Source organism: Antechinus flavipes, chromosome X, assembly GCF_016432865.1.
Source record: "Antechinus flavipes isolate AdamAnt ecotype Samford, QLD, Australia chromosome X, AdamAnt_v2, whole genome shotgun sequence".
In the NCBI taxonomy this organism is placed as follows: Eukaryota; Metazoa; Chordata; class Mammalia; order Dasyuromorphia; family Dasyuridae; genus Antechinus; species Antechinus flavipes.
This window is the reverse complement of record NC_067404.1, coordinates 12,519,171-12,591,259: the sequence shown is the minus strand read 5'-3', so window position 1 is coordinate 12,591,259 and position 72,089 is coordinate 12,519,171. Positions and strand designations below refer to the sequence as shown.

The 72,089-nt window shown below is 34.6% G+C and overlaps 1 pseudogene; it reads right to left on the bottom strand.

Moving 5' to 3' along the window:
- Positions 1–32,296: 32,296 nt before the first annotated feature.
- Positions 32,297–33,220, bottom strand: LOC127543045 (antizyme inhibitor 1-like; annotated as a pseudogene).
- Between the last annotated feature and the right edge of the window lie 38,869 nt (positions 33,221–72,089).

Genomic DNA, 72,089 nt, shown 5'->3' with positions numbered 1-72,089 from the left:
TTACTTTTCTCTTCCTTTTTTCCTTTCCCTCCTTCCCAGTATTTTACTTATGAGCATTACTTGGCTCAAACGGTCCTCCCCCTTTAGAGACTCTCCTCCTTTCTTATACCTTTTCCCTACTATTTCTGTTTTCCCTTCTATTTAGCCTACTCTTTTGCTTTTCCCCTTTCCCCTCCCACTTTTCTATAAGGTGAAAAAAGTTTCTCGGTGAAACCAAATATGCCTAGTATTTTCTTTTTGAGCCAAATCTGATAAGAGTAAGATTCACACAATATTCATCACATTCCCTTCTTTCCCTTAATTATAATTGGTTTTCTTTGCCTCTTCCTGAGATGAAATTTACTTCATTTTATTCTTGTACAATCCCTTTTCCACCTCTTGTTTCTTTTTTATATTATAACAGTAAAATCAGATTATACATGTACTTTCTATGTATATCCATAACAGAAATACAGTTCTCAGTAGTTTTTTCTTTTTACCTTTTTATATTTCTCTTGAGTTCTTTATTTGGAGGTCAAATTTTTTTTTAGCTCTGGTCTTTTCATCAAAAATAAATGGAATTCACCAGTTTCATTGATTGTCCATCTTCTTTCCTGAAAGAGAATGCTCAGTTTAGCTGGGTAGTTTATTCTTGGCTACATACCAAGTTCCTTCACCTTTCGGAATATCAGATTCCAGGCCATTCTATCCTTTAATGTGCAAGCTGTTAGGTCCTGAGTAATCCTTATTGTGGCTCCTCTGTATTTGCTTTTGGCAACCATTTGCTTTTTTTTTTTTTTGGCTTCTTGTAATATTTTTTCCTTAGTCCAATAATTCTGAAATTTAGCCACGATATTCTTGGAGTTTTAATTTTGGGGTCTCTTTCAGGAGCTGTTCAGTGAATTCTTTCAATGGTTATTTTACCTACTGAGTCTATGACATCTGGGCAGTTTTCTTTGATGATTTCCTGAAAAATGGTGTCTAGGTTCGTTTTTCATCATAATTTTCAGGGAGTCCAATAATCCTTAGATTTTCTTTCCTAGATCTGTTTTCCAGGTCAGTTGTTTTCCCAATTAGGTATTTTTCTTTTTTTTCTATTTTTTCATTTTTTTTTTTGGTTTTGCTTGACTGATTTTTGTTCTCTCATTGAGTCATTCATTTCCATTTGTTCAGTTCTGAATTTTGTGAATTTTTTTCTTCATTTACTTTTTTTTTACTTCTTTTTATATTTGTCCAGTTGAATTTTTAAATGAGTTGTTTTGTTCTATAGAATTTTTATCCATTTCACCAATTCTGTTTTTTAAGGAATTATTTTCTTTTTTGTTTGTTTGTTTCACAAATTCTGTTTTCTGGGAGTTGTTTTCTTTTTCCATTTTATCAAATTTATCTTTTAATGAATTATGTGCCTTTTCCAAATCCTCTTGCAAAGTTTTCATTTTATTTCCCATTTTTCTTCTAGCTCTAAGATTTTTAAAATTTCTTCTAAGAGAGTCTTGTGTGATGGGTACCACATTATATCACCTCTTGGGGTATCATCTAAAGATCTGCTTTTAGTCTCCTTAGGACTTGAAATCTGTTCTTCTCTTTCACCATAAAAGCTGTCTATGGTCAGAGTTCTATTTACTTTTTTACTCATTTTTAAAAACAGGGTAGGGGAGGTTTTCTAAACTTCATCTACAAGTGACAGCTTCCTCTATAAGTGGCTGTGGCTGTACTGGGTCAGTGCTGACTCACTCCAGGTGCTGGGTGGGCGTGGCCAGTCCATGAGATTCTGGCATTTGGGGGATCACAATTTGCCTTTTGTGTTTGTGTTGGATGCTTTATAACTTCTCTGATGATCTACTGGCTTGCAACCAGGGCAGAGTAGCCAACACTGCTATTGTAGATTCCTCCATGCCGAGTCTGCACCACCCTGAGGAGTCTGCACCACCCAGGTACTCTGTGCTGTCTGTGCTGGCATCTGTGCTCAGCTTTTTTTTTTTTTGCTTGGCTGCCCCTGTCACATTTCCAATTGAAACAGGCCTTTTCTGGCAATCTTCAAAATTATCTTCTGCGGGTAATTTGTTGCACTCCCAATATCTGTTGATTCTGGCAGTCCAGAGATAATTCAGAGGCTGGATTTGCTAATTAAACTGAGGGTTGTAGGAGGTCATAAGGAAATGTGTGTCCTCTCTGCCATTTTAGCTCCACCCCTGGAAGTCCATTATCTTTCAAGGAGATATGTTAGAAGTGGCTGAGAACCAAGACTCTAAAATTTTCTTCCTCGGGATCAATTCTTTCGTTTCAAGTCACTGAATTATCTTTCAAGGAGATATGTTAGAAGTGGCTGAGAACCAAGACTCTAAAATTTTCTTCCTCGGGATCAATTCTTTCGTTTCAAGTCACTGAATTTGAATGGAAAGTAAAACCAAATTGTTAGACTAGGAAAAACACCTAGAACTTAGAAAGTCAGCATCAGGACTTATTAGTAAGAGAAGTAGTTCTGGGTATAATCAAGGAAATTGTCATAAAAAGTGAAATTAGACAGAGACAGGAGTTAGAGGAGCCATGGAGAAGGGAAAGAGAGAGGTAGAGTACACTGAAAAGGAGGGATATTAGAGGGATAGAAATTTTCTTACAAAACCAGTGGCCAGAACTTGGAGTATCCTAGAAATCACTATATAGGACAGCTGGAAGGGCTCTAAGAATATCAATCATCTGCTCTAGAATGGTCCTTAGAGTAGAAAATCTCATCCATGTCAAGGATTGATTTTCATCTCTAGTCTTAGTCCTTTGGATAGCAAGGAGATCAGATTAGACAATACTGTTAGAAATTAATTCAGATTATTCAAAGAATGGTCAAATATTGAAGCTCAAGCTTCAATACTTTGGCCACGTAAAGATGGGATCATTTGAAAATCTCTGATCTTGGGAATGTCACGGGAAGATATGGATACATAGGGTCATGGAAACAATAAATAGAACTTGACAGCATTTTAAAGAGATTGGAGTATACAAGAAAAGGCCCTGGCATATCAAAGAGTGGGATTCAACTAAATGACTGAAGATGAACAAAATATTCTTAATGGGATCAAATATTAACCAAATATAAACAATTTAAATAATAAGAAAATACAAAAAGTTAATGAAAAAATATACAATAAAAAGCAAAATTGGCCAGTTTGAAAAGGAGGTACAAAAGCTCAATGAAGAAAACAATTCCTTAAAAATTAGAAATGAGCAGATTAAAGCTAATGACTTTACGAGAACTTGAGATATAACAAAGTAAAACAAAAAATAGAAAAAAAATATGTAAACTATCTCATTAGAAAAAATAACTGACATGGAAAATAGATCCAGAAGAGATCACTGAATAATTATTGATCTACCCAAAAGTAATGATGAAAAAAGATCCTGGACATCCTTCTTCAAGAAATTATCAAGAACTGTCCTGTTGTTCTAGAAGTAGATGGTAAAATAGAAATTGGAAGAATTCACCAATCACCTCCTGAAAAAGATCCTAAAAGGAAAACACTGAGGAATATTATAGCCAAATTCAAGAACTCCTGGGTCAAGGAAAAAATATTACAAGCATCCAGAAAGAAATAATTCAAATATAATGGAATCAAGTTTGTTTGTGAGAAAGTTGAGTTCCAGGGTAATGAGATTTCCTATGATAGAAATGATTAGGGCAGTCAGGATAACACAAAATTTAGCAGCTTCTACATTAAAGGACTACAGGACTTAGAATATTATATTCCAGAGGGCATTGAAGTTAGGATTACACACAAGAATCACCTACCCAGCAAAACTGAGTATGATTCTTCAGAGGAAAAGATGGACATTCAATGAAATAGAGAATTTTCAAACATTTCTAAGGAAAAGACCAGAGCTGAATGAAAATTTTGATTTTCAAATACAGGATTCAGGAAAAGCATATTGAAGTTATCAGAAAAGCAATATCATAAGGGGCTTAATAAGATTTATCTGTTTATATTCCTACAATGTTATGTTGGGAATCTTTAGGGTTAATATCATTTTGATCTGATTAAAAGTCAACTTGCTCCAACTGAAGATGTGATGTGATCATAAATTGGCTCAGGATCCAGGATTATGCTGCACTGTTCCAGGCATTGAGAACATGATCTTAATCTTATTCTTGGGTACATTAGATACCTGAAGAATGGCTTTGACATTAAACATTAACTATGACATTAAAGAAGAAATCATAAAAACAAGTCTTACGAAAAGTAACTTTTAGAAGCAACATTTTTCTATAGTTATCTTCTTTGTTCTAAAACAGTATATAAGCTTTGATCTTGTAACTAATAAATGGAGCTTTCCATGAGCTACCCACCTGGCCAGGTTTTTTTCTTTTGCATCACTGCACACCATTGCTGCAGGCAGCAAGTGGCGCCCTAGAGGGACCTGAAAGGAAGGACCTGAAAGGAAGGTCATGGTTATTGCCCTACTAGACTCATCAGACAAGAATGGTAAAGAAAACGTAATTTTGTAAATTCACTGGGCTTATTGGGAAAGAATATATAGATTAGTGTGGGATAAATACAGGTAAAAAAGAGAGAATATTATATAGATTTACTTAAGAATATAGTAAAAGATAGAGGCTTGCTTATTACTGAAGATCAATTGGAACAGTGTTTGAAGTGTATAGGAAAATGTTGCCCATGATTTCAAAAAGATCATGATTGATCTTAAGAGATGAGATATTGTAGGAAAACAAATGAGTGGATGTTTTAGAGAAGAAAGACCTAAATCTTTTTCCCATAGAAAGCTTTTCTTTATGGAATGTTTTAAAATATGTATGATGCTTTCTCATTGTGTCCCTCTAGTGCAGAAGAAACTTAAAGTAGATATAGCTGTAGAAACTAAAGAAAGCTTTTCATATAACATTCTTAATCCCTCAGTACCTTCTTATACTGTAAGAATAAATAATACAGGTCAACAACATAAAAGATAATGTTTACCTACCTCTTTAGATAATAAAAAACATTGTCTGCTCAGTCCTGTGCAACAAGTTATATATGAAGCTCATAAAAAGGGAGGAGACAAAAATACAGAACCTTTATAGAGTCCCTAAAGGCAGTGCAAGCTTAGACTTGCCATCATCTAATAATAAAATTCAAGGATATACAATTAATACCTATTGGAGTTAGTGGACCCCTTTGTGAAGGGACTGTTGGATTAATAACAGAAAGCAGTGGAATAACTTTGAAAGGACTTATTGTAATTCCTGGGTTCATTGATGAAGATCATACTGGAAAAATAAAGGTAATGGTTTATGTTAGTCCTGAGGTGCAAGATATAATGATTTTGCAGGGCACAAGAATTACTCAGAGCTTAATACTACTTTATAAATTTGGTAAATCATATTTAAAATATCAAAAGAAAAAAGTTTTGGTAGCTCAAGTGATTCAGTTTTTTGAATATTACTGTAGACCCAAAATGGATTTAAAAATAGAAGGGAAGTGGTTCACTGGACTTATTGATATGGAACTGATATATCAGTGATATTGAGACAGCATTGGCCCACATCATGGCCCTTAAAAGATACACAATACAATACCCTATTAATGGAATAGGGAATATTCAAATTGCAGATCATAGTGCTAAGTGACTGATGTGGACTAAAGATGAATTTTAAGGAAAAATTTTGCCACATGTAGTTTCAACTATTATTTTGCAATGTGTAGGCGAAAGATATCTTATCTCAAATGCATGTGACACTACAAACAAATTCATATTTTTAATAGGGAACACTGCAGTGTTTTAAAATAGCTGAAAAATAACTTGGAAAGAAGGGCTGCCAATTTGGACAAAGCAGTCTTCTCTAACACAAGAGATCAATAGTAAATATACAATTACAAGAAGGCCATATAGAACCATCCTACAGCCCATGGAATTCACCTGTGTTTGTTACAAAAAAAAAAAACAAAAACAAAAACAGGAAAATGGAGAATGTTAACAGATCTTAGAGACATAAAAGAATGAAGACTATGGGGCCTTTACAAACAGGTCTCTCAACATTGGCCTTTATGGATAATTGATTTAAAAGATTGTTTTTATACTATTCCTTTACATCTTAAAGATTGATCATATTTTGCTTTTTTGATACCTTCTATTAATTTAAAAGCTCCATATGATAGGTATCATTGGAAGTTGTTACCTCAAAGGATGGAAAATAGCCCCACCATGTGTCAAAAGTCTGTAGCACAGGCTTTGAAACCTCAGAAACAGATATGCCAAAAAAAATTCATTGTATGGATGATATGTGCTGATGAAGATTTTACTTTACAAGAGATTCTACAAACCATAGAAAGACATCATAATTAATATTGCTTTGTAATAGCTCCTGAAAAAATATAAAAGCAGACTCCATATGAATATTTAGGTCACAGAATGAATGAAAAATATATAAACCTCAAAAAATAGAAAGTAGATACTTTAAAGACACTGAATAATTTCCAGAAATTATTGGATTAATCCCTATTTTAAAATTTCCTCTTCTCAAGTTTCTGAATTATTTGCTGTTCTTAGAAGAGACTCATCTCTCGCATCACCTTGTCAACTGACAAAGAAAGCCGAGGAGCAACTTAAAATTGTCGAACAAGCTATAATAGGTTAAGTCACTTGGGTGCATCTTCAAAAGGATATAGAACTCACAATTATTCCTACTGTGATTTCTCCTTGTTCTACGTTATATCAGGGTAACGATATTTTAGAATATGTTTATCTCCCCAACCAACAACAGGTTAATCTAACTTATCCACAAATGGTAGAAAACTTAATCCTTAAAGAAATACTCATGTGTGTAGTATTATTAAATACATCAGATGCTTGGGGGAGAGGGTTTGCTTGTGTGTCTACAGATGGGAATCAGATGGGTGCCAACAAGCCATATTTGCCTTGTCCATCTGAGACAGAAAAAGAGGAAAACCTCAAAACAAAGGAGAAATTCTGGCCTATTACATGATATGTAATGTAGAAAGATCCTATGAGTAATAGATGGCTTGGACCTGATCCAATATTAATTGGGGATGAAGATATACTTGTGTCTTTCCAGAAACTACAGATAAACACTTTTGGATACCAGAAAGGAACATACGAGCCTGTAACCCTATTGACCTATCAGTTGGTACAACTTCGCCTCAAGGGGAGAAAAATGAGGAGAGGAAAGAAAACAAAGAATCATGAAAATCATTGGAAGATCCCAAAACAACATAAAGGAGCTAAAGAAATGTTAATCTTTGCATTTATGGTCTTCATTATAGCCCCTACTCTATGTAATTGTGAGATTTATTGGACTTATTTCATATTCCCTGCATGTCTTTGCCCTGCTATTTGGTTTGACAAGATAGGAATCATATATACTAATAATCCACAATTATTGCGGGGAAAACTTATATGACTTTCCTGATTATGCTAATATTCCCAGGAACTTTGATTTTTTTTGGCATTGACTTAGTGTATTCTGATTTGTTTTTCTGATAATAAATACACTCCTGTCCATGTTTACAGCTGGTGTCAAAAGAAAAATGGATACATGATAAGCGACATAATCAAGGGATTGGCAAATTCAAAAACTGACAAGGAGGACTTGAGTCCAATTCTGGCCTCAGACACTTAATATATCCTGGCTGTGTGGCCCTGGGCAAATCATTTAACCCCGATTGTCTCAGGAAAAAAAAAATTTCACAAAGTACCCTGATGTACCTCTATGTTGTAACTTAACTCATCAGTGGGCATATTTCCCACTCTGGGGAAATTGTCATTTGAAATTCCCTGAGAATATTACTGTTAATTGTCCCACATATACATTTATATAATTGGGGAGATATAGGAAAAGAAGAGACTACTAGAGATGCAAATATAGGAGCTTTTCCAGAAGATGTATTGCAAGTTCTGGGAGCATCTGAAATTTTGGGACTTTGGAGAGCTTTTACAGCAATGAGAATGATTAATCATACTGAGTTTGTGGAAACTGCTGACAGGAGGTTTATGTTTGGAATTTTATCGTTCATTTGTATATGTACGTATTTGACCACCCGAAGCCTTTTTAGTGGCACAAAAGATAGGCAATTGTAGTGATAGTAGTAGTGAAATTGAATGTATAAATATGATAGGAACCATTTTGTATGATGCAAAGTCACATGTAAAAATTGCAGCTTAATACAAAAACTCAATGTTATGTTAGTAGAACAGCCTTCTTTTGCTTTATTTCCCACTGATATTTCACATGAATGGTATCAAAGTACAAGGAAAACTTAAGATCTTAAGCAACAAAAATGGTTTGTGGGACTTTTTTTATAATAATTTTTTATTGACAGAACCCATGCCAGGGTAATTTTTTACAACATTATCCCTTGCACTCACTTCTGTTCCAATTTTTCCCCTCTCTCCCTCCACCCCTTCCGCTAGATGGCAAGCAATCCTATATATGTTAAATATGTTGCAGTATATCCTAGATACAATATATGTTTGCAGAACCGAACAGTTCTCTTGTTGCACAGGGAGAATTGGATTCAGAAGGTAAAATTAACCAGGGAAGAAAAACAAAAATGCAAACAGTTTACATTCATTTCCCAGTGTTCTTTCTTTGGGTGTAGCTGCTTCTGTCCATCATTGATCAATTGAAATTGAGTTAGGTCTCTTTGTCAAAGAAATCCACTTCCATCAGAATCCATCCTCACATAGTATCATTGTTGAGATATATAATGATCTCCTGGTTCTGCTCATTTCACTCAGCATCAGTTCATGTAAGTCTCTCCAAGCCTCTCTGTATTCATCGTGCTGGTCATTTCTTACAGAACAATAATATTCCATAACATTCATATACCACAATTTACCCAACCGTTCTCCAATTGATGGACATCCATTCAATTTCCAGTTTCCAGCCACTACAAACAGGGCTGCCACAAACATTTTGGCACATACAGGTCCCTTTCCCTTCTTTAGTATTTCTTTGGGGTATAAGCCCAGTAGTAGCACTGATGGATCAAAAAGTATGCACAGTTTGATAACTTTTAGGGCATAATTCCAGATTGCTCTCCAGAATGGTTGGATTAGATCACAACTCCACCAACAATGCATCAGTGTCCCAGTTTTCCTGCATCCCCTCCAGCATTCATCATTATTTTTTCCTGTCATCTTAGCCAATTTGACAAGTGTGTAGTGGTATCTCAGAGTTGTCTTAATTTGCATTTCTCTGATCAACAGTGGTTTAGAACACTTTCATATGAGTGTAAATAGTTTCAATTTTATCATCTGAAAATTGTTCATATCCTTTGACCATTTATCAATTGGAAAATAGCTTGATTTCTTATAAATTTGAGTCAATTCTCTACATATTTTGGAAATGAGGTCTTTATCAGAACCTTTAATTGTGAAGATGTTTTCCCAGTTTGTTGCTTCCCTTCTAATCTTGTTTGCATTAGTTTTGTTTGTACAAAGGCTTTTTAATTTGATATAATCAAAATTTTCTATTTTGTGATCAGTAATGATCTCTAGTTCATCTTTGGTCACAAATTTCTTTCTCCTCCACAAGTCTGAGAGATAAACTATCCTATGTTCCTCTAATTTATTTATAATCTCATTTTTCTAACTTCTGGACCTTCTTATTTCATAGTGTAGCTATAATATTTAGTCTTCTTATATTATGTATATGCTTTCCTTTGATAATGAAAATCCTACAAGTTAATGTAAAGGCCATTGGTGCAAAAATACATGAGTTAAAATTTTTTAAAAAGGAGATGTTGGAGATCTTTAGGGTTAATATAATGCAGAACTATTTCAATTGAAGATGTGGTTATAAATTGGCTCAGGATCCAGGATTATGCTGCCATGATTAAGGAACTGGAAACATGATCTTAATCTTATTCTTAGGTACATTAGAAACCTGAAGAATGGCTTTGACATTAAATATTAACTATGACATTAAAGAAGAAATGAGAAAAAACAAGTCTTATGAAAAAATAGCTTCTGGAAACAAGGTTGTTCTATAGTTATCTTCTTTGTTCTAAAACAGTATATAAGCTTTGATCTTGTAATTAATAAATGGAGTTCTGCATAGGCTACCCACCTGGCCTGGTTTCTTCTTTTACAACACTGCTCATACCTTTGCTGAAGTTGGCAATGATACTTGTAACCTCTCATTTCCCTGGGTCAATCTACAGTCTGAGGCCCAGTGGAAGCCTTTGTTGCATTTTAGACATGGGGTTTTAGGTTTTCTCTCACCCTGTCTTCTTATTCTATCTCCATAGTTACATTGAGCTCTAAGATGTCCTATTTTTCCACACTGAAAACATTGACAATTTTCATTTGCCAATCTTTGTCCACACTCTCTTGGTTTTTAAAGCTCATGATATATTCTTTGCTAACTCATCTGGGAAGGCAACGGTATTAATAGTTGTTTATAGGGATGCTGCTGACATAATAACAGATGTAACCAAAAGGATCAAAAATATAACTCCCATAATTAAGAGTCCCACAAACGGAATAGGTTAGGTTCACAAGACAGAATAGTCAACTATAGCAATCTAGTTTTGCCTCTGCCAGCTTTGGCTTCTCTTCTTCCAAATATCTGCAGCCAGCACCAAGGTGAAAGTTGGAATGAATCTGACTCCACCTCCAAGAGTGGGTTTGTGGGCTTCCTCCCAGAGTGCTCTGTCTGTCCCAGAATGCTTCTGCCTCTGTCCCAGAGTGCTCTCTGGCCCTAAAAGCTTCTTGCTTAAATGAGCTTTCTAAAGGTGTGAACACAAGCATTGTTTCTATCAGTTCCACTTAGTACCTTGTTTCAAGTTCTGGCCTATAACATCTCCTCATAAGATCAGATCAATCATACTGGACCATGCTAAATTAGATAATTATTGTCTCTATCAACTCTAATGAGTTAACACTTTGTAAGGATTCCAACATCTCCCCCTTTCTTTTGATTAAGAACATAGATGGTCATGACCTCCCTGACTTCTCAAGGAGGTGAGAACCCCAAAAAGAAGGTGATCGTGCCTTCCCTGATTACTCAAAAAAGAAGTGAAAACACCATAAAAAGAAGGTGGTCACACCCTCCCTGACATCTCAGGAAGGGAGATGAAAACACCAAAGGAAATGGGAAATCAAATCAGATTAGCCGGTTTCTGAAGGGGCTCATTTGAAACAGGTACACATAAATCCATCAATATTGGAGGCATTACACATAATTACATAAGTACATAGGCACATAGCAATATAACACAGGCTAGTAGTAATGTTACAAATAACATGAATCAACATGAGAATTTATACATGTCCATAAGTCCTAGAAATAGTCCGAAAGGAATCCATTGTCCATTAGTTCATGTGCCAGGAATCCAATAATTCCTGTAAGCTTTGAAGTACTGCAGTAGTCTCATCAACAATTTTTCATCTCAGCGAAGCCAATGATTCCTGCTGGTTTTTGTTCATCTTCTGTTAGGGAATCCAGTGATTCCTGAAGATTTTAAAGTTCTTTTTAACAGTCTCATTGTCAGCAATGCATTTTCAGTGTCAGATGTTTCTTAAATATCCTCCTTTGTTGTGAGGTTTTTCTGCTTTTCTGTCTCTCTCCAGGTGCTTGTTGTCACCCATCTGTCTCCTTCTCTTTCTGCAAAAATACAAGCAAATCCTTTCTCCCAAGCAGTTAACCTATCTAATTCCTTTCTATTTACCACTTTTGGGATTTCTCCTCATCATCTGGCAATTACATTGTAGCTGTTTGCACTGAACACTGCCCAGTTGGGTTAAAAAGCCTGTATTCTCCCCAACTGTAATCTCTTCCTGCCATGTGATTATTTTTAGGCTGATTGATCACATCAGAGTCCTAACAGTCTAAAGACTCTCTGGGTGTAAACTCAGCTGCTATCATGCCCTACCTATTTTTGATTGCTATCTTGGAGCTGGGCTCCACCTCTCATTTCCCTGGGTCAATCTACAGTCTGAGGCCCAGTGGAAGCCTTTGTTGCATTTTGGACATGGGGTTTTAGGTTTTCTCTCACCCTGTCTTCTTATTCTATCTCCATAGTTACATTGAGCTCTAAGATGTCCTATTTTTCCACACTGAAAACATCAACAATTTTCTCTAGATGTCCCTTGCCAAGAGGGACCCTGTCTTTCCATGTTCATCATAGTTTGGGTATAATAAGCATTTGTGCCCACTGTGGCACAGCGTCTTATGATCTCCTCTAAAGGAGCATCTTTGTCTTGTCCCCATATAATTCTTTTGCAAACCTCATTGCCATTTTCCTTAGCCAGATGTCTGGTCATTATTTCTTTAGCAACATTATCTCCAATGGTTCTTGTTACAGCTGTTTGCAAACATCCCACAAAATCTGCAAAAGGTTCATTAGGACCTTGCTCTATTTTTGTGAAGGCTTCCCTTGATCTTTTTGTCCTGAGACGGAACCCTAAGCTTTTATTGCAGCCTTAGAAATTTGCTCATACACTGGTATGGGATAATAAATCTGTTCTGAATTCTCTCCATATTGACCTTCATCAGCTAGTTGGTCAAAAGGAATTTGTACGTTAGCTCCTGTTTGCCTATTGCATTGGGCTTGAATCCTACATAATTCATGAAACTCCGAAAACCACAACAAATTTTGTCCAGGTTCCAAACATGTTCTTGCTATGGATTTCCAATCATTTGGGGTTAAGATTTCATAAGACAAATTATCTATTAACAGTTTAACATAAGAGGATGTAGCCCTATAAAGAGTGCAACCCTTTTCCAAATCATTAATTTTTTCCAAATTAAAAGGAGTGTATTTTCTCCCTTTTTGACCTCAAGAGTCAAGCTCTTCGATCACAGGGTATGCATTTATAAAATCAGATATATCTTCTCCTTATTTTTTTGCCTTAATTAATGCCTTTTCTAATCTTGTCACAGGCTCCTTAATAGGTGGTTCTGATTGCATTACTGCCTCTCTACCTCTTCCTTCTCCCTCCATCCATGAAGGGTTAATTGAGGGGGGAGAATCATGAGATGTGGAATGATTTAATTTCTCCTGCTGTGAAGTATCACACTCAAAATTGTACTTAACTCCATTCTTATCTGATTCTTCCTCCTTTTAACCTAGTTTAGTTGGCCCCTCCCCTTCTTGCTCTTTCTTCTTTTCCCTTATTTTAACACTTATAAAATTTCCTAAAGCCAGTTGTATTAAATTATATGTATTAAGTATGTCTTTGGAAATTGAGTCAGGTCCATTTTTATTGTAGAATTGACAAAGATCCTCTCCTACTAATTTCCACTCCTCTAGATTCAATTCTTTTTCCATAGAGAAACAAGGACATATGTGCTTTACAGTTGCTAAAAGTTCAGTGATCTGCTGCAAAATTATAATCAAACCTTGGCTTTTTATAACCTTGACAATGCTCTCTAAACATTTTCCTTGAACAGAAACAGAAGGCTGTTTTCTAAACATCTGTCCCATCTTAGATGAAATTCTACTTTAACTCTTTTAACAAAATTTCTTTGTTGTACTCACCCTAATTTCTGGGTCAAGAAGACTTTTCCACTGGATTCAGGATCAGAGGCTTTTCCACTGAAATCCACTGAGGGGCCTGTCAGGGCACCAAAATGTGCTGTTCTCTTCCTTTTTATAATATAAATGATGGTTCTCCGGGAGCAGGTTTCTTGGGGAGGTTTTCTGGAGGCAGTCTTAGTTTCAGTTCAGAGTAATAATCACCTCAAAATACAGCCAGCTGATAAAATCCAAACGTTTATTTCTTATCTCTTTCCTTGGTTCTGAGAGCTCTCATTGCTAATCTTCTGCCTCTGTCAGCTTCAGCTTCTCTTCTTCCAAATATCTCCAGCCAGCACCAAAGTGAAAGTTGGAATGAATCTGATTCTACCTCTGAGAGTGGTTTGTGATCTTCCTCCCAGAGTACTCTGTGTCTGTCCCAGACACAGGCTCTCTGGCCCTAAGAGCTTCTTGCTTATATGAGCTCTCTACAGGTGTGAACACAAGAATTGTTTCTATCAGTTCTACTTAGTACCTTGTTTCAAGTTCTGGCCCTTATATAACATCTCCTCGTAAGATCAGATCAACCATACTGGACCATGCTAAATTAGATAATTATTGTCTCTATCAACTCTAATGAGTTAACACTTCATAAGGATTCAACAATGAAGGGATACTATCTTTAAGAAATGATGAAATTAAGGGATGAGAGGAGAATGTGCTGGGAGAAAGGGAAATGGAGAAATGGAATTATGTAAATTATCTGCCATAAAAATTAGGGAAGAAAAAGATATTACAGTGGAGGTGAAGAGGGGGAGGAGAGGTCAAAAGAATGAATCATACTTTCATCAGAACTGGTTAAAAAATAACTTATTCAGACCAAAAAGTAATTGGAAACTAAATAATCTCATCTTAAAGAATGATTGGGTGAAACAGCAAATTATAGACACAATTAATAATTTCACTCAAGATAATGACAACAATGAGACATCATATCAAAATTTATGGGATGCAGCCAAAGCAGTAATAAGGGGAAATTTTATATCCTTAGAGGCTTACTTGAATAAAATAGAAAAAGAGAAGATCAATGAATTGAGCCTGGAACTTAAAAAGTTTGAAAAAGACCAAATTAAAAACCCCCAATCAATTACTAAACTTGAAATTCTAAAATTAAAATGAGAAATTAATAATATAGAAAGCAAAAAAAAACTATTGAACTAACAAATAAAACTAAAAGTTGGTTTTATGAAAAAACCAATAAAATTGATAAACCTTTGGTAAATCTGATTAGAAAAAGGAGAGAGGGAAATCAAATTGGCAGTCTTAAAAATGAAAAAGGAGAACTTACCACTGATGAAGAGGAAATTAAAGAAATAATAAGGGGTTACTTTGCCCAACTTTATGCCAATAAATTTGATAACCTAAGCGAAATGGATGACTACCTCCAAAAATATAGGCTTCCCAGATTATCAGAGGAGGAAGTAAATTGCTTAAATAGTCCCATTTCAGAAAAAGAAATAGAACAAGCTATTAATCAACTCCCTAAAAAAAATCCCCAGGACCAGATGGATTTACATGTGAATTCTACCAAACATTCAAAGAACAATTAGCCCCAATACTTTATAAACTATTTGAAAAAATAGGGAATGAAGGAGTCCTACCAAAATCCTTTTATAACACAGACATGGTACTGATACCTAAACCAGGTAGGTTGAAAACAGAGAAAGAAAATTATAGACCAATCTCCCTAATGAATATTGATGCTAAAATCTTAAATAAGATATTAGCAAAAAGACTACAGAAAATCATCCCCAGGATAATACATCATGATCAAGTAGGATTTATACCAGGAATGCAGGGCTGGTTCAATATTAGGAAAACTATCAATATAATTGGCCATATTAATAATCAAATTAACAAAAACCATATGATCATCTCAATAGATGCAGAAAAAGCATTTGATAAAATCCAACATCCATTCCTATTAAAAACTCTTGAGAGTATAGGAATAAATGGACTTTTCCTTAAAATAATCAGTAGCATCTATTTAAAACCAGCAGTAAACATTATATGTAACGGGGACAAACTGCAACCATTCCCAATAAGATCAGGAGTAAAACAAGGTTGCCCACTATCACCGTTACTATTTAATATTGTATTAGAAATGCTAGCTTTGGCAATAAGAGTTGAGAAAGAGATTAAAGGAATAAGAATAGGCAATGAGGAAACCAAATTATCACTCTTTGCTGATGATATGATGGTATACTTAGAAAACCCCAGAGATTCTACCAAAAAGTTATTAGAAACAATCCACACCTTCAGCAAAGTTGCAGGATTTAAAATAAACCCACATAAGTCATCAACATTCTTATATATCACTAACAAAACCCAACAGTTAGAGTTACAAAAAGAAATTCCATTTAAAGTAACTACTGATTGTATAAAATATTTAGGAATCTATCTGCCAAGGGAAAATCAGAAACTTTATGAGCAAAACTACAAAACACTTTCCACACAAATTAAGTCTGATCTAACCAACTGGAAAAATATTAAATGCTCTTGGGTTGGGCGAGCAAATATAATAAAGATGACAATACTACCTAAATTAATCTACTTATTTAGCGCTATACCAATCAGACTCCCAAAAAACTACTTTGATGAATTAGAAAAAATAACAACAATGTTCATATGGAAAAACAAAAGGTCAAGAATTTCAAGGGAATTAATGAAAAAAAAATCAAATGAAGGTGGCCTAGCTGTACCAGATCTAAAATTATATTATAAAGCAGCAGTTACTAAAACCATCTGGTATTGGCTAAGAAATAGACTAGTCGATCAATGGAATAGGTTAGGTTCAAAGGACAAAACAGCCAATAACTTTAATAATATAGTGCTTGATAAACCCAAAGACACCAGTTTCTGGGATAAGAATGCATTATTTGAAAAAAATTGCTGGGAAAATTGGAAATCAATATGGCAGAAACTAGGCATTGACCCACACTTAACACCGTACACCAAGATAAGGTCAAAATGGGTTCATGATCTAGGCATAAAGAATGAGATGATAAATAAATTGGAAGAGCATAGGATAGTTTACCTCGCAGACCTGTGGAAGAGGGAGGAATTTATGACCAAAGAAGAACTAGAGATCACTATTGACCACAACATAGAAAATTTTGATTATATCAAATTGAAAAATTTTTGTACAAACAAAACAAATGCAAACAAGATTAGAAGGGAAACAATAAACTGGGAAAACATTTTTACAATCAAAGGTTCTGATAAAGGCCTCATTTCCAAAATATATAGAGAATTGACTCTAATCTATAAGAAATCAAACCATTCTCCAATTGATAAATGGTCAAAGGGTATGAACAGACAATTCTCAGACGAAGAAATTGAAACTATTTATAGACATATGAAAATATGCTTCAAATCATTATTAATCAGAGAAATGCAAATTAAGACAACTCTGAGATACCACTACACACCTGTCAGATTGGCTAGAATGACAGGGAAAGATAATGGGGAATGTTGGAGGGGATGTGGGAAAACAGGAACACTGATACATTGTTGGTGGAATTGTGAACACATCCAGCCATTCTGGAGAGCAATTTGGAACTATGCTCAAAAAGTTATTAAACTGTGTATATCCTTTGATCCAGCAGTGTTTCTACTGGGCTTATACCCCAAAGAGGTACTAAAGAAAGGAAAGGGACCTGTATGTGCCAAAATGTTTGTGGCAGCCCTGTTTGTAGTGGCTAGAAGCTGGAAAATGAAAGGATGTCCATCAATTGGAGAATGCTTGAGTAAATTGTGGTATATGAATGTTATGGAATATTATTGTTCTGTAAGGAATGACCAGCAGGATGAATACAGAGAAGACTGGCGAGACTTACATGAACTGATGCTGAGTGAAATGAGCAGAACCAGGAGATCATTATATACCTCAACAACGATACTGTTTGAGGATGTATTCTGATGGAAGTGGATCTCTTCAATAAAGAGAGCCTTAATTGATCAAAGACGGACACAAGCAGCTACACCCAGAGAAAGAACACTGGGAAATGAATATAAACTGCTTGCATTTTTGTTTTTCTTCCTGGGTTATTTATACCTTCTGAATTCAATTCTCCCTGTTTGAAACTGTTCGGTTCTGCACACATATATTGTATCTAGGATATACTGCAACCCATTCAACATGTAAAGGACTCTTGCCATCTGGGGGAAGGGGTGGGAGGGAGGGAGGGGAAAAATCAGAAAAGAAGTGAATGCAAGGGATAATGCTGTAAAAAATTACCCTGGCATGCGTTCTATCAATAGAAAGTTATTTTTTAAAAAAATTTAAAAAAAGAACATTCTATATGGGTATAAAAATCTATTTTACCCTACAGAAAAATAGTAGAGCAATAAAGGATACAGGAATGGAGAAGAGTGAAAAAAGAGGACAATTTGAGGGAGAGACTGCTCAACAGGTAAACATTTGAAGATGGGCAGGGTGAAAGGAGAGGGAATATAATAAATTTTGAAGCTAGTATCTCTTATAAGGCCTTAATTTGCAAATATAGAGGAAATTGAATCAGATTTATAAAAAATAAGAGCCATGCCTCAATTGATAAATGATGAAAAGATATGACCTATGCTCAAAGGGCTATAAATTTATGCATATCTTTTGATCTAACAATACCAATACTGGGCATGAATATCAAAATAATTTTTTAATAAAAGAAAAAGGACTCATATGTACAAAAATATTTGTAGTAGCTCTCTTCCCAGGGCAAAAAATTGAAAATTGAGGGGATGCCCATCAACTGGAAAATGACTGAATAAAACTGTAGTATATGATTTTCATGGAATATTATTGTTCTATAGGAAATGATGAACAGGATGCTCTCAAAAAAAAAAAAAAACACCTGGGAAGTCCTCCATGAACTCAAGCAAAGTGAAATGCACTGTATACAAAGTAATAGCAACATTCTGGAATGATGAGATGTAAATGACTTTTCTATTCTCAACAATACAATTATCCACGACTACTCGTGGAAACTTGTACTTTTTATGATGAAAAATTCTATGTATATCCAGAGAAGAAACATGTTTCATCTGAATGTAGACTAAAACATACTTTTTAAATTTTATTTTTCTTGAGGGTTTTTTAATGAGGGTGGGAGATTTAAATTTTCTTTTACAGCATGACTTTTATGAAAATATTTTGCATAGCTTCACATATAGTGTCTTAATGGGGTTTAAGGATGAAGATAAGGAAAAGAATCTGGAATTCAAAAGTTTAAAAAATGTAAAAATTGTTTTAAATGTCACTGGGGAAATATAAAGAAAGAAAGAAAAAAGGAAAAAAAAATATGAATTCATCTCATGTCTTGCAAGAGCTCAAAAAGGATTCTGAAAATCATGTAAGACAAGATAAGGTTAAAATGATGTCTTGATTTAGACATAAAAGGTCTGTAAGAAAAAACAAGGAATAGTCAGCCTCTCAGATCTGTGAAGAAGGAAGGAATTAATGGCAAAAAAGGTACTGGAGAACATTAGGAAATGCAAAATGGATATTTTTGATTATATTGAATTTAAAAGTTTTTGTACAAACTAAATCAATGCAATGAAGATTAGAAGGAAAGCAGAAAACTGGGGGAAAATTATAATTTCTAAATCTTTTTCTAAAATGTATAAAGAATTGAATCAAGTTTATAATACAAGCCATTCTCCAATTGACAAGGGGTCAAAGGATACGAACAGACAATTAAAGCCCTTTCTAGTCATATGAAAAAATGCTCTAAGTCACTATTGATTGGAGAAATGCAGATTAAGCCAACTCTGAGGTACCACTTCACACCTCTCAGATTTACTAAGATGATAAGAAAAGATAATGATAAATGTTGAAGGGGATCTAGGCAAAATTGGGCCACTAATACATTTTTGGTGCAAATGTGAACTAATCCAACCATTCTGGGCAGCAATTTGGAACTATGCCTAAATAAAGGGTTGTCAAACTATGCATACCCATTGATCCAGCAGTATCTCTATTAGAGAGCATAAAAAAGGGAAAAGGATCCACATGTGCAAAAATGTTTGTAGCAATCTTTTTTGTACTGTCAAGGAACTGAGTGAATATGAGGTATATGAATGTAATGGAATATTGCTCTGTAAGAAATAATCAGCATACTGATTTCAGAAAGGCCTGGAGAGATTTACATGAACTGATGCTGAGTGAAGTGAGTAGAACCAAGAGAATATTGTACACAGTAACAACAAGTTTATGTGATGATCAGCTTTGATGGACTTGGCTCTTTTCAACAATGAGGTTATTCAAGGCAATTCCAATAGACTTGTGATAGAAAGAATCCTTCATATCCAGAGAAAGAACTATAAAGACTGAATATGGATCAAAGCACAGTATTTTCCCTTTTTGTCGATGTTTGCTTGCTTGTTTTTTTTTCCTTTCTCGTTTTCTTTTGATCTAATTTCTCTTGTGCAGCATGATAAGTGTGGAAATATGTTTAGAAAAATTTGACATTTAACCTATATTGGATTACTTGCTGTTCACAGGAGGAAGGAAGTGGAGGGGGGAAGGAAAAAAATTCGCATGTTTTTGAAAATATGTCTGCATGTTTTTGAAAAATAAAGTTATTATTAAAAAGAAAGAAAATCATGTAAAAAAGGCAGAGGGAAAATGGGAAGAGAAATGAGAACAATGCAAGAAAATAATGAAAAACAAGTCAACAGCTGGGTAAAGAAGACACAAAATACAATGAAAAAAGTAATGACTTAAAGAGATAGAAAGAGAAATCCCATTTAAAACAACTGGATCAAGATAATAAATCAGGTACACAAGATGCAATTGTGAAAGACATTAATATAATGTTTGATATACCCAAAGATTCCAACTTCTGGAACAAGAAATCATCACTATTTGACAAAAAATTCCTGGGAAAATTGGAGAATGGTATGGCAGAAACTAGGCATTGATCAACATCTAATACCCTCTTTCAAGATAAGGTCAACATGGCTTCATAATTTAGACATAAAGGGTGATACTGTGTGCATATTAATAAAGTAAGAAATAGTCTACCTGTCAGATCTGTGGAAAAGGTTGGAATTTATGTCCAAAGAAAAATTAGAGAATTATAATGTCTGGCTAGCTCAATGGAGGTCCTCCAAATGGGCTTTGGATTCAGCACAATAATCACCACAAGAATAATCTGGAATAAAGTCCAAAGTCTTTATTATCTCCTTCACAGTCTGTCTCCTTCACCTGGAGCTGGGATATCTTTCTAAGGGACCTTTAGATGGGCCTTGGCCTTAGTGGAGAAGTGAAGGAGACAAGACAGCCACCATGAGGGGCTATCTTCAAGTCTGTCCTCCAGCCTCCAGTCCTCTATCTCTGAGTCTGTCTTCCTTCTCAGATCTCTTAGCTCTTATATACTCAATTATAATTACATCATCATAGGTGTCAATCTTGTAGAATAGGTGTAAACTTGTAAAACTATACTAAGTACTAAGTACACGTAAACTAGAGAATCATTATCTTAATTCCACTAAGTTAACATTTTGTTGTAAGATTACTTGTATCAAGTACATTTGGCCCTCTACATCAAAATGAATAATTTTGATCACATTAAGTCAAAAGGCTTTTGCACAAACAAAACAAATACAACCAAGATTAGAAGAAAAGCATAAATCTCAGGAAAAAAATTTACAGCCAATATTTCTGATAAAGGCCTCATTTCAGAAATATATAGAAAATTGTGTCAGTTTATAAGAAAGCAAGTAATTATGCAATTGATAAATTGTCAAAGGATATGAACAGACAATTTTCAGATGAAGAAATTAAAACTATAGCCATGAAAAAATTATCTAAATCACTTTTGATTAGAGAAATGCAAATTAAGACATCTCTTAGGTACTACTACACACCTCTCAGATTGGCTAAGATGACAGGAAAAGATGATCAATGTTGGAGGGGATATGGACAAACTGGAACACTAATAAATTGTTTATGGAGTTGTGAACCGATCCAAACATTCTGGAGAGTCATTTGGAACTGTACACAAAGAGATTTCAAATTGTGCCTACCCTTTGATCCAGCAGTGCCACTACTAGGTCTGTATTCCAAGGAAATCATAAGAAAGGGGAAAGGATCCACATGTACAAAAATGTGCGGCAGCACTTTTTGTAGTGGCTAGGAATTGGAAATTGAGTGGATGCCCATCAATTGGAGAATGGCTGAATAAATTGTGGTATATGAATGTTATGGAATATTGTTGTTCTGTAAGAAATGACAAGCAGAATGATTTCTGAAAGGCCTGGAGAGACTTACATGAACTGATGCTTAGTGAAGTGAGCAGAATCAGGAGAACACTGTGCACAGTAAGAATAAGATTGTGTGATGTTCAACTGTGATGGACTTTGCTCTTCTCAACAATGTGGTGATTCAAGTCAGTTTCAATAGATGTGAGATGAAAAATGCCATCTGCATCCAGATAGACTGAATATTAATCAGAGCATAATATTTTCATTTTTTGTTTTTTTTTTCCTTTCTCATGTTTCTTTTTCTTTTGGTGTGATTTTTCTTGTACAATATGACAATGTGGAAATATGTTTAAAAGAATTGCACTTGTTTAACCTATATCACAATGTTTGCTGTCTTGGAAAAGAGAGAGGTGAGGAAGGGAAAGAGAAAAATTTGGAACACAAAGTCTTACAAAAATGAATGACAAAATAAAATATTATTAAAATATTTTAATTAGAATTGAGCAACTGGAAGCTAATAACTATGAGAAATCAACAATAAAACAAAAACAAAAGAATGGAAAAAAAAGAAAAATGTGAAGTGAGATATCGTTGGAAAAACAAGTGATCTGGAAAACAAATCCAGGAAAGATAATTGAAAAATTATTGGACTACCTGAAACCCAAGATAAAATAGGACCTAGACATCATTTTTCAAGAAATTGTGAAGAAAAACTGCCCTGATATTCTGTAAACATAGGGAAAAGTAGAAATTGAAAGAATCCATCAATTACCTCCTAAAAGAAAATGAAAACTCCCAGGAAAATTATAGGTAAATTCCAGAACTCCCAGGACAAGGAGAAAATACCTCAAACATTCAGAAAAGAACAATTTAAATCTCTGAGAGCCAGTCAGGTTATCACAAGATTTTTCAGCTTCTACATTAAAGGATCAGAGGGCTTAAAATATGGTATTACAGAGGGCAAAGGAGTCAGGATTACAAGAATCAAAACTCAGTATAATCCATCAGGGGGAAATGGAAATACAATTAAATAGAGATCTTTCAAGTATTCTTGATGAAAAGACCAGAGATGAACAGAAAGTTTAACTTTGAAATACAAGATTCAAGAGAAGCATAAATAGGTAATCAGGAAAGGGAAATCCTTTTTTAAATTATTTTATTAATTTTAATAAAACTTTATTTTCAAAACATATGAATGGATAATTTGACAACATTGATGATTGCAGAACCTTGTGTTTCAGATTTTCTACTACATCCCCCTACCCCCTCCCCTAGATGGCAAGCAATTCAATATGTGTTAAACATATTAAAATATGTTAAATCCAATACGTATAAAAATATTTGTACGATTCCCTTGCTGCACAAGATAAATCAGATCAAAAAAAGAAAATAAATGAGGAAGAAAACAAAATGCAAGCAAACAACATCAAAAAGAGTGAGAATGTTATATTGTGATCCACATTCAGTTCCTTCAATCCTCTCTCTGGATGTAGATGGCTCTCTTCATCTCAAGATCTTTGGAACTGGCATCAATCACCTCATTGTTGGAAAGAGTCACTTTCATCAGAATTGATCTTTGTATAATATTGATGTTGTTGTGTACAATGATCTCCCGGTTCAGCTCATTTCACTTTGCATCATTTCATGTAAGTCTCTCCAGGCCTCTCTAAAATCATCCTCCTGATCATTTCTTATAGAACAATAATATTCCATAACATTTATATACCATTACTTATTAGGTCATTCTCCAACTGATGAACATTCATTCAGTTTCCAGTTTCTTGCCACTATGAAAAGAGCTACCAAAATATTTTTATACATGTGGGTCCCTTGCCTTCATTTAAGATCTCTTTAGGACATAGACCCAATAGAAAGTCTGCTGGGTCAAAGGGTATGCACAGTTTGATAACTTTTGAACACAATTCCAAATTGCTCTCCAGAATGGCTGGATCCTTTCACAACTCCACCAATGATGTCCTAGTTTTCCTACATCCCCTCCAACACTCATCCTTGTCTTTTCCTATCATCTTAGCCAATCTGAAAGGTGTGTAGTAGTATCTCAGAGTTGTCTTAATTTACATTTCTCTGATTAATAATGACTTGGAGCATCTTTTCATAGGACTAGATATAGTTTCAATTTCTTCATCTGAGAATCATCTGTTCATATCCTTTGATCATTTATCAACTGGAGAATGGCTTGATTTCTTATAAATTAGAGTCAATTCTCTATATATTTTAGAAATGAGGGCTTTATCAAATCCTTTGGATGTAAAAATGTTTTCCCAGTTTACTGCTTCCCTTCTAATCTTGTCTGCATTAGTTTTGTTTGTTCAAAAACTTTTTAACTTAATATAATCAAAATTATTTGTTTTGTGATCAATAATGACCTCTAGTTCTTCTTTGGTCACAAATTCCTTTCTCCTCCACAAATCTGAGAGGTAAACTATCCTATGTTCTTCTAAGTTGTTTATAGTATCATTCTTTATGTCTAGATCATGAACCCATTTTGACCTTATCTTGCAAGGTATATGGTGTTAGGTGTGGGTTTGTGCCTAATTTCTGCCATACTAATTTCCAGTTTTCCCAGCAGATTAGTCAAACATTGAATTCTTATTCCAAAAGTTGGGATCTTTGGGTTTGGCAAACACTAGAATATTATAGTTATTGACTATTTTGTCCTGTGAACCTAACCTATTCTATTGATCAACTAGTCTATTTTTTAACCAATACCAAATGGTTTTGGTGACTGCTGCTTTATATAATAGTTTTAGATCAGGTACAGCTAGGCCACCTTCATTTGATTTTTTTTTCATTAGTTCCCTTGAAAGTCTTGACCTTTTGTTCTTCCAGATTAATTTTCTTGTTATTTTTTCTAGGTCATTAAAATAGTTTTTTGGGATTCTAATTGGTATAGCACTAAATAGATTAGTTTAGGTAGTATTGTCATCTTTATTATATCCACTGGACTTATCCAAGAGCAGTTAATATTTTTCCAATTGGTTAGATTTGACTTTGTGTGGAAAGAGTTTTGTAGTTTTGCTCATATAGTTCCTGACTTTCCCTTGGCAGATAGATTTCCAAATGTTTTATACTATGGGCAGTTATTTTAAATGGAATTTCTCTTTGTATCTCTAGCTATTGGATTTTGTTAGTGATATATAAGAATGCTGATAACATTTATTTTGTATCCTGCACAACTTTGCTAAAGTTGTGGATTATTTCTAATAGCTTTTTAGTAGAACCTCTGGGGTTCTCTAAGTATATCATCATATCATCTGCAAAGAGTGATAATTTGGTTTTCTCTGGACCTACTCTAATTCCTTTAACCTCTTTTTTTTCTCTTACTGCTAAAGCTAACATTTCTAATACAATATTCAATAGTAATGATGATAGTGGGAAGCTTTGTTTCATTCCTGATCTTATTGGGAATGATTCTAGTTTGTTCCCATTGTATATGATTCTTGCTGATGGTTTTAAATAGATGTTACTGATCATTTTAAGCAAAAGACCATTTATTCCAATAATGTCTAGTGTTTTTAATAGAAATGGGTGTTGGATTTTATCAAATGCTTTTTCTGCATTTATTGAGATAATTATATGTTTTTTGTTAGTTTGGTTATTGATATAGTTAATTATGCTGATAGTTTTCTGAATATTGAAGTAGCCCTACATTCCTGGTATAAATTCTACTTGGCCATATTGTATTATCTTGAGGGTGACTTTCTGTAATCTCATTGCTAATATTTTATTTATGGTTTTTGCATTAATATTCATTAGGGAAATTGGTCTATAACATTCTTTCTCTGTTTTCACTCTACTTGGTTTAGCTATCAGCACCACATCTGTGTCATAAAAGGAATTTGGTAGGATTCCTTCTTTCCCTATTTTTTTCAAATAATTTTCATAGTATTAGAATTAATTTTTTCTTTGAAAGTTTGGTAGAATTCACGTGTAAAACTCTGATTCTGGGAATTTTTTTTTAGGGAGTTGAGTAATAGCTTGTTCTATTTCTTTTTTCTAAAATGGGACTATTTAAATAATTCATTTCCTCTTCAGTTAACCTGAGCAATCTATATTTTTGTAGATATTCCTCCATTTCATTTAGATTATCAAATTTATTGGCATATAGTTGGGCAAAATATCTCCTAATTATTGCTCTAATTTCCTCTTAAGTTGGTGGAAAGTTCTCCCTTTTTAGTTTTGAGACTAACAATTTGATTTTTTCTTTCCTTTTTCTATTCAAATTGACTAAAGGCTATTTTGTTGTTTGTTTTAATAAAACCAACTTTTAGTTTTATTTATTAATTCAATAGTTTTCTTATTTTCAATTTTATTAATCTGCCCTTTGATTTTCAGAATTTCAAATTTGGTATTTAATTAAGGGTTTTAAATTTGTTCTTTTTCTAGATTTTTTAGTTGTAAGCCCAATTAATTATTTTATGCAAGTAAGCATCTAGAAATATAAAATTTCCCCTTATTTCCACTTTGACTGCTTCCCACAAATTTTGGTATGTTGTCTCATTATTGTCATTCTCTTGGATGAAATTATTGATTGTGTCTATGATTTGCTATTTCATCCATTCATTCTTTAGGATTAGGTTATTTACAATTTCGTCTTGGTCTATTTTCTCCTGGCCTTATATTGCACATGATTTTTATTGAGTCATGATCTGGAAAAAATGCATTTACTGCATTTGATTTTTGAGGTTTTTATGCCCTAACACATGGTCAATTTTTGTATAAGTTCTATGAACCACTGAGAAAAAAGTAAACTCCTTTCTGCCTCCATTCAATTTTCTTCAAAGTTGTAGCATATCTAACTTTCCTAGTATTCTATTTACCTCTTTAACTTCTTATTTATTTTGTGGTTCAATGTATCTAGTTCTGAGAGATCCAGATTGAAATCCCCCACTAGTGTAGTTTTGCTATCTATTTCTTCTTGCATCTCTCTTAACTTCTCTAGGAATTTGGATGATATACCACTTAGTGCATATATATTTAGTATTGAAATTGCTTCATTATCTATGGTACCTTTTAGTAAAATATAGTTTCCTTCCCTATCTCTTTTAATTAGATCTACTTTTGCTTTTACTTGATCTGAGATCAGGACTGCTAACCCCTGTTTTTTTTTTTTTTTTTTTTTTTTTTTACTTTACCTGAAGCATACTAAATTCTGTTTCAGGCCTTTACCTTCGCTCTGTATGTATTCTGGCTTTTAATCCAGTCTGCTATCTGTTTCCATTTTATGGGAGATTTCATCTCATTCACATTCACAGTTAAAATAACTAATTTCATATTTTTCTGTCATCTTATTTACCTTAGATTATGCTTTTCTCTTTCATTCCTCCCCAATATTTTGCTTTTGATGACCTCCTCCCTTAAATAGTCCTCCCCTTTAGAGCCTATCCTCTTTTTACACCTATTCCCTAATACTTCTATTTCCCCTTCTATTAGTCTTTCTCTTTCTTTCCCCCCTTTCCCTCTCACTTCCCTATAAAGTGACACAAGTTTCTCTGTGAAACCAAATATGTCTGATATTCTCTCTTAGAAGTAAATTGGATGAGAGTAAGATTCACACAATGCTCATCCACCTCCATTCTTTCCTTCAATTATAATAGATTTTCTTTGCCTCTTTGTGAGATCTACTTGCCCTTATTTTACCTTCTTTTCATTTTTTTTCCAGAATGATCCTCTTTCCACCTCTAGTTTCTTTTTCATATCATCATAATAAAATCAAATTATACCCACATTCTCTCAGTATACCCATAACAAAAATATAGCTTTCAAGAGTTCTTTCTTTTTTACCTTTGTATGCTTCTTTCAAGTTCTGTGTTTGGAGATCAAGTTTTTTGTTCAGTTCTGGTCTTTTCATTAGAAATAGGTGAAATTCACCTATATCATTGAATGTCCATCTTCTTCCCTGAAAGATAATGCTCATTTTAGCTGGATAGTTTATTCTTGGCTGTAATCCAAGTTCCTTTGCCTTTCAGAATATCAGATTCCAGGCTCTTCATCCTTTAAGGTGGAAGATGCTAAATTTTGGGTAATCCTAATTGTGGCTCCACAATATTTAAATCATTTCTTTCTGCCTGCTGGCAATATCTTTTCCTTAGTGTGATAGTTCTGAAATTTAGCCACGATATTCCTTGGGGATTTAATTTGGGGGTGTCTTTTAAAAGCTGATCAGTGAATTCTTCCGATGGCTATTTTATCTTCTGATTCTAAAATGTCAGAGCAGGGTTTTTTTTTATGATCTCATGTAACAATGTCTAGGTTCCTTATTTTTATCATGGCTTTCAGGAAGTTCAATAATCTTTATATCATCTCTCCTAGATCTATTTTCCTGGTCAGTTGTTTTTTCCTAGGAGATATTTCATATTTACTAGTTGTTTTTTGTTTTTGTTTCTGTTTGACTGATTCTTGAAGTCTTATTGAATCATTCATTCCATTTGTTTTAGTGTATTATTTTCTTCAGTTACCTGTTTTAGCTCCTTTTGTAATTGACCAATTGAATTTTTGGTTCATTGCATTCTTTTTCCATTTCACAAATTTTGTTTTTCAGTGAATTGGTGTCTTTTTCATATCTCTTTTGTAGGGCATTATATGCTTTTTCCATTCCTTCTTATAATGATCTCATTTTCTGTCCCCATTTTTCTTCTAGCTCTCTTTTAACGTCCTTTATGCAATCTTCCAAGTAATGGGGACCAGCTCATGTCACCTTTTGGGTCTTCATTTGGAGATATTTTTCTTTAGGAACCTTAGGATTTGAAGTATGTTCTCCTCTCTCTCCATAAAAATTGTCTATGGTGAGAGTTCGTTTTGTTTTTTATGCATTTTTTTTAAGGCTTGAGGTCTGTTCAATGCAAAGAAATGACAGCTTCTTAAATTTGCCCTGGAACAGTTTTGCTGATTGATTTTCAGCACTGGATAATTATGACTAAGTCTGGCATTCTTCTGGGACTCAGTGGTTTACAATTTGCCTTTCGTAGCAAATCTGCCAAAATCACCTGCCTGCAATCAGGACAGAGTAGCCCAGGAGACTCACAGAACATTCCCAGGTGCATGGAAGCTGCAACATTCTGACTCCCAATCCCAGCTCCTTGCCCTGGTCTCCCTGTGCTGCTTTCTGGACTCAGCAGACTGTTTCCCTGCCCCGTTTGAAACAGATCTCTTCTGAAGTTCTTCCAAGGTATCTTCTTCTGGTAATGTGTTATACTCCAAATATTTGTGCATTTTTTGACTCCAAAAGCAGTTTAGAGCTTAATGTGCTGTTGGTTTGAGAGAAGGTCTTGTCTGCTTGTCTGCTCTCCACCATGTTGGCTCTGCCCCCTCTCAGGAAAGGGAAATCCTAAGGTTAATATGTTTATATTCCTATATGAGAAGAGGATACTTGTAACTCATAAGAACTTTAGCATTATTAGGGTAGTTAGAAGGCACTGGTATTAATTGAATATGAAGGGAGGATATCTAAAAAATAAAATTAAGATGAAATGTAATGTTCTCTTCTCTAAAATATAATCGTTCTCTGAGTGCAGGTTTCTTGGGGGGCTTCTGGAGACAGCCTTAGTTTCAGTTCAGTATAATAATCACCTCAAATGCAGCCAGGAGTTAAAGTCCAATTCCTTTATTGTCTCTTTCAAATCTTATCTCCTTCATTTGGGGCTCAGCTAGTTCTCTGGAGGCCTTCCCGATCTTGCCTCTATTCCTTTTCCTCTGCCAGCTTCATCTTCTAGCTCCCTCTGAATCCAAAACCTCCAGCCAGCACAAAGGTAGAAAATGGAATGAATCTGTCTTGCCTCCTCTAGTGGGCTTGTCCTTCTGACTTGTATATCTCTCTCAGAACACCAATAAGTCTAATACTTCCTTTAAATGTGCATATGGTGACAACTTATGTGGCCTTAGGAAATCTTTTACATTGTTTCAAGCAGGGTTTTATTTGATATTTTCAAAACATTAATTTTTTTTCTGATCTTAAGTATTTTGTCAACTTACTATATAGAAATCATGTTTTCATGTTTTAATATTCAATTAAATTCTGGATTGAGATTATAAAATTGTAAACAGAAAGGATAGAAACATTAATTCAGTACTTTTTAGCATATCAAATTGAAGTACATAGGTTCAAAACTTCAATTTTTATAGCAGTCTTCAAATACAATGCAGACATCTCCTGAAGATACTACCATATTATTTACAAAAGTGATACAGCTCTGAGGTATTATCATTTTTACATAAAACAAATCTTCTACAGACTTCACAGAAAAATTGATACTGTATGAAGCTTAGAAGTTATTATAAGTGATCAATAAGCTGAAAAGCTACAAAAGTTTGGCATCCTGGGCCACAAACAAACATGACATGTAAAGGAGGTAGGAAAACTATTTCTCCAGCTTTCTGAGTTGCAAGGACATTGCATAGTAAGTTTATAATTTTTAATTTTGCATAGAACCCTATATTTAGCTTTGGCCAGCTCTGAAAATACAATTAAGATGACACACCAGTTTGTTAGGTTGCTAAATTACTAAAATTTAGCCCCAATATTAAGTTCAAATGGGAATTTATTAAATCACAAAAAATCAAGCAATGAGTGTACCCTATTGGTTTCAAAAGTTGAAATTTTGAGAGTACCATTATTAATTTCTTTCTACTTTGAAGCACATGAAAAAACCAGCTTTGTACTATACTCGTAACTCATGAATAGGATTTTCTGTTGATTGGGACCAACGTGAAGGTATATTTCCACTTGGGAGGAGGAAATTCCACATCTAAGCAAAAACTAAGGAACAATGATCCTTGTTTCATTACTATTTCAATTCTGAAAGCAAAGGTTATTAATAACATTAGCAGTGAACATTACAAATCCTGACTAAATACTGTAAGGCTAAGGATAAGCCTACAAAAATCCCAACCAAATTAGCACAAGAATTAAAAGAATAATGCTAACTGAACTAAAAGTTCAGTAACAAAGAATTAAGGGAACAGCTTAATATTTTTTCTAATTATAACTGCAGTTGAAAAAACTTAATAATGTGCATTCTCACAATTAAAAATTTTAAATATCCAGTGAAATAGAGCACCTAAGTTTTTGAAGATGGATGTAGTCCTTCTTTTTATTGGTATACATAACTATTTGAAATGTATTCCCCTCCTACCTATTCTATTATTTAGCATAAATTTCAGCCAATTTCAACCATTTCAACCAATAAACTTGCATGTTCAAGGTATTCCATGCATTGTATCTATATACAGAAATCTATTTATTACCGTTGGGCTTGCCAACCTAACATTTTGTTGTTAAAGTTATTAAAAATTCATATATTATATTTAATAAACACTACAAACTATATGTCAAATTTCCAGGAAAGAATCTGAAATTCACATCAAATTTGCTTTAACTAATTGAAATCTTAAATAACTGGACAAAAGAAATTGCTGCCAAAATAAATTTGAAATGATGGGCTAAAGAAAAACAACTTTTAAAATAGTCATATATACATCTATTTCAAGACTACCTATGCTAACTAACCCCTTTTCCCAAAGTTTTACCAAAAAAACAGTAAAATATATGCGAAATTTTGTTGCAGTCATACAAGGGTTGTCAGGTCAAATGCAACAAAAACTAAGATGCAATTCTACATTTATTAAACTACAATTCAAAGCACACTAGACATATCTAATTGAAGTCACACTGGTCTTCCACTGACATTTGATATATTTTGAATGAAAGACAATAACTTTACAGTACTTTTTAATAGGAATCCTTAGTATAAAAATTGTAAATCCAAGTGACATGCTTCCAACTTCACTAAGTTGTTATGGGCCAGAACTCTGAAACAAAGATTCTTACAAGGTATTAAGTCAGTGGAATTGATAAAGACAATGGTTATCTAGTTTAGCATGGTGCTTAATAGTTCTCTAGTTCAGTCCATGTACTTAGTACTTAATATAGTTCTACAAGATTCACATCTATAATAATGCAATTATAAGAGAGCATATAAACTGGGAGCCTCAGCCAGATTCAGAGCTAGGGAAGACAAGAGGACTGGAGGCTGAAGCACAAGTCCTTGGACTCAGATTCATTCATCCCATCTCACACCACCTTGGTGATAGACTTGGCCTCCTGCAGTTTCTCCACTGAAACCAAGACTCCTGAAGGCCTTTAAGAAAGCTAACCAGGCCCTAGGAAAGGAAACAAGACTTTGAAAGAAATAATAAAGGATTTGGACTTTAACACCTGGCTATTCTTGTGATGATTACTGAAACGAGGGCTACTCAAAGACCTCAAGAAAACCAATAAGAACATTATACTAAGTCATCCATTTTGTTGTATATTTTATTTTAAACACTTAGGGGTTGTATAACTGGTAAATTTATATCTAGACACATAATCTAGTTTCCACCTCATTCCAAAGAATTATAGTTGTGAGCTGGTTTTTGCCTTTTCCAATTAGCTATTATTACTAATTTCTTTCAAGTTTTGGAGAGTGAATAATAAAGATTGTTAAGTTTTTCTGCCACAGTGGAATATTGACCAGACAGGTTTAACTTGGAACTTCAGGTCCAAAAGAAAGTATTAATGCCTGTTTTTAAGCTTCCATGCAAAAGTTGCTGTTGTCTTGGCTCAACTGAATGCAAGAAGACATAAAGAAGTTCTTCATCACTGCCCCTGAAGTAATTCCAGCAGTTTGCATTTTATACAATCATGTAATAAATAGTTTCTGAAAATCATTAAAAGCAGATGTTTTATGAAGAGTATCTGTTCCCATATTATCAAAGATCAGCCAGTCTCCTACATGCAGATCAGGAAGAAAATAGTTTTCTATATTTTGATCAAGCTCATCAAAGGATAGACTCCAAAGGCTGCTTATAAATAGAGAAGCATCTTTCTTGTGTTTTTGTGAACTTCTGGAATGATATTCAAGTTCTTAGGCAAATTATTTACAAAAGAACCATAAACACCATCATTCATAACGGCTGGTTCATTACTCCCATGTTTTTCTGAAACTCTAGAGGAAACATCATTTTCAACAGTTTTCTTTATAATGATATGAACTGTTAAAGTAAATGCAGAAAATACATAATAGTCTGGTTCTGAAATGATCTTAATGCCAGATCTTTCAGGAAGGTAGACATTCAGCACAGGGTTGATGACATGATTAAGCTCTTGCAACTGAAATTCACTACCCATAAATTCTCCACCAATATCTAATATAGTCATCTTAAAACCAAATTTTCTAGCCCTGTCAAACACACATCGAGCATCAAATAAAGCATGAATATACACTTGAGGTTCTTTGCAAGAACTTGAAACATGAAACTTAATAACAACTAATATAATGTTAAGTTCCTTAGCACATTCCAAGAGGTATCTAAAATTGTTCAGTGTGGTGCCAAATTTCATGTTACTCTCTCCATCTTCACTAATATTTTCTCTTGTGATGTGTAGTAAGAACTTAGTATTTTGATGATTGTGCAATTTTCTTCAATTCAATTTCATTGTCACATGAAAGTATATTGGAGGGGGGAATGTATTGTTATATACAGAGGCTTTAAAGAAATAGCAATTTTGCTTTGAAATCACTGTACTGATAATATATTATGTGTATTATTATTAAAAGGAAGGAGGAAGCCTCACTGGTCATAGCAAGAAAAGCCTTAGAACATAAAATGTCAAAACTGGGAAGTTTCTAGGATATCGCATTTAAGAGGTGGCTTAGCAGTGTAGGTTCTGAAGCAAAATATGGATTGTACCTATAAGTCAGAATATCAGAACTGGAGGGGAGGTCCCTTAGAATATAGATTAGCTGCAATTTGGGTAATGTTGAAATCAAGAATCACATTATATTCGTGGTGTCATGTCGGTTCAGGGCCTGGGACCGCGAGTTTGCTTTACTCTGGCTGCTTGCAGTTCCCGTTCTAATAATAATAAGCACAACTATGTTCCTAAAAAAATAAAATAAAGTAAAAATAAAATAAAAAAGAATGTCTGAGAGGGAACTTTGAAGATAACATGTAAGAGTTGTCCAGAGCCTGAGAAAAAAAATTTCGAGAGTGATTCTTATCTCAGACAAAGCAAAAGCAAAAATAGATCTAATTTTTTTCTTCTCTAAAAAATTTTATTTTTTCCAAGCACATGTAGTTCTTAACATGCGTTTTTGTAAGACTGCATGTTTCATATTTTTCTCCCTCCCTGTCTTATCCCATCCCAAGACAGCAAGCAATCTGATTAGGTTAAAATTGTGCAATCCTTTTAAACATATTTCCATATTTGTCATGTTATGCAAGAAAAATCAGACCAAAAGGGGAAAAACCATAAGAAAGAAAAAGCAAGTAAAGAAATCAAAAAAAAAAAAAAAGAGAGAGAGAAAACTCTATGCTTTGATCCACATTTATCCCCCTCCCTCTGGATGCAGATGCTATTTTCCAGCCCAAGGCTATTGGAATTGTTTTGAATTATCACATTGCTGAGAAAAGTGAAGTTCTTCATAGTTGATCATCATATAATCTTGCTGTTACTATGTACAATGTTCTCCTCTTTCTGCTCACTTCACTCAGCATCAGTTCATGTAAGTCTTTCCAGGCTTTTCTGAAATCAGCCTGCTCATCATTTCCTATACAATAATAATATTCCATTACATTCATATGCCACAACTTGTTCACCCATTCCCCAACTGATGGGCAACCACTCAGTTTCCAGTACCTAGATACCACAAAAAGGGCTATTACAAACATTTTTACATATATGGTCTTTTTTCCATTTTTATGATCTTTTTGGATTAAAGGTCCAATAGAGACACTGCTGGATCAAAAGGCATGCACAGTTTGATAGCCCTTCTAACATAGTTCTTTATTGCTCTCCAGAATGGTTGGATCAGTTCACAACTCCACTAACAATTTATTAATGTCCCAGTGTTCCCATACCCCCTCTGACATTTATCATTATCTTTTTCTGTCATCTTAGCCAATCTGAGAAGTATGAAGTGGTTCCTTAGAGTTGTCTCAACTTGCATTTCTCTAATCAATAATGAATTATAACAAAAAAATAGCTCTGACTTACAGAGACTAGCAAGAAAACTAAATCTTGCTAAAATGTACCATAAACAATGAAGTAATATCATTGTTAAACAAGTACATACATTCAACAAGTGATACATCATCAAGATTTTTAGAGAAGTTATGTGAGTTACAAGAAAAAATAGCAAAATTATTCTCAATAATCCCTTCTCAGGATTAGATAAATCTAACCACAAAATAAACAGGAAGTTAAGGAGTTGAATATAATTTTAGAAAAGTGAAATATGATACACTCTGGAAAAAAATTGAATGGAAATACAAACTTTTTCTCAGCATTACATGGCATCTACACAAAAATTGACCATATATTAGGGAATTAAAACCTCATAACAAAATGCAGAAAGGCAGAAATATTGCATTTGCATTCTTTTCAGATCATCATGCAGTAAAAATTGTATGTAATAAAGGGTCATGGAAAAAAGATAAAAAATAATTGGAAACTAAATAACCTAATCCTATAAAATGAGTGGCTCAAACAACAAATCATAGAAATAATCAATAATTTTATCCAAGAGAATGACAATAATGAGACAACATACTAAAATTTATGGGATGCAGACAAAACAGTACTTAGGGGAAATTTTATATCTTGAAATTCTTACATAAATAAAATGGAGAAAGAACAGATCAGTTCATTGGACATACAATCAAAAAAAGCAAGATAAAAGGACATTTTAAATCCTCAATTAAATACCAAGTTAAAAATTCTGAAAATCATAGGAGAGATTAATAAAATTGAAATTAAGAAAATTATTGAACTAGTGAATAGCTGGGCCAATTTTATGAGGAAAAAAACATTAAAATAGAGAAATTTTGGTTAATTTGACTTAAAAAAAGAAGGAAGAAAACCAAATTAACAGTATCAAAAATGAAAAGGGTGAATTCAACACCAATGAAGAGGAAATGAAAGCAATAATTAGGTACTATTTTCCTAATTGAATGCCACTAACAATGACAAGATAAGTGAAAGTGATTAATAGTTACAAAAATATAAACTGCACAAATTAGAATTGAAATATTTAAAATAACCCCATAAATATTTAAATAACCCCATTTTAGAAAAACAAATTGAGCAAACTATCAATGTATTCCCTAACAAACAATCTCCAGAGCCAGAAGGAGTTGTAAGTGAATTCATTTAAAGATCAATGAATTCCAGTACTCTATAAACTATTTGGAAAAAATAGGAAAAAAGGAGTACTACCAAATTCCTTTTATGAAACAGATATAATGCTGATACCTAAACCACAAAGAATCAAAATAAAGAAAGAAAATTATAGGCCAATTTCCCTAGTTAACATTGATGAGAAATGTTTATTTTTTTTAATAATTATAACTTTTTATTGACAGAACCCATGCCTGGGTAATTTTTTTACATTATCCTTTGCACTCACTTCTGTTCTGACTTTTCCCCTCCCTTCCTCCACCCCCTCTCCCAGATGGCAAACAGTCCTATACATGTTAAATATGTCATAGTATATCCTAGATATCATATATGTGTACACAACCGTACAGTTCTCTTGTTGTACAGGAAGAGTTGGATTCAGAAGGTAAAAATAACCAGGGAAGAAAAACAAAAATGCAAATAGTTTACATTCATTTCCCAGTGTTCTTTCTTTGGGTGTAGCTGCTTCTGTCCATCATTGATCAATTGAAACTGAGTTAGGTCTCCTTGTCAAAGAAATCCACTTCCATCAGAATATATCCTCATACAATATCGTTGTTGAAGTGTATAATGATCTCCTGGTTCTGCTCATTTCACTCAGCATCAGTTTATGTAAGTCTCTCCAAGCCTCTCTGTATTCATCCTGCTGGTCATTTCTTACAGAACAATAATATTCCATAACATTCATATACCACAATTTACCCAACCATTCTCCAATTGATGGACATCCATTCAATTTCCAGTTTCTAGCCACTACAAACAGGGCTGCCACAAACATTTTGGCACATACAGGTCCCTTTCCCTTCTTTAGTATTTCTTTGGGGTATAAGCCCAGTAGTAGCACTGCTGGATCAAAAAGTATGCACAGTTTGATAACTTTTGGGGCATAATTCCAGATTGCTCTCCAGAATGGTTGGATTTGTTCACAACTCCACCAACAATGCATCACTGTCCCAGTTTTCCCGCATCCCCTCCAACATTCATCATTATTTTTTCCTGTCATCTTAGCCAATCTCACAGGTGTGTAGTGGTATCTCAGAGTTGTCTTAATTTGCATTTCTCTGATTAATAGTTATTTGGAACACTTTCATATGAGTGGAAATAGTTTCAATTTCATCATCTAAAAATTGTCTGTCCAAATCCTTTGACCATTTATCAATCGGAGAATGGCTTGATTTCTTATAAATTAGAGTCAGTTCTCTGTATATTTCAAAATGAGGCCTTTATCAGAACCTTTAACTGTGAAAATGTTTTCCCAGTTTGTTGCTTCCCTTCTAATTTTGTTTGCATTAGTTCTGTTTGTACAAAGGCTTTTTAAATTGATAGTCAAATTTTTCTATTTTGTGATCAATAATGATCTCTAGTTCTTCTTTGGTCACAAATTTCTTCCTCCTCCACAAGTCTGAGAGGTAAACGATCCTATGTTCCTCTAATTTATTTATAATCTCATTCTTTATGCCTAAATCATAGGCCCATTTTGATCTTATCTTGGTATATAGTATTAAGTGTGGGTCCATGCCAAATTTCTGCCATATTAATTTCCAGTTTTCTCAGCAGTTTTTGTCAATTAATGAATTCTTATCCCAAAAGTTAGGATCTTTGGATTTGTCAAACACTAGATTGCTATAGTTGACTATTTTGTCTTGTGAACCTAACCTATTCCACTGATCAACTAATCTATTTCTTAGCCAATACCAAATGATTTTGGTGACTGCTGCTTTATAATATAGTTTTAGATCAGGTACAGCTAGGTCACCTTCATTTGATTTTTTTTCATTAATTCCCTTGAGATTGATGAGAAATGTTTAAATAAAATATTAGCAATTTATCACCATCATACAGCATGATGAGGTGAGATTTATATCAGGAATGCAGAGTTGGTTCAACATTAGGGAAATTATTAACATAATTGACCACACCAATTACAAAGCCAATGGAAATCATTTGATATCTCAATAAGTGCAAAAAAGTCTTTTGAGATACAACACCTATTCTTATTAGAAACAATAGAAAGCATAGGAATAGGTGGAGTTTTTCTTAAAATGATAAGTAATACATATCTAAAACTATCGGCAAGAATCAGTGAAACAAGAATTCCCATTATCAATATTATTCAATAGTGTACCAGAAATGTTAGCTTTAGCAACAAGAGAAGAAAAAAAAATTGAAGAAATTAGACAGGGGCAGCTAGGTAGGGCAGTGGATAGAGCACCAGGCCTGAAGTCAGGAGGATCTGAGTTCAAATCTGGTCTCAGACACTTAACACTTCCTAGTTATGTGATCCTGGGCAAGTCACTTAACTCCAATTGCTCCAAGAAAAAAAAGAGAGAGAGAGAAATTAGATTAGGCAACAAGGAAACAAAATTATCACTTTTTTGAGATGATATGATGATATACTTAACTACCTGAAATAATTAACAACTTTAGCAAAGTTGCAGGATATAAACAAACCCATATAAATCATCAGCATTATCAACAACACTCAGGAAGAAGAGATTGAAAAAGAAATTCCATAACTACAGACCACATTAAATAGGAATCTACTTGCCAAGAAAAACTCAGGAACTATATAAATACAATTGCAAAACACTTTTCACAGGAATAAAGTCACATCTAAGCAACTGGGAAAATATTCATTGCTCCTGGGTGGGCTGAGCTAATATAATAAAAATGACAATTCTATCTAAATTAATTTAGTGCCCTATCATTCAAACTATCAAAAAATTTTATAGAACTAAGAAAAATCAATTTAAAAATTCATCTGGGAGGACAAAAGGGCAAGAATTTAAGGGAATTAATAGGAAAAATGTAAATAAGGGTGACCTAGCTGTACCAGAACTAAAACTATATTATAAAGCAGCCATCATCAAAACTATTTGGTACTGGGTAAGAGCTATAGTAATAAATCAGAGGAATAAATTTGGTGCATAAGACACAATAGTAAATGATTATAGTAATTTACTGTTTGATAAACTTAGACTCCAGCTTCTGGAATAAGAATTCACTATTTCACAAAAACTTCTGAGAAAACTGAAAAACAGGATTGCAGAAACTATGAACAGACCAACACTTCACTTTCTATAGCAAAATAAAATCAAAATGGGTATGTAATTTAGACTTAAAGGGTGATACCAAATTAAGAAACAAAGAACTCTCTACCTGATTGGTGGATTTTTCTATTTCTACTTTCCCTCATGTTCTATATCTTCAGGAAAAATTTTTAAATTTTTTCTTTGTATTATTGTGTCAAGATTGTTTTTTTGGATCACAACTTTCAGGTAGTCCAAAGGACTGACATTTAACTGATGTGAAGTGGAAATTACAAAACAAAATATAAAGAATGAAAAAGTAGAAGAGAATGTGAAACAACTTATAAGAAAAAGATCTAAAAAGATCATTACTTGTCAGGTCCTTAGAATACTGACTATTTTGAATTCCAGATACCACTTCAAGGAAAACAGTAATAGGGGACTGAGAGCTAAAATACAGAATTAACTTGTTAGTCATTAGGTCCAGCCTTTAAATGTCTCAAGGAGAGTGTAAAATAGAGCCAAAATTTTATATGTGAAAAAGACACTTCGAATCTCAAATGTCTGGGCTTGAAGGCAATTTTGAAAGCAGAATCTTAAGGTGGATGGATGAGTCTATAAAACCTGGAATGCCAGAGTTGGGAAGAATGAGAGTGGAACATGGTCAGGGACTAAGAATGAAAATTGTCAGAAATAGGATTTTGCAACACAGAATGTGATCCTTGGAATTAGCCACGAAGGAAAGAATGAGACAGGATCAGAGAGCCCTTAGCAAAAGGAATATCCATGAAATGACCTAGAACACAAAAAGGTGAGACCTCAGAATATCTCAAAAATCACCCTATGTGATACCTAGTAGAGCTGTGAAAAATAAATGCTCTCTCCTGGAAGGGACCTTAAAATGATGTCAGAAGCTTTATTTTCATATATATTCCTAATGGGCCCTAATATTGATCATTTCTAGGTCATTTAGAAACTGGAAAGTGGATATTTCCTATGAGATGAATAATTTATTCCAATTTAATTTGTATTCCATATTGGTGACACTTTAAAAAAATTCACATCCAAAACCAAACACACAAAAGTATATGTGGAAAATAGTGTTTAGCCAGACATTAAACTCCTAAAAACCAAAAATTTGTACAATGAAAACAAATGCAATTTCATGCAATTATATCTTTGATTGAAAAAAACTGTTATTGCTATTATTATTGAATGTAATGAATATTGAATATTTTTGGCTATTAAAACATGGTTTTACTTACAATGAAGTTATAAAGGCAGAAGATTTCTGTTTAGAAATCAGTATATCAAGAAGAATCAAGTGCATTGTTAAAATTATCAAACTAAAAAAATGGAGAATGTTCCTATAGATAGAAAAAATGTCTTCTCTTGGAAGGTTCTTCAAAATGTCTGAGCTTTCAGCTCCCATTCATGGGGCCAAGGTAGGCAAGATATTAAAATACAGAATTTCCCAGCTTGGCAGTAAGTACCACTGTAAATGAAACAATTTGGGGTGGGGTGTGAAACCAAAATTCTTAAATAGACAACTTAGAATCCAAGTTTGATGGGAAATGATCATCTAGGATCCAGAGCTGGATGAGCCTGTAGAAAGAGAAATGTCAATATTGAGAGGAACCAATAAACTTCCAGGGTAGAGCTAAGATGGTGGAGTAAAACCAGGAAGCTACTCCAGCTCTCCCAGTTTTCCTCAAAAAACACATGAAGTCAAGTTTCTGAACCAAGTCTGACAGAATGAAATAATTTCTCCAGTTCAAGATAGAAAAAAACTTCAAGAAATATCATTCTAACTGTATTCAGGGTGTTCGTCTCAGCTCAAACAGACACTGAGAAAGCTGATGAGAGGATCTTAATCACAGCAAATCATCAACTAAAACTGTCAGTCTTGGCTCAGTGGAAAAACCGATCAGTGGGAAAGCTTCCAGTCCCACCTCAGAAGGCAAACTCTGGTAAACCAGGCTGTTTCCTAAAAGGAGAAAAAAAAAAAAAAAAAAAAACCTCCTGCAAACACAAGGGACTCCTATGCTCAAAGCCAAGGCTTATACCTGCTCTGGAGGCTGAAACAGTGCCCCCCCCCTTTGCCCCAGGAGCAGAGATTAATCATAACAGTAAAAAAAAAAAAAGAGGAAATAGATCTGTGTAGGGCAGAGCCAAGATGGAAGAGAGCAGACACTACTTTCTGTGACCTCCTCTGACCTTCTTTCAAACCAATAGCAGATTAAGCCTTTAAACTGGTTTTGGAGTCAAAGAACCCACAAATAATTGGAGTACAGCACATTCCCAGAAGAAGATACTTTAGAAGAACTTCAGAGCAGGTCTGTTTCAAACAGGCAGGGTGACAGTCTGCTGAGCCCAAACTGCAGCACAGGAAGCCTGGGGCAAGGATGTGGGATGGAAAGTCAGAGCATTGCAGCTTCCATATTCCTGGGAATCTTCTGTGAACCTCTTAAGCTACTCTGCCCTAGTGAGTAATCTAGCAGATTTGCTACAAAAGGCAAATTGTAATTTAAAAAAAAATACACTAAAAATTAGAATTAAACAACTGGAAGTGAATGATTCAATAAGAATTCAAGAATTCCCTCAATTATAATAGTCTTTTTTGCCTCTTTTTGAGATGTAATTTCCCTTATTTACTTCCTTTTACCTCTTTTTCCATCTCTAGTTTTTCATATTATCATAATAAAATCAAATTATACCTGCACTCTCTAAGTATATCCATAACAGAAATATAGTTCTCAAGAGTTCTTTCCTTTTAACCTTTTTATGCTTCTTTTGAGTTCTGCATTTGGAGATGAAATTTTTCATTTAGTTCTGATTTTTTTTCATTAGAAATATATGAAATATACCTTTGTCATTGAATGTCTATCTTCTTTCCTGAAAGGTAATGCTCATTTTAGCTGGATAGCTTATTCTTGGTTGTAATCCAAGTTCCTCTGCTTTTTGGAATATCAGATTCCAGGCCCTTTGATTCTTTAAGGTAGAAACTTCTAGATAATCCTAATTGTGGGTAATCCTAATTTTGGCTTTTTGGTATTTAAATTGTTTCTTTTTGACTGCTTGCAATGTCTTTTCCTTGGCAAAAAAGACTATTATAATTGAGGGAAAGTTTGATAACTTTGGACATAGTTCCAAATTGCTCTCCAGAATGGTTAGATGTATTCACAATTCCACCAACGATGTATCAGTGCCCCAGTTTTCCCACATCCCCTCCAATATTCTGCACTATCTTTCCCTGTCATTCTAGCCAATCTGACAGGTGTGTAGTGGTATCTCAGAGTTGTCTTAATTTGTATTATTCTGATTAATAATGACTTGGAGCATCTTTTCACATGGCTAGAAATAAGTTCAATTTCTTCATCTGAGAATTGTCTGTTCATATCCTTTGACCATTTATCAATTGGAAAATGGCTTGATTTCTTATAAATTAGAGTCAATTCTCTATATATTTTGGTAATGAGGCCTTTATCAGAACCTTTGACTATAAAAGTTTTCCCAGTTTATTATTTCCCTTCTAATCTTGTCTGCATTAGTTTTGTTTGTACAAAAACTTTTCAATTTGATATAATCAAAATTTTCTATTTTGTGATAAATAATGATCTCTAGTTCATCTTTGGTTACAAATTTCTTCCTCCTCCACAAGTCTGAGAGGTAAACTATCCTATGTTCTTCCAATTTATTTATAATCTCATTCTTTGTGCCTAGGTAATGAACCCATTTTGACCTTATCTTGGTATATGGTGTAAAGTGTGGGTGCATGCCTAGTTTCTACCATACTAATTTCCAGTTTTCCCAGCAGCTTTTGTCAAATAGTGAATTCTTATCACAAAAGTTGGGATCTTTGGGTTTGTCAAACACTAGATTGCTATAGTTATCGACTATTTTGTCCTGTGAACCTAACCTATTCCACTGATCAACTAGTCTATTTCTTAGCCAATACCAAGTGGTTTTGGTGACTGCTGCTTTATAATATAGTTTTAGATCAGGTACAGCTAGGCCACCTTCATTTGATTTTTTTTTCATTAATACCCTTGAAATCCTTGACCTTTTGTTCTTTCATATGAATTTTGTTGTTATCATTTCTAGGTCATTAAAATAGTTTCTTGGGAGTCTGGTTGCTATAGCATTAAATAAATAGATTAGTTTAGAGAGTATTGTCACCTTTCTTATATTTGCTCAGCCTATCCAAGAGCACTTAATAAAAATGTTGAGGATTTATGGGGATTTATTTTGTATCCAGCTACTTTGCTAAAATTATGAATTATTTCTAATAGCTTTTTAGTAGAATCTCTGGGGTTCTCTAGGTATACCATCATATCATCTGCAAAGAGTGATAGTTTGGTTTCCTCATTGCCTACTCTAATTCCTTTAATATCTTTCTCGACTCTTATTGCCGAGGCTAGTGTTTCTAATACGATATTAAATAATAATGGTGATAGTGGGCAACCTTGCTTCACTCCAGATCTTACTGGGAAAGATTCCAGTTTTTCCCCATTGCATATGATGCTTACTGACGGTTTTAAATATATGCTCCTGACTATTTTAAGGAAAAATCCATTTATTCCTATCCTCTCAAGTGTTTTTATTAGGAATGGATGTTGGATTTTATCAAATGCTTTGTCTGCATCTATTGAGATGATCATGTGGTTTTTGTTAATTTGGTTATTGATGTAGTCAATTATGCTAATACTTTTCCTAATATTGAACCAGCTCTGAATTCCTGGTATAAATCTTACTTGGTTATTGTATATTATCCTAGGGATGATTTTCTGTTAACTTTTTGCTAATATTTTATTTGATTTTTAGCATCAATATTCATTAGGGAGATTGGTCTATAATTTTCTTTCTCTGTTTTCAACCTATCTGGTTTAGGTATCAGTACCATGTCTGTGTCATAAAAGGAATTTGGTAGGACTCCTTCAATCCCTATTTTTTTCAAATCATTTATTGGAATTAATTGTTCTTTAAATGTTTGGTAGAAATCACATGTAAATCCATCTAGTACTGGGGATTTTTTCTTAGGGAGTTGATTAATAGCTTGTTCTATTTCTTTTTCTAAGATGAGATTGTTTCACCAATTTACTTCTTCCTCTGTTAATCTGAGCAAGCTATATTTTTGAAGGTATTCTTCCATTTCATTAAGTTATCGAATTTATTGGCATAAAGTTGGGCAAAGTAACTCCTAATTATAGCTCTAATTTCATCTTCATTAGTAACAAGTTATCCTTTTCATTTTTATGACTAACAATTTCATTTTCCTCTTTCCTTTTTAAAATCAGATTTACTAAGGATCTATCTATTTTGTTGGCTTTTTATGGAACTAACTCTTAGTTTTATTAGCTAATTCAATAGATTTTTTACTTTCAACTTTATTAATCTCTCTTTTTATTTTTAGAATTTCAAGTTTAGTGTTTGACTGTGGGGTTTTAATTTATTCCTTTTCTAGCATTTTTAATTTTAAGCCCAATTCATTGACCTTCTCCTTCTCTATTTTTTGCAAGTAGGCTTCTAGAGATATAAAACTTCTTATTATCACATTGGCTGTATCCAACACATTTTGGTATAATGTCTCATTATTGTCATTTTCTTGGGTGAAGTTAGTAATTATGTCTATGATTTGCTGTTTCATTAGATCATTCTTTAGTGTGAGATTACTTAGTTTCCAATTAATTTTTGGTTTATTTTCCACTGGCTTTTTGTTGAATGTAATTTTCATTGCATCATGACCTGAAAAGGATGCATTTACTATTTCTGCCTTTCTGCATTTGAATTTGAGATTTTTATGTCCTAATGCATGTTCAATTTTTTTAGAGGTTCCATGAACTGCTGAGAAGAAAGTGTACTCCTTTCTGTCTCCATTTAGTTTTCTCCAAAGATCTATTATATCTAACTTTTCTAGTATTTTATTTACCTCTTTGACTTCTTTCTTATTTATTTTGTGGTTTGATTTATCTAATTTTGTGAGTGTAAGGTTGAGATCTTTCACTATTATTGTTCTGCTGTCTATGTCTTCTTGCAGCTCTCTTAATTTCTCCTTTAAGAATTCAGATGTTATACCACTTGGTGCATATATGCATATATGCAGCCAAGAATAACTTACCCAGTGCCACTTACTTCTCACAACCCTCCCTTTTTAGTGTTGCTCCCTCACCTGAAAGTTCCTCCCCCGGTTTTTACCCCTTTTCCACAAAATTTCTGTATTCCCTTTCTGCTTAGTTTACTTCTTCCCTTTTCACTTTTCCCCTCCCACTTTTCAATGAAGTGGGAGAATTTTCTCTGTAAATCCAATATGTGTAATATTTTTCTCTTTAAGCCAATTCTGATGAGAGTAAGATATACACTATGTGTATCCCCCTCCTTTCTTTCTCTCAAATATAATAGTTTTTCCACTTAGTGAGATTTAGTACCCCCACTTTACCCTTTTTCTGGTACAATTTCTTTTCCAACTCTAGTTTCTAGAACAAATTATACATGTGTTATTTATATATCTTTATAATAGAAATGTAGTTCCCAAGATTTCTTTGTACCTTTTTAGGTTTCTCTTGAATCCTATATTTGGAGATCAAACTTTTTGTTTAGTTCTGGTTTTTTCATTAGAAATAGATAAAATTCACCTGTCCATCTTCTTCCCTGGGAAAAAAAATGGTCATTTTGGCTAGGTAAGTTACATGAACTGATGCTAAGTGAAATGAGCAGAACCATGATTTTATTGTACACAGCAAAGGCAAGATTATACAATGATCAATTCTGATGGACATAGGTCTTCTCAACAATGAGATGATTCAGGGCAGTTCCAATAATATTGTGACCCATCTACATCTAGAGAGAGAGCTGTGGGAACTGATGGATCACAACATAGCATTTTTGCTTCTTTTGTTCTGGTTTGCTTGAATTTTATTTTCTTTCTCATTTTTTTTCCTTTTTGATGTGATTTTTCTTGTGTAGCAAAATAATTGTATAAATATGTATGCCTATATTGGATTTACATATATATTTTATCATGCTTAACATTTATTGCATTATTTGCCATCTAGGGGAGAGGGGAAGAGAAGGAAATTGGAACATAAGATTTTGCAGGCATTAGTGGTGAAAATTTATCCTTGCATATGTTTTGAAAATAAAAAGCTTCAATAAAAAACAAACAATGAGATGTTTTCAACCAGTTCCAATGGACCTGTGATAAAGAGAGCCATCTACACCCATAGAGAGGATTTTGGGAACTGAGGGTGGATCACAACATAGCATTTTCACTCATGTTGTAGTTAGCTTGAATTTTAATTTCTTTCCTATTTTTTTTCTTTTTGATATGACTTTTCTTGTGCAGCAAAATAATTGTATAAATATGTATGCCTATATTGGTTTTACATATACTTCTACCATGCTTAACATTTATTGGATTACTTGCCATCTAGGGGAGGAGGGAAAAAGGGGGAAATTGGAACACAAGGTTTTGCAAAATCAATAGTGGAAAAATTATCCTTGCATATATTTAAAAATTTTTTAAAACGTCAATAAAAATTTTTTAAAAGTAAATGTTAATGCTATTCTAAGAAAGCATTGGCTGGGGGAAAAATAAAAATTTCTTTAGTAGAAATGATCCAAAGGTGTCAAAATGTTGGGACTTCTGCTTTTCAAGCTGCAGTAATGGCTGCTGTGCTGAATCAGGACAAATCGCAGTCTCAGAATTTTTCAAATTCTTGTAGATGGTATAATTGTGGACAATAGGGTCATATGAGGAAAAATTGTACTACCCAAAAGGTTGCACCTCATCTCAATTCAGCAGATAAACCTTTGACTTTATGTCCAAAATACAGGAAGGACATACATTGGACTTCTGAATGTCACTCTCAGAATGATAGGGAAAATAATCCAATATCAGGAAACTATTTCAGGGGCTAGCTGCAGCCCAGTCAAACAATAAGAGATGAACTTTCCCTTATTTCCCCTCAAGTGGTGCCCACAACCAGTACTTTAAATTCGACTTATTGACAGTACAGGATTTAATGAATGCCACCCTGGGAAGTGCTGGCCTTAATTTGTCCTCCTCGGTTTCACACTGAATTGTTAACATTCTTTCTCCCTGGAGTCTTGGGTCCTCTTCTTTTTGGTATTCTAAGTCTCATTTTAGGATTTAGTTCACAGTCACTGCTAGGGCTCATGACTGTGACTGAAGTAGTAGATTCTGATTTTTTTTTAAGGGAAATATGTATTCTTGCTATGCCACTACTCACCAGGCTATTTTAATAAAAAAGAGAAGAGGATAGCAGTTATTGATAATACCTTACAAAAGAGTAGGAAAATAATATTAAAAAGTTCAGGGTGGTGAAAGTTTCAGGAGTATAGGAAAAGAGGCATTCTGGATGCAACCTATAACTGATTCTAGGCCAATTTTAAAATAGAAATTAGAAGAGATAATTTAATTACTCTAAATCATTATCAGAAATTATTGGGGGATATTAATTGAATAAGACCATTTTTGAAATTGGGAACACATGAATTGATAGAATTATTTAAAATTTTTGGAGGAGATTCTGACCCCAATTCATAAAGAAGTCTGACTAAAGAAGCTGAGGATCAGTTGTGGGCAGTAGAAAGAGCAATAAATTCTTGCTAGTTGGATAGAATTAATTTGCAGGAAAAAATACAGGTATCAGTAATGGCTAGTTCTAACCTTTTTGCAGCTATACACCAGACACAGGCCATTTTAGAATTGGTGTACTTAGTAAATCAGTATCATAAAAGCCTTTCCACTTACTCCCAAATTTTGGCAATATTGATTCCAAAAGCTTTAAAAAGAGTATTGCAATAAACTGGAAATTTTTCACAAATTATTCATCAACCATATAATGAAGATCAGTTTGATTCCTTACTAACTTCCAATAATGAGTGGCAAGTTTTATTGACTATGTACCAAGGTCCAATTGATAACATCTTTCAGCTACTGATTTTACAATTTATGACAAAGTATCAATGGATATTTCCATATCTGACAAGAGTCAATCCAATTATTGATACAGCCATAGTATTTACAGATACTACCAATAAACAATTAGTCTCTTTATAAATTCCACCTACTACTGAATATGTTTTTAATATTCCATTTTAATCAACACAGCAGAATGAGTCATATGCAATTATTACTGCACTGTATACTGTTCAAGAACCTCTTAACATTTTTTTCAGATAACAAATATGTTGTTTGTGTGGTTAATCATATAGAAACAGTCTTTGCACTAGACACTTGATGATTATAATTGTTTTTACTGTTTAAAAGAATGGTTTGTGTTTGCACAATGTTAATAACTGAGTAGTTGTTTTTATTTTTCAAATTTGTGACTTTTGACAAAGACAGGACAGTCCTCTTCCATGTCATTTTTGCCTGTGTCTGAGTTTCTGCACACAGAATGTCTATGTCACGTTTGTTCTGTGAGCTAGATTTTGTTACCTGAAAAGATTTCTTAACATAGTTGCTAAAATAACATCTTAGAAGACTCTCAAAGTTTTGAGAGAAATGATTAAGAAGTTTGGCAATTAGTCATTCTAAGATTGCAAGAAAAAAACCCTAGGTAAATAGCAACTTTTTGCTAACCCTTCTTTGACTATTATCTTGCCTAGAGTCTCTTTCTACTCCATTAGGAAAGCACTCCAGAAGGTATTAAGAGACCCTCTCCACAATCTTCATCACTCACTGTGCTCCACTCCCCAGAGTCCTAAGTGCATTTCATTTGGGGGATTGCTAACAAGATCGATATAGCCCAAGTCACTCTGTTTGCTAACTCCTTTCATGTCATATTAGATTAAGAAAAGAGAATGTTGAAGAAATGTAGAGAAACACAAGTTCTGCCTCACCTGTAAAAATGGGGGAAGCAGCAACAGATGTGGGGATCCCACACACTTTGCCCAAACACTTCCCCTATACAGCTTTGGGGAATGGGGATAAAGTTGAGGTCATACCACATGGTCAGCATTCCCTGAGCCCTGGTACCTTAAACTACCATCCAAAGGAGATCCTGTCACCAGTTACTCCAGCCTTCAGCAGGTTCTGTCCAGACATTACCTGAGAAAAATCCAGATTCCCTTGGCAGCACTGAGCATGGTAATATGAAGTGAGAAAGCCAGTTAGCCATTGTATTTGATTAAGTCCACCATTCTTTTTCAGTTACAGAAATGTTTTACCTGTGTAATTTGTGGCAAATTATTTTATCTCTGCCTAGTTTTCTGATTTGTAAAGAGAAATAATAGTGATTGTTGTTGTGAAGATCAAATGATTACAAAAGTACTTAGCATAAAACAAATGCTATACAAATGTTAACTGCTTTATTGGCTATAATTGCTTCATATTTGTTAACTTTACATGGTTTTTAATATGACCAACATACAGTACCAATGTTGAGATAAATGATGTGTGTGTGTGTGTGTGTGTGTGTGTGTGTGTGTGTGTGTGTGTAGTAATTTGGAAACAATTCAACTAAATTAAGCAAAATAACTAAATTCAGGCCTCCCCATAGAGGTAAGAGACTCTCTTTCTCTCTTTCTTTCCCCTTTCCTCCTTCCCTGACTGCAGTAAGAATACATGGACAAAGGGGTGACAGGAAGAGAAAGAAAATATATTCATTTCAGTGAAATTTCTTGTTTGAGATATGATAGTAAAAGCAGTTTTAAAGGAACTCTAATCAAAGCCCACTAAAGGCATATATAAATTGTAATCTATTTGCACTGACTCAATTAGAAAATTTAAGAGTTTAGGAACTTTAAGAAAACAGAAAAGCAGTTCACTGCTACTTTAAAAATTCTGGCAACAAACAACCTGCTTTTGAGTTATCTAGAATCAGACTTTTGAGGGCCCAGTCAGTAAAAACTGGCACCTTAACCCTTTTCTGGCTCACAAAAAAGAAATGATCTGTGTGAATTGGAAAATAACTAATGACAGTTCAGTTTATCTGAAACATTTAATTAGAATTTAGGGAATCTCATGATCTGAAATTAAGTCAATTTTAAAATCTGTTCTATCTCAATTTTTTAAATTGTCTTGAAAGAAAAAGGAAACTTATTTAAGGAATGGAAATCCTCCCTGAGAATTTCCAAAGCTCAATAGCTTGGGGACAGAATAAATGTAACAACTTAAAGGTGGAAAGTTTATTTAGCTTTGCTAATCCAATTTTATAATATTTTTAAATGTAATTTAGGGAATTAGATTTTCACCTTTGCTAAAAAATTAAGAGGAAATTACAGCTAAGACTATTTGGCTATTAGGAAAAATCTAAAATTGTTAATTGTAGAAGGCCACAGACAGTGGGGAAACTCTGGCTGAGGTATAAGACCTGTCAGCCCAGAGAGAACCTGCTAACAATGTCTGGTTGGGCTCGCCATCTCCCCTAAGGGCTCTTGGCCTTCATGAGGAGTTATGGGGTGGTGACAACCTGTGTTGAGATTGAAGCAGAGTGATACCAGGTGGCAAACTACATATAATAGCAAGTTGTTTAAGTGATCCCACGTGAGCAGTGTTGTTTTTGTTACATTATAAAAAGGGGAAAGCCCTTGAAATAAACGGACTCCATTTTTCCCACCATCCTCAGAAGTCCCACCTCATCACTTCTCCACTAGGAAGGTATATCTTAATCACCCCAGTGTGGGGGCTCTAAAAAGCAACAGTACGTTTTGTCACTCAAACTTGGGGGCTCTAGAAAGCAGGACAAAACAGTTAACTAAATTATTTGGAGTTATTGTCATCATGTTAAACCTAAAACTGGTAATGACTGTCTCTGGAACAAAAGGGATGAAGTGAAAGTCTTATCAGTTGGCCTTCAAGTATGAGGTGTGCAGCACTTTTTCCCCCTTCACAAAGTAAGGGAGGTATCAAACAGCACAGCCTATGAAACATTAAGAATAGATAGGACTGGTAACAGCAAGCTCAGTCCCTTCCCTGGGATCTCAGGAAACTTCCCTTAATTTGTAAGCTTGTTAGTTTTCTTGAAACCATCAGGGAAAGCAAGGTCATCAGCCCTGAGAAATGAGCCTGTTTAGGATGTATAGTTCCTAAACAAGGAATGTATTTACTAAGAATCTAGTAGCTTGTTTAATGCTTGATCTTTTGTACTAGGATGGGTTTAAACATATAAAACATTCTAAACAAAGTCTTCTATGCTTCTTAATCCCGGTATACTTAAAAAAAAAATTATCTAGCCCTAAGCTCCAATTAGTAGAATTTGTTCCTAGAGATAAAAACTCTTGGAACTGTAACTGATAAATTTTTGTTGAATTTGATTGCCTGATCATTAAGTCAGTAACCCACCATTTGAGAGAAATGTCATGCTATTCAAAGGGATGTCTTCCTGAACTCTCACAGGTAGATGTCATATCTGGGAAAGAGCCGAGAGAACAACCTTAGTCACTGTTCAATGTAAGATCCTTCTGATTCAGTTTCCACATTCTGTTTCTTTGTTTCTCACTTGATTATTCCTAAGTCTGGTTATAAGATGAAACTGTCATAACTGGTTATCAAACTGAGCTAAGGATGCTTTATCCTGTCATGTGCATGCTCCCAGGCTGAGGCCTGAAGAAGCAGTTTTGATGGTGTTATAATCATATCCCTGTTTTTTTCCTCCTATAGCAAATTTCGATAATCAGAGCAAATGGTCAACACAAACCATGAACAAAATTCAATTATATAATATCTTGCTGTTTTCAATCTGAAAATATATAGTCATTATATCCTAAATAATTAGGTGAATGAAATTTGACCTAGTTATCTGTTACTAGATGTTTATGTCTGTATGAAATAAGGTCCTTAAATGGTTCCAAAATCATGTAAGAACAATTAACATGATTTTCTGTGAGACCTGTCGTTGTTTTTTTTATTGAAACTAAAGCTGATCTTTTTTAGTGGCAAGAAAATGGACACTGAATGGATGCCCATCAGTTGGAGAGTGGCTCAACAAGTTATGGTTTATGCATGTTATGGAATATTATTTTTCTGTAAGAAATGATCAGCAGGATGATTTCAGAAAGGCCTGGAAAAACTTACATGAACTGATGCTGAGTGAAATGAGCAGAACCAGAATTTCATTGTACATGACAACAACACAATTATATGATGATCAGTTCTGATGGACATGATCGTTTTCAACAATGAGATGATTCAGGTCAGTTCCAATGGTCTTGTGATGAAGAGAGCAATCTACACCCAGAGAAAGGACTGTGGGAACTGAGCGTGATTCACAACATAGCATTTTCACTCTTTTTCTTATTGGCTTGCATTTTATTTTCTTTCTCATTTTTTTCTAGCTTGATGTGATTTTTCTTGTGCAGCAAGATAACTGTATAAATTGTGTAAAAAATGTGTATGCATATATTGGATTTAACATATTTCTATCATTTTTAATATATATTGGACTACCTACCATATAAGGGAGAGGGTGGGGGAAAGGGGAGAAATTGGAACACAAGATTTTACAAGGGTTAATGTTGAAGAATTATCCATGCATATGTTTTGGGAAAAAAACCAGAAAGAAAGAAAGAAACTAAAGCTGAAACATCTTTAATGTTTGTATGTACTGTGTGTCCTGTTACAGAAATATATTTCTTTACATGAAAAGTTTCTGTCCAATCTATATTGGCCTCTCTACATCTTATAGTAGTCCTTCTGGGCTTGTCTTTCTATCTCATATTAGCCTAAACTCTATTTGTTAGATTTGTTTTTTATTCTAAATTTTGGTTAGTTACAGCTGCATTGGCTGAACCAACCATTTGATGCTTCAATCTCTTCCAGCTTACCACCCCCTCCATAAAAAGATGGGACCCTGCGGGTGACTTCACTCTAGGCCCATTCTCAGCAGGAAGTAGTTTCAGAAGATGAGATTATTGCCTCTGCCTAAGAGGACTTTGGGCCCCACTGGTTTGGGAATAAACTGGAACTAATTGGTGAATAGACCCCAAATATCCAGTGTCTGGATGAGTCTTCTGTTACAATATATTTGGGACTTAGGATGGGACAAATTTTCACATCTTAGATATGGGATTCCATGATGTTTTAGGCCCCTCAGAAATATACTATACAGGCATGTTTAAAATATCCACAGATATTTCTAACTACAGATACCATTTTAAGAAATGGCACTGGAATCCAAATTACAAATGTACTAGGAGGGTATATTGTAAAAGGTTACAGTTGTGTTTTATCCCAATGTCTTCTAATTTATTATCTATGAATCTTATTGAACATCCATTTTATGTAATGGTGCCTAGTAAGATCAGTCATAATTGGTACAGGTCAGCAGGTTAATAGGCTTGGGATACATCAAAAGAAAATTAGAAAACAATAGAAGTAGGAAAAGGAGATTTGTTGGGTTATTCATTGCTGGAGTTCTAGCAGCTATAGTAATTATTACTTCACTTGCCTATTTCAGCTATAACTCTAACAGAATCTGTTCAAACTGCCCATTTCACAGATCAATTAGTAATAAAAATGTATCACAAGCTCTTAAAGAACAAATTAATATAGATATGAGTTAAAACAAGAACTAAATTTAATAAAAACAATCATTAATGTGGTTAGGAGATCATGTAAACAATTTGGAAATCCAGTCACATAGCTTGTGGTTATAAATTTACTCATGTACTCTATATGATACCACCAATATGACATGAATTTAAGTAAGGAATAGAATCAATGGAGATATATAAATAGAGTAGGTAGAGATAGATAGATAGATTCTTCCTAAAACCTTACTTAAGATATATCTCAGCTGCTTTAGCAGATAAAATGGCAGAAAGTAGTGTCCCTGGAACTAATCCTGATGTTGGAGTGGTTAAAAAAGATAGATCCTATAAATAATCTGACTTCTATGTTTTTACATTTTGTTCCCTTTGCATGTGTCATTCTTATACTTACTGGCTTAGCCCCTTGTGCTTTCTAGTATGTTTTTCAATCATCGTCATCTTTGGGAATAGGTCATAGGCTTAAGCTTAAGAATAAAAAAGGGGAAGATATAGATGGCCAATATTGAATAAGTCCATGTACAGAAAGAATAGGATCCAGGTCTTACTTGAGACCTGCTCTCTGTAAGGGCTATGCATAGTTCAAAACATTGGCTCACCATCTCCTGTAACAATGAATGAAAGACGTGTTCAAGATAAATTTAAGATAATCTTGGTGAAGAATGCATGTAACAGGAACAAGGCATCATGAACGATACAATTTATGATTGTTGTGATAAGCACATTGTTACTGCTAGTTTCTGGTTAGTTAATGTCAAGATTGTGGAGAGAATACACGTATCTATCTAAGCTTTCCTTTATCCTCAGACTACTTTTTATGAAACAGCCTCAGAATTAGTGCTTCAATGTCAAACCCCACAAATATTGGGAGTACAATACATTACCAACAGAAGATAATCTCAAAATTCATCAGAAAAGGTCTGTTTTTGCTCGTGGGTGGGGACAGCTAGGACAGGCACAGAATCAGGCAAGTAGGTAGTAAAAGCAAAGAAAACAGCTTATGCTGGGATGACCGGAGCGGGGTGGGAGTTGGTCGCAGCCAGCAGAAAATTTGTGGGGAGAACTTTACCACACTGTTGGCTACTCTGCTCTGGCAGCAACCTAGTAAATCAGTAGAGAAGCTATAAACACAGGGGGTAAAGACTATAAGCCGAAAACACTAGAGTCTCTCTGGACCTGGCCACACACACCCAAAACCGGAAGGGACTCAGCACACTCTCAGCAGACAACAGCTGATAACAGCACAGATGCTGACCACAGTATAGATGCAACTCCCAGCACAGCCATTGCTGTCCCACTACTGCTTCACTGCAGCTTCCTGTTGTCTGTTGAGGAAGCTTGGTAACACCATACTGCCCTAAAAGCATACTGCATTTTTTTGTTTTTGTTTTTGTTTTTGTCCTAAGTGAGTAAAAAGGTAAAGAGGGCTTTAACTATAAATAGCTTCTTTACTGAAAGAGAGCACACTTCACACCCTGAGGAGACTAAAAGAGAATTGTCTCCAGATGAAGCCCCAAAAGGTGATATGACCAGGTCTCTATCACACAAGGCTCTCATAGAAGAAATTAAAAAGTCTCTTACAAGAAAAATGGGGAAAGGAAAGGGACACTTTGCAAGAGGGTCTGGATACATCATCCTACTCATTAAAAGATAGAGTGGATAAATAAACCAACTCCTTAAAAGCAGAATTAGTGAATTGCAAAAAGAAAATAGCTTTCTAAAAAATAAAATTAGCAAAATGGGAAAAAATTCAATAGAACAAAACAACTCATTTAAAAACTCAATTGGACAATTACAAAAAGAAATAAACCCACATAAATCTTTAGCATTTCTATACATCACCAACAAAATCCAACAGCAAGAGATACAAAGAAAAATTCCCTTCAAAATAACTGTCGATAGCATAAAATATTTGGGAATCTATCTACCAAAGAAAAGTCAGGAATTATATCAGCAAAATTACAAAATGCTTTCCATACAAATAAAGTCAGATTTAAACAATTGGAAAAATCTTAAGTGCTCTTGGATAAGCAGAGTGAATATAAGAAAGATGACATTACTATCTAAACTAATTTATTTGGTGCTATACCAATCAGACTCCCAAGAAAGTATTTTAATGATCTAGAAAAAAATAACAAAAAATTCATCTGGAAGAACAAAAGGTCAAAAATTTCAAGGGGACTAATGAAAAAAATCAAATGAAGGCAGCCTAGCTATATCTGATCTAAAACTATTATAAAGAAGTGATCACCAAAATCATTTGGTATTGGCTAGAAATAGACTAGTTGATTAGTGGAATAGGCCAGGTTCACAGGAGAAAATAATCAATAACTATAGCAATCTAGTGTTGAACAAACCCAAAGACCTCACCTTTTGGGATAAAAATATACTATTTGACAAAAACTGCTGGGAAAATTGGAAATTAATATGGCAGAAACAAGGCATTGACCCACACTTAACCCTGTATACCAAGATAAGGTCCAAATAAATGGGTTCAAGACCTAGGGATAAAGAATGAGATTATAAATAAATTAGAAGAACATAGGATAGTTTACCTCTCAGACTTGTGGAGGAGGAAGGAATTTGTGACCAAAGAACTAGAGACTATTATTGATCACAAAACAGAAAACTTTGATTACATCAAGTTAAAAAGCTTTTGTACAAACAAAACTAATGCAGATAAGATTAGAAGGGAAGCAACAAACTGGGAAAACATTTTTACATCCAAAGGATTTGATAAAGGCCTCATTTCCATATAGAGGATTGGCTCTAATTTATAAGAAATCAAACCATTCTCGAGTTGATAAATGGTCATAGGATATGAACAGACAATTTTCAGATGATAAAATTGAAACAATTTCTATCATGTGAAAGAGCATTCCAAATCACTATTGATCAGAGAAATGCAAATTAAGACAACTCTGAGATACTACTACACATCTGTCAGATTGGCTAGGATGACATGAAAAGATAATGCTGAATGTTGGAGGGGATGTGGGAAAACTGGTACACTGATGCATTGTGGTGTTGTAAATAGATCAAACCATTCTGGAGGGCAATTTGGAAGTATGCTCAAAAAGTTATCAAAGTTATCAAACCCTTTGATTCAGCAGTTGTTACTACTGGGCTTATAGCCCAAAGAGATATTAAAGAAGGGAAAGGGACCTGTATGTGCAAAAATGTGTGTGGCAGCCCTTTTCATAGTGGCTAGAAATTGGAAATTGAATGGATGCCCATCAATTGCAGAATGGCTGAGTAAATTGTGGCATATGGATGTTATGGAATATTATTGTTCTGTAAGAAATGACCAGCAGGATGAATACAGAGAATCTTGGAGAGATTACATGCAAAGCAGAACCAGGAGATCATTAGACACTTCAACAACAATACTATATGAGGATCAATTCTGATGGAAGTGGCTGTCTTCAGCAATGGGAAGATCCAATTCAGTTCCAATTGATCAGTGATGGATAGAACTAGCTACACCCAGAGAAAGAACACTGGGAAATGAATGTGGACTGCTTGCATTTTTGTTTTCCTTCCCAAGTTATTTTTACCTTTTCAATCTGATTTTTATCGTGCAAAAAGAGAATTGTATAAATATGTAAACATATAATGTATTTAAGATATACTTTAACATGTTTAAATGTATGAGACTGCCTGCCATCTAGGAAGGGGGTGGAGGGAAGGAAGGGAAAAGTTGGAACAAAAGTGATTGCAACGGTCAATGTTGAAAACTTACCCATGTATATATTCTGCTAATAAAAAGCAATAATAAAAAAAAAAGTTAATGTCAAACTGGAAGGTCAGCTATGGTATATACATTAATCCTGGAATGTATATAGTGCCATCTGAAGACATCTGATGTTATTGCAGTACTACCTTAAAGAGTATATAAACTCTGACTCCCAGATCAATAAATGGACAGCTTAGACAAATCCCACCTAGCTCATCTACTTTCATTTCCACACTTATCCTATTCACTGGACCTGGCCTCTACAATGTTAACTTTTTTTCCCTTTTTCTTCTGTTTTTTCCCTTGGTTTTTTTTCTTTTGTTCTGATTTTTCTCTCCCAATATGATTTATAAGGAAATATATTTTTTAAAAAGAATTCTCTTGATATTATCATTAAAGATAATGAATACACATTATTTTGGGACCTTCAAAACATGACATTATACTCTCAGTACTCCCAGTAAGGAACATGACTTATGTTTACAAATATTTGTATCAGCAAAACCTATACCTATGTTAATAATAAACAATTTTATTTACTATTTTATTTTTTCCCAATTACATGCAAAACAATTTTTTTAAACATTTTTTTAAAATCCCCCCCAATAAGCCCTCCCTTCTATAACTCTTTCCCACTTCTCATATCCCCCTTGCCTCTTTTTTATAGCAGATAATTTAATACCATTCCACCTCTCCCTTTCCCTTTCTACTAGTACATTTCTATCTCACCCCTTAATTTCTTTTTAGATATTATTATCCCTTCATATTCAACTCACACCTATTCCCTCGTTCTAACTGCCCTAATAATAATAAACCATTAAACTTTTAAAATAATTTATAAATCATAGGCAGATGCTTCTTTAAATCTAAAAATGTCACATCTATATCTAAAATTGTCCTTACAACACTGAATGTCTATGTTTCCAGGTAACTTTCAAGTACAATGTGTCCTACTGTGGCTTATCAGACCAATATGAGTTCAGAAAACTCTGCCACAGGTGGGGCACGAAGAGACTATATGGAATTTGGAGTAAAGGTGTCTTTCAATTTGTACATATCAGAATTCCTTTGAACTATTGCTATTCTATTTTTCTCATATTGCACAGCATCTTCCTTCATGTGGGCACACCAAGCTGGATGGTCCTGTGTCAGTGTATTGATGTCTCACAATGGATTTCAATTCTTCAGAAAGACCTTGAGAGGATCCTTGTATCACTTCTTCTGATATTCATGTGAGTATTGGCATTTTGTGAGTTCCCTGTAAGATAGCATTTTAGGCAAACCAAGCCAGCATTTGGGCTACATGGCTAGCTCATCATAGTTTTGCTCTCTGCAGTAATGAATGCAGTTTGAATGCTTGGCAGTTTACCTCAAGAAAGGGCCTATATCCAGTACTTTATCTTGCTAGTTGATCTTCAGACCCTTCCCAAGACAATTCAAATGGAAGTGATCAGTTTCCTCAAATGGCACTGGAAGACTGTCCAAGTTTCACAGGCATGCCACAGTGAGGTCTTTACAACAGCTCTATAGAGCTCCAGTTTGCCCAATACCTCTCCTTTGGAGCTTCTGAAACTGATCTAGCTATGCCGTTGCATGCATCAATTTCATCATTTACATGTACCTTCATAGAAAGTATAGTGCCAAGATAAGAACTTATCCACAGCATTCAGAATTTCTCCATTTACTGTAGCCAGTGGTTTTACATATAGATGGTGCAGGGCTGGCTCGTCACCTTCACAGTCCTTTGGAACTTATTCACATCCATCTATTCTTCTGGAGAAGCTTTTACTTTCCTAGGGCAGACACTCCCCTAAGTCACCTATGAGTTTGAGGCCCTTGAGTTACCATAATCTTGATTTGACTACTGAAAAGTTTTGCTGGGATGTGGTTACTGAGCATGGTATACTTTCTTGGAACCACAGGTGAGAATTGGGTGGCAGGTAGACACAAAAGGTGGAGAGCAGCCCCGAAAAGGGCTCAACAGCCCTCACATCATAAGTCCCAGTTCTGAATGTCATATTATGGAGTAGAAAATGAATCCAGAATGTCAGAGTGGAGAACTTATAGTGTCTGAGCTTGTCTGAGCTTGAAAGAAATTTTGAAACCAGAATCCTGACCTGGCTTGGACTTTAGAAGCTGTAATGTCAAAATTGTGAAAGACTAGAAGAAATTTGGAAATATTCTGAGGCTGAGAATCGAAATTGTCAGAAGCAGTTGAATTTAGGACTCTGAATGTAGCCACTGGGACAGACAATGAAAGAAAGCATTTAGAAGAAGAGATATCAAGTCAAGGAGAGGTGTTAGAACACAGAAGATCAAACCTGAAGTGTCTCAATACTGCCATAAGCCACACCTGGGATGTCTATGAGAACATAAATCCTCTGCTAGTGAGGAGGCCTTAGAATGAAAAATAGGATTTATTTTCATATAAGTTTTAGATAAATAAATTTGCTAAGTTTGATGTATGAGACCAATTATTTATTCCTATTCAGTCATATTACACAATTGAAATGTTTTAAAAAATTCATTGTCATTCACAAAGTGAAAAGAGTATGGTGAAAGCAGAACCTATGTTTTTTGTCCAACCACAAAATCCCAGGAAAAAACTCCTTCACATCACAACAAATGTAATACCAAGAGGTTCTTTTTTTGGTAAAGAATACTATTGTGATTATTATGAATGAGAATCAATAAATAATATTTTTAAGTAAACCAGATGTTCCATGTGATAGATGGAAATCCTTATATTTTAAAGGCCAAATATTTCAAATACATTGAAATAGCCAAATAAATGAAAAATTAGGGGAAAAAACTTTTTAATCATACTAAATGTCGGCTTCAAACAAAACATGTCACTGTTAGATAAGTCCTTAAAACAATGAATATTATTGAGTCCTCCCAGTTATTTTTCAATGAGGAATGTTGGAGGCTGCTAAGAGCTTAGAATACAGAATTTCTTAACTAGGGAGGTAAATTCCTTCCCTGAATGTCCCAAGTTGGAAAAGAAAATGAATTCAGAAGGTCAGATTCACTTAAAATGCACTCTGTCAGGGCTTGAAGAAAATTTAAAATCCAGAAGGTAAGGAAGAGTACAGAGAGAAATGGAGAGGTTTTGAGGCTGAGCATAGAAATTGTCAGAAGCAGAAGGATTTTAGTACACAGATGGTCAGCCATGGAAATAGCCATGAAGAGGAGAATGAGAGATTTATGAGAATACTTAGAAGAAGGGATGGATATAAGAGCAAGAACACTTATACTTTAGCATATTAGAAATAACAGTGTCCTCAATACCAGGCTATGTCATTGCTGGGAGGACTTTGAGAACATAAATCATTAGTTTGGAAGGGTCCACAAAATAAAAAATAAATTAGAAAGTTTAATATTTTTATTGATTCTTAATGGGCCAAAAGATGATGGCTTAGGTGACACGTGAATAGAGTGCCAGTCTCACACCAGGGAAACATGAGTTTAAATCTGGCCTCAGAAACATAACTAACTGTGTGACTCTGGGCAAATCACTTAATCCTGTCTGGCCCAATTTCTTCATCTCTAAAATGAGCAGGAGGAGGAAATGGCAAGCCACTTGAGTATCTCTGCCAAAAAACCCAAATGTGAATAACAAAAAGTTGGATAGGAATGAAATGACAGATAGACAAGAGCAATAGAGCAATTGGCCAGTCTGAAATTTTTTTTTAAAAAGAAGATGGTATATTTGGTATATGTGATCAGTGATTAGTCCCAACTTAATTTGTACTAGTCTGATTCTGATATTTAGTCCAAAAAAGAAAAATCCTAACATAACTAAATCTCACAACCAAAGAATATGATGAATTGACTTTTCAAAGGCTAGCCAAAAAAAAGAAAGAAAGAAAAGAAAAGAAAAAAAAAGAAAAAGCCTAAGAAAACAAATCATTTGCACACTGAATAAATTCAGTTCAGTGTAGTTTCTTCCTTGGTAAAGATTCCTATTGATATTTAAAAAATCATACCAAGTATATTTTACTGATCATTTTTATACTTGATCAAAACACTTTGACTAATGAAGAAACTTTTCTCAAACTTGGAATGTTTTCAAATGTTTTAAGTTTAAATATATGGATTTATGTGTACACATACACCCTCATACATGAGCCAATTTACATAGGAATGTTGATGGCTAAAACTAAATGACATGAAATTTATTGAAACGACTAAACAAGAACAATAAAACATGCCAGATGTCCCTGAGAGGACTGACATTGTCTTTGAGAGGAATCAGTCAAGTCTATCAGCAAGAAAGATGTCCAGAACAAGGTCTGTTCACTTCTGACCATGCCTGAATCTATGGTTTAGACAAATATATGCTTTGATAAAGGTTTTGAGGATAGCTGTAGAAGGGGCCAGGTTTCTATGGAGCCTCTGAAGAAGCTCCTCCAGGCATATCATGAATTCTCCTTTGTGATCTGTAGTCAGAACCACCGACACTGTGGAAGAGGCAGGGCTTGCTCAGACACCCCCTCAGAAGGTGCATTGATGACCATTTCCTAGGACACTGGAAACACTTGGAACTTCTGCAGGAACTAAACCGCCCTGATGAGATGTATGCGTGCCTGCCTGCCTGCCTTGGAGGGAGCGCATCTAGGGCCAGCGACGCTATGTATCCATGCTCCTCAGCCCAGGTACCGCAACATCCTGTCTCTATGGTGACCGCCCCCTGTTTCCTGGCAACCATTACCCTGGACAGACCCAGGGAGTGGGTCCAGACCCTCAACCACCCATCGTCCACACTCAGCATTCTTGCTTTGTACGGGTCAAAGGCTATGCAATTGCCCCATGCCTTAGCTGAGGGAGCTGCGCCGAGTGTTCGCAGAATCGCGAGCGTCCCAAGTTTGGGGTTCCCCCGCCCCCAGAATGTGATGCGTCAGGGATTCTGGGCTCTCAAAAGGGGGGTGGGGGAGATGAGGACTGGGAGGGGAAGGAAGGAGGTAAGAAGAAAATGTTCAAGGCAGGGTAGGTGGAGATTAAAACTAAGAATTAAAAAGGAGGGCTGGGGCAGGCTGCTCGCTCCTAGGCTCTGGCTCCAACTCCAGCTGGAAAGGGGTAGGAGCAGAAAGGGGAGAGAAGAAAATGCAGGAGAAGAGAGGGGGGCTCTCGCTTTTTGGGGAAGGAGTGCCACCCTGTGGCTCAGGGTCTACTTCTATTCCTGTTACTATTAAGGATACGAAATGACGTAAAACCCCAGGTGTTATATACCCGGGGCTTAAAAGGACAAGACTTCTTTGGAAAAAGCAGGCTAGCCCTAAGAACAAAGTGCATTGTTACACTAATCCAAATAATTAGAAATGAACCAAAAAGTGAACTTTATACATCACAGAATGATGTAGCCTTAGAACTTAAATGTCTACACTTCCAGGGGCAAAGTGATAAGTAGCTGAGAGTTTAGGGACACAGAATGTTGTAGCCAGGGGGTATTCTTCCCTCCTCTAAAAATATGGAGGGGTAACCGAAGCCAGAATATTGAACCAAGGAGGGCACTTAAAATCTGAAATGTCTCAGTTTGAAGGAAATTTCACATCCAGAATCTGAAGCTAGATGAATCTGCAGAAGCGGGAATTTCAGTACTGTTGGGTCCACACCTAGTGAAAAGAGTCCTCGGGACACCAAAGATCAGACCTTGCACTATCCTAGGAACCTCTCTATATGACTGCTGGGAGAACTTTTGAGAACATAAAGAAAAAGAAGGCAAATTTTTCTTTTGAGTTCTATCATTTATTCCAATTTAATTTGTATTACACAATGGTGATGCTTAAATACACACACACATCTTTCTTTCTTTCTTTCTTTAAATTTTGATGATAGCTTTTTGTTTTCAAAATACATATAAGAATAGTTTTCAACATTCACCTTTGAAAAACCTTGTGTTCCAAATTTTCCTCCCTCTCTTCCCTCCTTCACCCTTTCCTAGATATCAAGTAATCCAATACACGTTAAACATGTGCAATTCTCCTAAATATATTTCCACATTTATCATGCTGTACAAGGAAAAATCAGATCAAAAGGAGGGGAAAAGTGAAAATATTATGTTATGTTCCACATTCAGCCCTCATGGTCCTCTTTCTGGATGCAGATGGTTCTCTCCATCACAAGTTGTAATGGGCTGAGGCTTGAGATGATGTACTGAGGTCCCAAGCACATGAGGCTAAATAGTAATTGGACCATACTCTATTAATATATAAGCTTGGAGAAAGAATGGCCCCCGCCCATTCTTTGTGCAAGTCCTGATGTGTTGTATAGGAAATGACGATTTTGGTGGGTGGAGGCAGGGGAGTGGAAAAGGAAGGGGAGAAGAGACTGCTTGCTTTTGCCATTGCGACGACTTTTCTGTTTGTTTTCTCTTCTTCTCCTCCCCTTCTTTTGTTTTACAACATAGGGTGGTCATGACCTCCCTGACTTCTTAAGGAGGTGAGAACCCTCCAAAAAAGGTGACCTCAAAAAGGGAGAAGCTGGCTTCCCTAGTGTCAAGACTTGCCTTGTGCCCAGCTAGCCTCTCTTTTCCACCCCCCTGCCTCCAGCCACCAAAATCGTCATTTCCTATACAACACATCAGGACTTGCACAAAGAGTGGGCAGGGGCCATTCTTTCTCCAAGCTTATATATTAATAGAGTATGGTCCAATTACTATTTAGCCTCATGTGCTTGGGACCTCAGTGCATCATCTCAAGCCTCATCCCATTACAACAAGTCTATTGGAATTTCCTTCAAATATCTCATTGTTGAAAAGAGCCAAGTCCATCATAGTTGATCATCACATAATCTTATTGAAGCTATGTACAGTGTTGTCTTTTTTTTAAAAAAAAAATTTAAATACACAATCACATTGGGAGAGAAAATCAGAACAAAAAGGGAAAACCATGAGAGAGAGAAAAAAAAACAAACAAAAAAAAAGAAGTGAACATAGCTGTAAAGGGCTAAAACTCTTGAGTTGATGCACTGAGGGTGGATAACAGAGAACTTAAGGTTAATTACTGATTGGACAATACTCTGCAGCAATCAGGTGATCTTCAAGTATATCCTCCTGCTGGGCCTTACCATGCTAGGACTCCAGGGCCTTATCTACCCCCTAATATAGGGTCCATACCAAGGCTATCCGCAGTATGGCTGGGAGCGTGGACCACCTCCAGAAGCTCTCAAAACCACTGCATATGTAGTAGAATACAGAGGCCAAGCTTCCTGCCTTGCTGGACTGCTCTGTGTTGCTGTTGCCTTTGGGTCATACTCACTTGATGAGCCTCAACCTCTTCTTACCAGAAGGCTTTGAATATTCAGAAGATGGAGTTCTGAGTCCTGATCACTTTCTCTTGACAATTGAACTTTCAAAGGAATTGTTTTATTCATTGGATCCCCATCCCCATTTTACAAATTGTATTTTTTAAATTATTTTATTTATTCTTTTTATTTTTTTATAATAACTTTTTATTGACAGAACCCATGCCAGGATAATTTTGTACAACATTATCCCTTCCACTTACTTCTATTCTGAATTTTCCCCTCCCTCCCTCCACCCCCTCCCCTAGATGGCAAGCAGTCCTATATATGTTAAATATGTTACAGTATATCCTAGGTACAATATATGTGTGCAGAACTGAACAGTTCTCTTGTTGCACAGGGAGAATTGGATTCAGAACATAAAAATAACCCGGGAAGAAAAACAAAAATGCAAATAGTTTACACTCATTTCCCAGTGTTCCTTCTCTGGGTGTAGCTGATTCTGTCCATCATTGATCAGTTGGAACTGAATAGGATCTTCTCATTCTCAAAGATATCCACTTCCATCAGAATACATCCTCATACAATATTGTTGTTGAAGTGTATAATAATCTCCTGGTTCTGCTCATTTCACTCAGCATCAGTTCATGTAAGTCTCTCCAGGCCTTTCTGTAATCATCTGCTAGTCATTTCTTATAGAACAATAACGTTCCATAACATTCATATACCAAAATTTACCCAACCGTTCTCCAATTGATGGGCATCCATTCATTTTCCAGTTTCTAGCCACTACAAATAGGGCTGCCACAAGCATTTTGGCACATACAGGTCCCTTTCCCTTCTTTAAGATCTCTTTGGGATATAAGTCCAGTAGTAGCACTGCTAGATCAAAGGGTATGCACAGTTTGATAACTCTTGGGGCATAATTCCAAATTGCTCTCCAGAATGGTTGGATTCGTTCACAACTCCACCAACAATGCATTAGTGTCCCAGTTTTCCCGCATCCCCTCCAACATTCATTATTATTTTTTCCTGTCATCTTAGCCAATCTGACAGGTGTGTAGTGGTATCTCAGAGTTGTCTTAATTTGCATTTCTCTGATCAATAGTAATTTGGAACACTCTTTCATATGAGTGGTAATAGTTTCAATTTCATCATCTGAAAATTGTCTGTTCATATCCTTTGACCATTGATCAATTGGAGAATGGTTTGATTTCTTATAAATTAGAGTCAATTCTCTTTATATTTTGGAAATGAGGCCTTTATCAGAACCTTTAACTGTGAAGATGTTCTCCCAGTTTGTTGCTTCCCTTCTAATCATGTTTTCATTAGTTTTGTTTGTACAAAGGCTTTTAAATTTGATATAATCAAAATTTTCTATTTTGTGATCAATAATGGTCTCTAGTTCATCTTTGGTCACAAATTTCGTTCTCCTCCACAAGTCTGAGAGGTAAACTATCCTATGTTCCTCTAATTTATTTATAATCTTGTTCTTTATGCCTAGAACATGGACCCATTTTGATCTTATCTTGGTATATAGTATTAAGTGTGGGTCCATGCCTAATTTCTGCCATACTAATTTCCAGTTATCTCAGCAGTTTTTGTCAAATAATGAATTCTTATCCCAAAAGTTAGGATCTTTGGGTTTGTCAAACATTAGATTGCTATAGTTGACTATTCTGTCTTGTGAACCTAACCTATTCCACTAATCAATTAATCTATTTCTTAGCCAATACCAAATGGTTTTGGTGACTGCTGCTTTATAATATAGTTTTAGATCAGGTACAGCTAGGCCACCTTCATTTGATTTTTTTTTCATTAATTCCCTTTAGATTCTCGATCTTTTATTGTTGCATATGAATTTTGTTGTTATTTTTTCTAGATCATTAAAATATTTTCTTGGAAGTCTGATTGGTATAGCACTAAATAAATAGATTAGTGGATTTGTTCTTTTTCCATTTCACCAATTATATTTTTCAAGAAGTTGTTTTCTTTTTCCTTTCCATCAAATATGCTTTTTAAGAAGTGGTTTTCTTCAATATAGATTTTTTTTTCCCATTTCACCTAATGTATTTTTTTGATAACATTAAATTAATTTTTACACAAACAAAACCAATAGAAACAAGATTAAAAGGGAAATACAAAGCTGGGAAAAATCTTTATAACTAGTGTTTCTGACAAAGGTCTCATTTCTAAAATATATAAAGCACTATATCAAATTTTTAATAATACAAGTCATTCCCCAACTGATAAATGATCAAATGATATAAATAGACAATATTCAGGTGATGAAAATAAAGCCATCTATAGTTATATGAAAAAATGCTCCAAATCACTCTTGATCAGAGAAATGCCAATTAAAACAACTCCAAGGTACCACTCCACACCTCTCAGATTAGTTAAGATGACAGGTGGCTAAAAATTGGCTAAAATTTTGGAGGGGATGTGGGAAAACCGGGACACTAATGCATTGTTGGTGGAGTTGTGAAATGATCCAACCATTCTTGAGAGTAATTTGGAACTATGACCAAAGGTCTATAAAACTGGGCCTACCCTTTGATCCAGCAATGCCATTACTGGGTGTATATGCTTGGGAAATTTTTTTTAATAATTATAATTTTTTATTGACAGAGCCCATGCCTGGGGGTAATTTTTTACAACATTATCCCTTGCACTCACCTAATGTATTTTTAAGGAATTGTTTTCTTCAGACAATTTCTATGTTTCTTTTTTCAAACTCACCTTCAAAATTTTCATTTTCTTTTTCCATTGTTCTTTTAATTCTCTTTTAAAATCCTTTTGAATTCTTCCAAAAGACTCATTTGAGTTAGAGACCAGTTCATATTCCCCTTTAAGGCTTTATCTGGAGGTATTTTACCTTTAACATCCTCAAGATTTAAGGTCTGTTCTTCCCTGTCTCCATAATAGCTATCCATGGTCAGAGCTCTTTTTGTTTTGGTTTTGTTTTTTTTTTTTAATATTTCTGCCTTTTTTATTATATCTTTTTATTTACAAGATATATGCATGGGTAATTTTTCAGCATTGACAATTGCAAAACCTTTTGTTCCAATTTTTCCCCTCCATCTCCTCATCCTCTCCCCCAGATGGCAGGTAGACCAATACATGTTAAATACATTAAAGTATATGTTAACTACTACACACACACACACACACACACACACACACACACACACATACAGTTATGTTCTTACTCAGGAAGAATCAAACTTTGAAATAATGTACACTTAACCTGTGAAGGAAATCAAAAATGCAGACAAAAAAAGAGGGATTGGAAATGCTATGTAGTGGTTAGTGGTTCACACTCATTTCCCAGAGTTCTTTCACTGGGTCTATTCACTATTGAACAAATGGAACTGATTTGGTTCATTTCATTGTTGAAAAGAGCCACATCCATCAGAATTGATCATTGTATAGTCTTCTTGTTGCCATGTAGAATGATCTCCTGGTCCTGCTCATTTCACTCAGTATTAGTTCATGTAAGTTTCTCCAAGCCTTTCTGAAATCATCCTGCTGATCATTTCTTACAGAGCAATAATATTCCATAATATTCATATACCACAATTTGTTCAACCATTCTCCAACTGATGGGCATTCACTCTGTTTCCGGTTTCTTGCCACTATGAAAAAAGGACTGCTACAAACATTTTGGCACATATGGGTCCCTTTCCCTTTGTTAATATCTCTTTGGGATATAAGCCCAGTAGTAACACTGCTGGATCAAAGGGTATGTATAGTCTGATGACTTTTTGAGCATAGTTCCAAATCGCTCTCCAGAATGGTTGGATGTATTCACAATTCCACCAACAATGTATCAGTGTCCTAGTTTTCCCACATCCCCTCCAACATTCAGCATTATCTTTTCGTGTCATCCTAGCCAGTCTGATAGGTATGTAGTAGTATCTCAGAATTGTCTTAATTTTCATTTCTCTAATTAATAATGACTTGGGGCATCTTTTCATATGGCTAGAAATAGTTTCAATTTCTTCATCTGAAAATTGTCTGTTCATAACCTTTGACCATTTATCAATTAGAGAATGGCTTGATTTCTTAAGAGTCAATTCTCTAGATATTTTGGAAATGAGGCCTTTACCAGAACCTTAATTTAAAAATATTTTCCCAGTTTTCTGTTTCCCTTCTAATCATGTCTCCATTCGTTTTGTTTGTACAAAAGCTTTTCAATTTGATATAATAAAAATTTTCTATTTTGTGATCAATAATGATCTCTAGTTCTTCTTTGGTCATAAATTATTTCTTACTCCACAACTCTGAGAGGTAAACAATCCTATATTCTTCTAATTTATTTATAATCTCATTCTTTATGCCTAGATCATGAACCCATTTTGACCTTATCTTGGTGTACGGTGTTAAGTGTGCGACAATGCCTAGTTTCTGCCTTACTACTTTCCAATTTTCCCAGAAGTTTTTTGTCAAACAGTGAATTCTTATCCCATAATCTGGGGTCTTTGGGTTTGTTAAACACTAGATTATTAAAGTTATTGACTATTTTGTCCTTTGAACCAAACCTATTCCACTGATCAATTAGTCTGTTTCTTAGCCATTATCAAATGGTTTTGGTAACTGCTGCTTTATAAATATAGTTTTAGATCTAATACAGGTAGGCCCCCTTCATTTGATTTTTTCATTAGTTCACTTGAAAGTCTTGACCTTTTGTTTTTCCATATGAACTTTGTTGTTATTTTTTTTAGGTCATTAAAATAGTTTTTTGGGAGTCTGATTGGTATAGCGCTAAATAAATAGATTAGATTAGGTAGTATTGTCATCTTTATTATATTTGCTTGCCCAGTCCAAGAGCATTTAATATTTTTGCATTTGGTTAGATCAGACTTAATTTGTGTGGAAAGTGTTTTGTAGTTTTGCTCATGTAGTTTCTGACTTTCCCTTGGCAGATAGATTCCCAAATATTTTATACAATCGGCAGTTACTTTAAATGGAATTTCTCTTTGTAACTCTAACTGTTGGATTTTGTTAGTGATATATAAGAATGATGATGACTTATGTGGATTTATTTTGTATCTTGCAACTTTGCTAAAGGTGTGGATTATTTCTAATATCTTTTTAGTAGTATCTCTGGGGTTCTCTAAGTATACCATCACATCACCTGCAAAGAGTAATAATTTAGTTTACTCATTACCTACTCTAATTCCTTTAATCTCTCTCTCAACTGTATTGCTGAAGCAATGTTGAATAATAATGGTGATAGTGGGCAACCTTGTTTCACTGCTGATCTTATTGGGAATGGTTCCAGTTTATCCCCATTACATATGATGGTCACTGATGGTTTTAAATAAATGCTACTGATATTTTAAGGAAAAGTCCATTTATTCCTATACTCTCAAGTGTTTTTAATAGGAAAGGATGTTGGATTTTATCAAATGTTTTTTTCTGCATCTATTGAGATGATCATATGTTTTTTGTTAATTTGGTTATTCATATAGTCAATTATGTTAATAATTTTCCTAATATTGAACCAGCCCTGCATCCTGCTATAACTCCTACTTGGTCATGGTGTATCATGGGGATGATTTTTTGTAATCTTTTTGCTAATATTTTATTTAAGATTTTAGCATTAAGATTCATTAGGGAGATTGGGGCTATAATTTTCTTTCTCTGTTTTCAACCTACCTGGTTTAGGTATCAGTACCATGTCTGTCTCATAAAAGGAATTTGGTAGGAATCCTTCTTTCCCTATTTTTTCAAATAGTTTATATAAGATTGGAGTGAATTGTTCTTTAACTGTTTGGTAGAATTCACATGTAAATCCATCTGGTCCTGGGAATTTTTTCTTAGGGAGTTGATTAATAACTTGTCTATTTCTTTTTCTAAAATGGGACTATTTAAGCAATTTACTTCCTCTTCTGTTAATCTGTGCAGCCTATATATTTGAAGGTAGTCATCCATTTCACTTAGGTTATCAAATTTATTGGCATAAAGTTGGGCATTAGTGGAAAGTTCTCTCTTTTCATTTTTTAGACTAACAATTTGATTTTCCTTTTTTTTTATATATAAAACCAACTCTTAGTTTTATTTATTTATTCGATAGTTTTTTTTTTTTACTTTCAATTTCATCAATTTCTCTTTTTAATTTTAGAATGTCAAGTTTAGTATTTGATTTGGGGGTTTTAATTTGGTCTTTTTCTAGCTTTTTATGATGCAAGCCCAATTCATTAATCTTCTCTTTCTCCATTTTATTCAAGTAAGCCTCTAAAGATAAAAAATTTCCCCTTATTGCCGCTTTGGCTACATCCCACAAATTTTGGTATGTTGTCTCATTGTTGTCATTCTCTTGGGTGAAATTATTGTGTCTATGATTTGCTGTTTCACCCAATCATTCTTTAGGATGAGATTATTTAGTTTCCACTTACTTTTTGATTTATTTGCCCCTACTTTTTGCTGAATGTAGTTTTTATTGCATTGTAATCTGAAAAGAATGTATTTACTATTTCTGCCTTTCTGCATTTAATTTTGAGGTCTTTATGTCCCAATATATGGTCAATTTTTTTATAGGTTCCATGAACTGCTGAGAAGAAAGTGTACTCCTTTCTGTCTCCATTCAGTTTTTTTCAAAGATCTATCATACTTAACTCTTTTAATATTCTATTTACCTCTTTAACTTCTTTCTTATTTGTTTTGTGGTTTATCTAGTTCTGAGAGTGTAAGGTTGAGATCTCCCACTATTATAGTTTTGCTGTCTATTTCTTCTTGCAACTCTATTGACTTCTCCTTTAGGAACTTAGATGCTATACTACTTGGTGCATATATGTTTAGTATTGATATTGCTTCATTGTCTATATTACCCTTTAACAAGATATAATTTCCTTCCTTATCTCTTTTGATTAGATCAGTTTTTGCATTTTCTTGATCTGAGATAAGGATGGCTACCCCTGCTCTTTTGACTTCACCTGAAGCATAATAGATTCTGCTCCAGCCTTTTTACCTTTACTCTGTATGTATCTCCCTGCTTTAAATGTGTTTCCTGTAAGCAACATATTGTAGGATTCTGGCTTTTGATCCAGTCTGCCCTCTGTTTCTGTTTTATGGGAGAGAGTACATCCCATTCACATTTACGGTTAAAATTTCTAATTCTGTATTTCCTGCCATCTTATTATTCTCAGATATACTTTTCTTTTTCTTACCCTTTTTACTCCCCTCCCCAGTATTAAACTTATGGGCACCACTTGCCTCAAGCATCTCTCCCTCTTTAGAATCCCTCCTACCCCTTTTGAATCCCTTCCCCTTTCTTATACATTTCCTTTATTACTCTTTTCCTTTTCCCTTTTCCTCTCCCACTTTTTAATGAGGTGAGAGAAGTTTCTCTGTAAACCAAATATGTCAATTACTTTCTCTTTGAGCCAACTCTGATGAGAGTAAGATTGACACAATGTTCCTCCTCCTTCCTAAATTCCCTCAGATATGATAGGTTTCCTTAGCCTCTTTGTGGGATGTAGTTTCCCTCATTTTATCTCCCCTTTTCCCTTTTTCTGATACTATTCCCTTTCCATTTCTGCTTTCCTTGTTTTATATTATATCAGTAAAATCAAATTATACATGCACTCTTTATGTATGTCCATAACAGA